Here is a 60,948-nt window from a genome sequence, read left to right as displayed (position 1 = left end):
TTGTATCCTACTTGGACATGCACCAATCTCTTGGAAGACAAAGAAACAAAATACAGTTGCACGTTCAAGTGCAGAGGCAGAATATCATTCAATGGCCACTACATGTTATGAGGTAACTTGGTTGCAAAATATATTGAAGGATTTCAATGTGTGTACTCAACCAGTTAAGCTAGTTTGTGACAACCAAGCTACTACATATATACACTACAAAAAAATTGATTTTTTGCGACAATTTTTTTGCGACGGTTTTAAAAATCGCCGCAAAACATGGTATTTTGTGATGGTTTCAAAATCACGCGGAAAATATGATTTTTGCAGCGTTTTTTTTAAAATTTTGTGGCGGTTTCATAAAACCGTCGCAAAATTTAGTAAAACATTTAATTTTGCGACGGTTTCCAAAAAATCGTCATTAAATTTAAAAAATAATTAAATAATTAAAAAACTAAATTCAATTTCACAGCGATATTTGAGAAACCATTGCTAAATTCAAAAAATTAAATAATTTAAAATTAAAAATAAAATAATATTTGCGACAGTTTTTAAAAACCGCTGCAAAATTTATTAAAAAATTAAATTTTACAATGATTTTTAAAAAATTAAATAATTCAAAATTAAAATTAAATTAACATTTGCGACGATTTTTAAAAACCGTCGCAAAATTCATTACAAAATTAAATTTTGCTTAAGAAAATAATTAATAATTAAATTAATAAAAATAAATATAAAATCCTAAAAATAAATTTAAAATTGCATTTAAATTAATAACAAAATTCTTTAAAAAATTAATTTAAAAAAATAAAAATAAATTTAACAAAATTTTAATATATAAATTTTAATAATTTTTAAAAAATATAAAATCTTCTTTTTTATTTTTAATCAATTAATTTATTTAATTTAACTCAATTAATTTATTTTTAATTTATTCTATTATTCTTTTAAAAAATAATCAATTAATAAATATTTTTAATATATATTAAAAAATATAAAATATAATTCTAAAAATTAATTGTTATATTAGTATATAATATATATATATGTATATATATTAAGGGGTGCTTCGTAGATCAGCTGGTTTGAGTGCGCGTGCGCACTTGAGGTCTTGGGTTTGAAACTTGGGAAGGGGAAGCACTGAGATTTAATTTCCAGCATCGCCACGTGGCGAGCAAGGGCTGGGCAGGCCGGGCTGGCCTGCTCGAGCAATTAAAAATTTAATTTTTTTATTAATTTTTGTGACGATTTTAAAACTGCCGCTAAAATTAAATTTTTTTTTTTTTAAATTTTTTGTGGTAGTTTCAAAACTGCCGCTAAATATTATAGAAATCGCTGCTAAATCACTTATTTTGCGGCGGTTTTAAAAACTGTCGCAAAAAATATAATTAGCGGCGATTATTCCAGCGGTTGCTAAAAATCATCGCTAAATGCTCCGCGACGGCTGACTTGCTAGAAATCGTCGCTAAATTACTTAGCGGGCTAAATGCAAAAAAAATCGCCGCTAAATGTCAATTTTTTTGTAGTGATAGATTCGAACCCAATTTTTCATGTGCGCATGAAACATATAGAAATTGATTGTCATGTAGCATGTGAAAAGGTGCAAAAAAAGTAATTAAAACAACATACATTGGAACCAGTGAACGACTAGCAGACTTGTTCACTAAGCCATTGAGTTCAACACAATTTGATGCATTACTTAGCAAGTTGAATGTAATCAATAGAAATTCCAACTTGAAGGGAGTGTTAAAAAGGAAAGAATCCAACATGATCTTTGTACTGATTCTGTTAGCTATTAGTAGGCTATTTGTACATGGTAGGACTTAATTTTAGGCCATAAATAATGGATCTAATGTGTAAACATTTTGTATAAAGCATGTAACTTGATTCAGTGAAATGTAAGAAAATCAATTCTTCATATTCAATTTCTCTTTATCCTTTATCATTGTCCTGGGAATTTGAATATATAGAGACGTAGTCGTGGGCGAAGATGCAAACGATGGACTGCATTTACATTATGGGAATTGAAGTTCAAAATTTACAGTGCAGGTACGTGTAATGGATGTTTAGGTTAAAAGATCAATCACAGTGCTTCACAAGAAAATACATAAAAGAGGCATTACACAGAGAACTTTTGTTAGTTTCCATTCTACAAACCTCACAAGTATATATGCCAATTGCCATTCATCTTCACATTAGCTGCTGTGGGTGCTCTCCTCTGCTCTGCTTTGCTCCCTACCTTTTGCGCTTGGACTTGAGAGCGGTGACCGACTGGGAGTTGTTGTGCCAGTTTCGCTTCCTTTGGTTAATAAACCAGTTGTTGATTTGCTTCAGCTGCAGGCCTGTCTCTTCCACCAGCTTTGCCTTGTCATCTTCCTGCATTCATTAGCATTAGCATTAGCATCCATCCATCCATATCATGGCAGATCTCTATCTGCGGACTCACAAAACAAAATTAAATGAAAAAACTCACAGTTGGATAAGGCCACTTAGCATGCTGCTGCCACCAATTTTTGAGCACTGAAGTGGTGTCGCCCGGCAATTTCCCAGCTCTCCTTTTTCTTAGTATTTCCTCCCTCACATCTTCAATCCTTGACCTGAATCCCTGCAAACGGGAAAGCCAAGTTGGATTATATAGCTAGCCTAGCTAGGCACCCATCACCCTTGATTTCTCAATTTATAATAAAAGTAATTACCTGCTTGAGCTCAATCTTTAATTCTTGTCGAACTCTCTCCATTAAAGACCTCTCGGATTCTGTTGGAAGAAGCGGACCGAAGCCCATCATGTCATGGCCGCCGTCAAGACCTGTTTGATCTAGGGAGAAATCCATCTGCAGCTCATCCTCATCATCTGACATTGTAGCACCCGTTCCTTCACCCAGAGTAACTCCTGCAAAATATATACACATATGCATGTTACCGTCTAGTGAACCCACCAGTCTGATGGAAAGCCAGAAAAACAAATGCATGACCAGAACACAGTACTATCTGGCCAGTGTACGTACCTTTTCGAAATCATTACATGAAAATAATTCATATTCAATTAGCAAAGAAGTTCTAACTTCAAACATATATCTTCGAAACTATATTCATACCCAAGTACAAACTTTACAACTTTTCGAAGTTCTTATATTAAAAATTTTAACAGAGCAAGGACTAATAAAAAAAATATTACATTGTTTGCATTACACTGTTGTTTTCTTTAATGTAGTTTTTTTTTCTTCAACTTGTAACTTGATTCCAATTTGTTTGACTAATGAATCTGCATTAAGAATTTGAGAAGCATTCAATTGTAAACAAGTGCTAACAACCCTCACATTTTTGCATGGTAGTTTAGCGCTTGGGGCCTAGTGCGAGGCACAAGGCAAAACAAGAGCTTTAGGCACATTAGACATATTTATTCAAAACAACCATGCTACTTGTACTCCTTGGGTTACACACACACATCAAAATGACAGAAATACTTCTCTTCTCTCTGCAAATTTATTTCACCTCACCCATCAACGCCATGGCCACCTCTTCTCTCCTCTCTTCCCCCTTCCCATGGCCGCCTCTATCAACCGCCCGTTGCCGGCGCCATCTTGTCGCCGCCTTCGCCTCATCACCTTATCTCTCATGCACCGACTGCCGCTAAGGATGTTGTCGCAATCGACGAGGCAAAGGCGGTGATAGGATGGCAGCGACGGGTAGTTGATAGAGGCAGCCATGGGAAGGGAAGAGAGAGGAGAGGGGAGACGGCCATGGCATCGTTGGGTGAGGGGAGAGAGAGGAAGAACAAGGGGATTTTGCAATTTTGTAAATTGCGCGAGGGTATTTTTGTCATTTGAGCTGTTTTTTTTGTTGCCTACAGTATAGCCTAAGGAGTACAAGTAGCATTTTTCTTATTCAAAATGCTTATAAAATACCTAAAAGGAGGTAGATGTAAATTCAAAAAATCATAAATGACAACTAACCACCCTAAAACAACAACTAATATTATTACAAAAAAAAATAATAATTAGTTTCTTTTGCAAAAGAGATTAGAGAAAAGAAAAATTTATAGCAAACACACAAAAAAAAAAACAATTACAGTTTTGCAATTAAAAGAAAGAAAAAAAATTACAATAGAACACATAATTAACATAAAAAGTTAAAAAACCAATTAGTTTCTTTTAAATTGCAAAAGAAATTAGATGAGAGGAAAAAAAAATAGTAGATCACCGAATGAAAACATTTGTTTCTTAGCAATTGTTTATTCTAAATTGCAACAAAATTAGAAAAAAGAAAAAAAAAATAGAGTTACACACAGAAACAAAACAGTTACAAGATAAAATTAATTTCTTCTAAGTTGTAAAAGGAATTAGAAGAAAGAAACAAAAATGAAATAGAACACATATATAAGTAGTTCTCTAGTGAGAAAACATCACTATCAAATGATCCCCGGGAATGAGAGATCAGGCAAACCTCCAATTTATTTTGTTAGATTTGCCTCTCACTACTATACAAGAATATGCAATCAAATTAAGAAGAAATAAGATCTAAGATGATAAATGAACAAGAAAAGGATTTTATTACACTTATATATACAAGGAATGCACCTCGTGCGCCTAGGCAACCTCAAGCATGACACTGCACCTCAACGGTGATGAGGCGCATAGAGCCATGCCTCGCGCCTAGATGCGCCTTTGATAATTATGGCACCACCTGAGGCACCTTTTGGGTCATTTTTCTCCTTATCTTTAGGACTTTAATTAAAAATAATTCAGTAAGCCCGCTTGACATGCGATGACTCTTTGCCCATGCTTGTTGATTCCAAATCCTCCCAGGTCACAATGGTTTCTTGGGCGCTTTGTTGGTTAGAGGCCTTAGTTGTTCATGATTTCTGTTTGTTAGTTTGGCCTCTCAGCATATTTGGTCTGTGGAGGTCATTACTTGTACTTATTGTTCTTGTTTGACCATGACCGTAATGTACTTTCTAGCAGAAAAAAAAGATACATAAAATTAATAAGACACATTTATATGAAGCGTAGAGGGTTAGAGAACTATTAGATTTTAACATGGCATAGCACTTTCTTTCCTATGTCCTTGAGTAATTGATATCTTTAACTTTTATGCTTTATAAACTAGAATAGGGGCGATTTTTTCTAGTTTTTTTCTCATTTGGTTTTGGGTACTGCTCAGCTCCCCGATTCGGGGCTTTTGATAGTTGAAAGTTGATGAGGACAGCGATGGTGCATTTTCTTCGGTGAAGAGCCAATAAAGGTATTGATTTTGAGCTGGTCATTTGAGGCTCTAGTTGGCATCTTAATTTGTTTTTTTCTTCTTAATAAGTTCGTCATTAATAGATCCAAAATTATAGAGAATGGTCTTTGTTCTACCGTAGGCTTTGGATAAATTATAGAGCCTACAAATTAAAGAATTATGGCTAATATCTACATTACAATCCATATTTAATTGAAGTCTTGTGCTAGGCTACTCGATGGTTTATTCGGTTGTTTGGCTTTGCTGATTCTATTTTCTTTGTCTGTCTTAGCCTATCTTTGTTTTCTCTCTCTCTCTTTTGTAGGCTCTAGCTGTAATTTTTGTTCTAATACTTACCTATAGGCTTAAATCTTAAATAGCATTCCAAGCTTCTCTAGAGAATCAAAATGCAAACCCACGCATATAGTCCAATAAATGTATTCACAGTAATATTATTGCTACAATTTAAAGGAAAGGGTAGTTATGATCGGTTGTTGAGGTCTTTCTTTTCTTATTCAGAAGTCCAAACTCAAACCACTTATGGCAGACTTTGGATGAAGTAACCATCCAATCTAATTGTAACCATAATCAGACGAAAACTTTGTTACACATCTATCCAAGTCCTATAAAACATCAAGTTTTGTGAGTCCAATGTCTATCCCTAACCGCACACGCTTCCGAAAAATATTAGTTTGATTCAGGGTAGAAATTTAGGATATATCATGCAAGAATACTCTTTGAATGCTTTTTAAATATCTTTTTTTTTTTAATTAAGTTTCGTGGAGGGAGTGGGTAACTCTTCTAAATTTGTAAAGCATCCAGATCGAACACTTGACACTTCAAATAAAATAAGGAAAATGTGTTTTACATTAATTTTAGTTGGATATGAGATCAATGAATAAAAATAAAAATCTATAAAAGAATAAAAAAGTCTCATTCTTGCAGAAAAGAAATGTATGCTTGCTAGTTTGTAGAATACATTTCACATGAAACAAAACATTTGCTGACATTGCCAGGGAGTCCCAGAGATGAATGTGAAATCATTTTAATTCTAAGGTTAAACTGCAACTATTAGAGAAGTACACCACATGTTGACTCCATAATCCATATAAATACAAGTGAGGGAAAATCGTACTCATGTTGATCCAAACTGGAGAGATGAGCACATCACTACCTTATATGGACGCAGTTAAGTTGGGATTCTTAAATATGTACGGAGAAAAGATAGATCTGGGTAACCGGACAGAGTGTGACAACTCAAAACAATAGGTTATTATGTAATATTTTTAGATAAAGTGTTGCTATCTATTTTCTAGAAATGATGGGGTTTAGAGAGGAAATGGGATTTATATCTCTCATGTATGTGAAGACTTAAAATTTTCTAACCAGAAATATAGTTCAAAAATTACACAAAATTAATTTTGGAAACAGTGTCAAACACATATCTCATACTTTAGAATCATAGTTGCCCACATATCGCCGGTGCACAAGAGTGGTTTCTTCAGTAGAATACGAGCAAACTTAGAACTCCTACTGCATATGGATGTTTCAAGGGCAACCTCCTAATTTACAAGCAAACTCAAACTCCTACCTTATATGCATGATTTATGTTGCTTAATTCCTTGAGCATTTTTCCCTTTTATGTATATATATATATATATATATATATTGATGTATATGTATAGATGTTTACTATTACTAACAACAAATTGTATTAAATAAATCGTTCTAAAAATAGTAGTTAGCAAAATCCCTTACTAATTTCAACCTAGATGAAACAAGTAATGGCTCCTTACCTTGACAAGATTCATGCATGCATCAAACACAGCTATGAGTTTCTAATTGAAATTTTCATTGGAAACTGTAAAGTCCGTAATGCTTCAAAATGATATTATATTGGAAATATCTATTTCAGTATTACAGTTTAGAAACACTAAAATGACACTATACATATCTTTCTAAAAGAATATTTCTTCCGCTTGTATATATAGATCATTGTTATAATTGTAACCTGAAATTCAAATTTGACTGAAATTGGAACTCCTAATTTGATTGTGATTATGATTTCGAATTTGACTATGATTATGATGTTGTCAAATTCGATTTTATGTGAGATTTATCTCATTTGAAGGAATATTCTCATGAATCATCTTCTAATCAGGAATATTCTCATGAATCATCTTCTAATCAGGATATGGTTTCTTGTATACGTACATTTCAAGTCTATAAATAAGTGTTCAATGTTCTAGAATTAGTTACAACTATATCACTTTTGTATTACCAATTTTTGGTTAGTGATATTTTGTTCTTTTTATCCGTAATTTTTCCTAATTTGAGTTTTTTACGTAAAATTCTGTGTTCGTGTGTGATTGATTGGTTTGATTGTGGTTTGTATTCGATCCAATTTCATAACAATCATAACTGCCTGACATTTTCCAAACATAAATGGGTAATTAAGTTCATAAGAATTTCAATAGAAATATTCCAACTTAATAATAAAAATGGACTTGGGATGAAAGTCCAAGCATGATTAAGGATTTAAAGTATTTAATTGATCAAATTCTTTCTAAGCGATTAAATGGTAGGCATAGTAACCATCTCTAAAATCAATTACAAATTAAGAGTCAGTACTCATGTATGTACATGTATTTATGTATGTGTGTGCGTGTGGATATGATTCCTGTTTGGTAGGGGTAGGCAGAAGAACTCCATTCAGAATCATTGATGTAGGTACATTAATGAAAGGAAATATATAATAACACTTGACTTGAGGCAATGAACCCACCACTTCTAATTATAATAGCCATGTGACAGAAGATATCATACTTGTTAAATATCATATGATTAGTTAAATTTTGAGTCTCTAAAGCTTTCTTGCATGTTGTACAATTTGCAACACTCAAAAGCCATCAAATAAGGATCATGCACTTGCCCTTGCAAATTAACAAAAAAGCAATCAATCACAATATTACAAATGTTCTAGAAACCAAGATAATATTCCGATGTCAATAATATACCCCCATTGTTTCTTCAACAGTTGGCATTGTTCCTCACTCTTTTGTTCCCTTCATTAGTTAGTCATCAACCAACCAACCAACCCACCCACCCCCTCCCACCTTATAAACTAATTGTTTTCTTAAAGTAGGTGTCCCTCTTTACCCACCAATCGTACTGTCACAACGCAACCCTCCTGCAACCTCAATTCCCACAAAATTTTATATCAAATTTGAAGGAATACAAAATCACCACTGATAAATTGTAATGCTGATCATGCATTTTCGGGTACAAAAATTATAAATATATTTGTTTTTCTGTTACTTTGCCTGGTTCCCAGTGATTACCAAATGCATCAACACAGACACACCAAAGAATGAGAAAACAAGATATTTCCTTTGACGACCATATATCTAATCGCCCAACCAGAAATGAACTACATACATATAGAGAGAGAGAGAGAGGGAGGGAGAGGGAGAGGAGGGGTACCAGTGAGAGCTTGTAGGTTCTGCTCAATTTCACGGCAGGCCATGACAGCTTCAACAGCATGGACTCTGACATGCTGCTGGAGCTGCTCTTTGAAAGAGCACAAAACGAGCAAATACTGTGTCTGTGGAGAAAATATGTACGTAAAGAATACAAATAATTTGAGAAACAAACAAAGCAAGAAACAACAAATTAAATTAATTAGGTTTAGAGGCAAAATGGGTATTGGACAAAACAAATAAAGAAGCGGGTAAGGATACCAGGAAGTTGTCAAGCTCTTGCCTCTCGTGGGGTGAGAGAGGGTGTTGTTGGGAGGCGTAAGACCTGAGAAGGTTGTGGGACTGCGAGAGCTGAGCGTCGATGAGCGGCAGCTGATCGATCGGCGTAGCCACGCGGAGGCAGGCTACGTGGGCGGCAAGAAGCTGCTCATACAGAGGGTGGGTGGCGATTTCCGCCTTGATCAGCTGCTGCTGGTGCTGCTCGCCGGCCGAAACCGACATGGAAATATCTGCGGCTAAGCCAGCAATCCCAATCCCGCCGCCACCGGTACCCATCATGGCAAGCCCTTGTTGTTCTTGCATTTTTCAATAATCAAAGGGAATCAGTAAGGGTATGCAGCACAAGAGACCATGCAAGTAAACAAAAGGGCATGTATATATGTAGAAAAACAAAAGGACAAACGGAAGAGTAGAGGCTTCTGATGAGCTTTTTGAGGACCAAAGAGAGAGAGAGAGAAGAGAGGCTGTTTGTTTTATACTTGGGAAGTGATTAAACTCTGGCGAAGTCACTTTGGTATGCAGGTGTAGAGAGAGAGAGAGTACTAATGTTAGAGAGAGAATAAAAGAAAAAGGAAAAAGAAAAAGAGAAAGAGAAAGAGAAAGTGGGCAGTTTTCTTGGTATTGATGGAAGAGAGAGGAGGAAGCCCTCCCTATATTGGGATCTGAGACACAAAACTTTCTGCAACTCTTCCGTGAAGTTGCAGATTTTTGCATACACAGAGAAAAAGAAAGACGAATACAAGTGTGAAGGCAGGCAGGCAGGCAGACCTCGAACAGATATGATATGGCAGAGAGAAAGAGAGCAGAAATTCAAGTATTATTTAGAAGAGCAAGAGCTACTGTGTTGATTCTGAGTCCTTGAAGAAAGAGTTGGTAGAGAGAGAGAGAGAGAGCCCATGGAATGGAGAGAGAGAGGGAGGGGAGGGGGTCAGGTGAAGAAGAGATCACAGATAAAGCTGCGTCTGTCTATGGCCTGACAATTTTGCTTGCTTCCATTATATTTTTGGTGTTATTTTTATAAATATATATCTATTCAGGCTATCATTTTAATTTAATAATTTTTGATGGCTATGCTTAAACCTTTAACCTAACAGAAAGCAATTTTGTTTGTGGGTTGGGATTAGGTGGTACCAATCTTCGTCCTATCACTTTCTAATTACTTCACAACTAATTTTAATTAAATCACAACTTGTTTTGTCTAAAGTTTAAACACCCCAACGCCCCCCACCCCCACCCCCATTTGATTTAGGCACCCTCCACCTCCAGTACTGTTTTCATCAAGTGGAGCACCTCCTAATGAAACTCGACCTAATTTTTTCTTTTTTTTTTTCAATCACAACAATTAATAACCCCTAATCTAAACTCGAGGGTTTTCTTCAATATGTATCAAACATCACTGTTAAGTTTGTTGGAAGAAGGGAGGGGCGGATAGCTAGTGTGAAATACAAATTAAGAAATGAAGTACAATCAATCCCAGAGAGATTCGGGTAGAAAGTGTAAATTGGACAAAAAGAAGGGGGGCGGGGGGGGAAGTGTAATGTCCCCGAAATTGGGCGCCCAAAGCCAGAAGGCAAGCAGAAGTAGAAGCAGAAGCAGTTGGATTAATGTTATGTGGACTTAAAAAAGAAAGTAGGGCGAGGGGGAGGGTTGAGCTGTCACTGTTGGTGGCTACTTTTTGATTTGGCTGGCTGGCTGGCTGGTGATTGGTTAGTGCTTTTCTAAGTTTTATATTAACGACATCACCCACTCACTCACTCACCCCCGCAATACGGTGCATTATTATTCAATAAGGAAAAAAATAAATATCCGCATTTGATGAATGGAATGATATTGACCGCACGATGGATGATCCAACTAATGGAAACGGGAAGGTTGATCAAAGGACCGTGCTACCGTGTCCGCGCTTGCTTTTTACAATTCTTTTCTTTCTCATGCAAAATGTGCTCCTAAATATGCCTCTGCCTTGGGAATGTGCAGTGTTCGGATGCTCCAAAGTTTTCTTTTCTTTTCTTTTCTTTTTTTTTTCCTCTTTAAATTTTGGGTCTCAATTAGGAAGTTGGGATCAATTATTGAGTCCCTTTTTATAATTAGAATTAGAATTGAATCAAATTAATATATCAAATTATTTTTAAAAAACATTTGTGCAGTGTAGATAGAGAGGTTTAGCTTCCATTTGATGAGGTATGAACAAAAACCGAAAGAAAACATATATATATATATATCATTGCCAAAAGGCTAATTTCCACCCCCCCCCTCTCTCTATTTTACACTAATTTATAATTCAGTATCTATTTCTTTATATAGGTTAGTTGAATATTTAAAATTCTAAAATTATGATAACTCAATATCACTCATCAATAAACCTTAGTCACCTTGAGCTAAAGTAATAATTTTACTAAATTGCTCGATTTTTAAAAGTCTAAGTATTAAACTTGACCTAATCTTTTATTTTTAAAAAATATTGGATGATTTAGCACTAAATTTTTACTATGTTATTTAATTTCGCTTATTTTTCACAATTAAGTAACAAAAATATGCACAGTTTAAATTATAGAGATATAAAATTAAATTTAAATTTAGCATGTATAATTCTAGAGAAAATTTGTATGTTTTAAACGGGTTAATGGACCATTTTGAACTCGAATTAAATTTTTAGTTAGACCATGATATTAAACAAAATGTTACATTTAAGATACCAAGTTGGTGAGATGATAAGGGATACTAGACCTTGAGGATACCCTTTAAAACTCTTCCCTTCTAAGGAGGGTTTGGGTACTAAAAAATGCTACATTTAAGATATCAAGTTGGTGGAGGCAAAGTCTCCTAGCCTAATATAGTTTATATATATACAATAAAATATTCTTTTATTAGTAGGTAAAGATATTAATTTTCTTTCTTTATTTTATCTAGTTATTTATCTAAAAGTATCCATTTGACGAAATTAAGCATAGTATGAAGATATTGAAGATCCTAGTGAACTACAATTTATTTGTCAAAATTTGCAATATATATTGTGTTTTTCGTATTGCTATTTTGTACTAGCATTGTAATTTACTTGTATTTCAGTGTACAATTGAAATTAATGTTGTTTGAATTGTAATTGGGAATAGGTAAATTTAGTCTGGACTATATTTAAATTTGCAATTTGAACTACCAAAACGTGTCATTTTGGCCATCCTCTTTTGTGGGTTTTAGAAGGTGTTTGTGTTTCTTATTACATGTGATGAAGCTAGAAGAGGGTTTCAAAGGAAGAGAGCTGGAACAATGGTAGGTGGCAAAGGTCAAATAGAAGAAGAAGATAGGAAGAAAAGAGGAAAAGGAAAAGAAAAAAAGAAAAGAAATGAAGATGGTTTTGACACCACAACAACTAGTGAAACTTGTCGAATGACAATTATCAGCAAAACTTATCAATAACAGTAGGTGGCGAATGTCGAAAAGAAAAAGAGGAATATGAGAAAAGAAAGACAACTAGTCGATGGCAATGAGCAATGAAGGTCGAAGAGAAGAAAAGGATTTTGCCACTATTCTAGCTCATTCTATCAGTGCTAGGTTGGGAAGGTTAGAGAGAAGAAAATGATAAATAAGAGAAGATAAGATGAGGAAGAGGGTTTTAGCATGGCGACAGTACTAGAAGAAGTGGAAGATGGCCTATCAATAGTTGTAGGTGGCAAAGGTCGAAAAGAAGAACGTCGAAACCTATTAAAGGTGGCGGCCATCGAAGAGAAAAAGAAGCAGGCTTTGGTTGGTACAAACGAGAAAAATAAGAGAAAAAAAGTTTTGGTCAGAACACATAGCTATCTAGAGAAAGAAGAGAAAATGGCCAAAACGATACAAGTCCAAACGGTATCATTTTGACAATTTGTCCTACAAGTTTAAATGTAGTTCAGATTGATTTTAGTTATTCTAATTGTAATTTATAAATTAAAATATTTCAAATTTTGTTTTTTTTAATATATTATCTCATATTATTTTGTTATGAAAATGATGTGAAATTATTTAAAATACTTATCTAATAATCATTTCCTTACACCAAATACTCTAAACATACAAGAGTAGAAGAGATTACCTATCCATTGCCATCAACCCATCCTAGAGAGAGAGTGGAAACCGATTCTTCAACTTTGATTTATGTTATTGCGTTGGAAGGAAGGAAGGATGGATGGATGGATGCATGCATTTGGGAGAGGGGGGGTGGGAATGGGAGTGGGAGTGGGCGTGGCGTCGCCACAAGGGAAAGCCTAACTTCTACTTTCCCATCTAAATTTGTCCTCAGCTTCATTCCATTTTGCTTCAGTTTTTATTTTCCTTTTCCTTATATATATATATTATAAACTTCCTGAAAGGTTTAGTGTTCCATGAATAGAAAATATAAGTGCAGTAATATATATTCATTAAGATACAAATTAAGTATACTACTTCCAGAGCATCAGGATATAGGTATTAATTACAGGAGGAGACGTTTTCCATCAGATTAGGGTTGAATTGGAAATATTTAATTGTTGCGTTGGAGGCAAGAAAAGCATACAGTTTTTGCGTTGGTTTTGGTAGAGATGCTGTGCTGTTTGATAGCAACTCAAGGACAAGGCAAAGTCCAACTCAACTTTCTTGCCTTTTGAGTGTGCAGATAACATTTCTTTTTTGACTGCCCACTTATATTATATGTATATTACTTAGAATACAAGCTGCTGCTACTGCTACTATAATCCAAAATTTACATTAATTGAAATAAAAACGAGTTATGATTTGTCAACAAACGAGTAGTCGATCCCTTTTTTCATAAAGATTTTTAGTAACAAATCACGAGATTTAAGTGAAATTTAAATTCTTACATTGAGACAGACATCGTAGTTCCCTGGGTTACCAAATTAATACATAGTGATCAGTGTATTCAGACTGTAGCTATTATTAGCTACCTACAGACATTCAAGGACAAATTAAGAAGCAAACCAGCAGGGACCAACCCAGAAAAATAGAGGAAAGAAATGATTATGGGTAACAAAAGGAGAAGAACGCCTCAGGCGTTCTTTTTGAAATATTGTTTTGTTCTTCAACATCCTGATGAGCCTGAGGCACCCGCACCATCCTCTCATTTGATGAGCAATCTGCAAAATCAGTTCGCTTTGACCAATTAAGCAGCTAGACATGTGGTTAATTAGCTGCTTTATTTGCCAATCTGTGACGGTGGATTGGATTGTACCTACTATTATATTATGAGCTTTTAAAAGGCCCCCAATGCTTTTCCAGTTTGATCGAGGAGCTGTGCTCTTCAGGATTGGCAGACGCTGCTTTGCTGAATCTGGCTACGCTGATTCAGCATTAATCACCATTGATATCCAAGTCCAGGCATCATTAATGCTGTGAATGGGCGGGCCGAGATGGGTCAAATCAAACAGAATCCACGGATCCTCCCAGTCCCATACATATTGAAAGTTTCCGTTCCCCCTTCCCTAGGAGGACTTTACAAGTACTAATTTCTTGACTGGATCATCATTCTCCCCACATACATATACCGGATAGATCTATCTATCTATCTATATATATATATATATATCTGAGCACTGAGAATTAAGTGAAGCATCTAAAACGTGAGAGCTCTTAAGATAATTGCCTAATGGAGCAGGGTTCCCTTGTTTGTAATTGAGTATTTTCCATCCAATTTTTGCAAACCCAGCATATTATTATTATATGAGGGTAATTCCCAAAAACCCCAAACCTCTTCTGATCCCATCTTATTATTATTATTGCCTAGCAAGTTGTTGTTTTGGAAAGGAGGCAGGATGTCATGGTGTATGAAGAGAAGAGGGCTACAATTTGATCATTGTAACTCTTCTTGCAAAGGACAATATTGCCTTAACTTTCCACTCTTTAATTTTGGAATCATGCTTTTTCCTTTTGGATATCGCCTTTTCTTTTTCTTTATTAGTTACACTAGTGCTAGTCATCACATTTGTTATGAGATTATTGATCCACACTTACCAAGATAAATTTTTATACAAAATTCTATTATCTGTTTGCTAGTGACACAAAATGTGTCAAACCTTTTTATATTGCTTGACCAATCAATGTAAAAATAAAAAATAAAAACTATATGATGAGATTGTTGAGTGTATTTTATTTAAAATCTATATGATGAGGATAGATTTAGGGCTTGTAAAAGAAGACAAATAATTGTAGTGCACTAAAAGAGGAAGGGAGAGGCATATTATTGCCCCATTATTTTCATCTTTTTTACATAAATATTGAAAACCCTCTTTTAGAATATTAATAACTAGAAAAAGCAAGTGTTTTTCTATTTTTTTATCCTTTTATTACCTTCATTCAGAGTAATCTAGGTAAATCCCAAACTCCATGTGATTTGTTGTTTGCCATAGAAGTCTCTATAATTTCCTTTAATTATCAAGACACCCTTCTATTATATTAAAATCAAGTAGGTTAAAATTGACCAATCTTTTCTTAATTTTTCTATCTAATTAAAATATCAAAAACAAAAAAATAAAAAATTTAAAGAATAGAACTTCTATTTTGCTCTTTAACTAAAGTTGCCTCACACAATAGAACTGAGTTTGTGCAATGTTTCATCCTCTATAACATTCGATTGTGTAGGGTATTCATGTTTGGTCATCTTAAACAACTTTGATTCAACTTTGATTGATTAGTTTCTCTTTACTAAGAATAATATTGATTATGGTAGAAAAAACTTCTCTCAATTAGATTTTAATAGCAACACAAGGGTTCCTTCTTTGCATGCTCCAATGACATAAAATAAAATGTCTAATCTTTTTTATTGCTTAACAAATTACGATATTTTGAGATAAATTATAAAATAACTCGTCAAAAAATTATGATTATTAGGTTGAAGCTTTTTTTTACATTGGTTGGTTGACCAATAAAAAGAGGTTGACACACTAGTGACAAAGAGTAATCGTAATTTTATTGTATAAATTTATCTTGATAAATGTGAATCAATAACCTTATAACAAAATGGAAACACCCTTCTCCTCCCCCTTCCCATCTAATTCAATAGAGGGTTTATTCATGACAACCAAACCCTCTATCTATTATCCTTTTCTCTTCTTCTTCTTCAAGAGGTGGCCATGACCGATTGATTTTGAGAGATAACTTTTACTCTATATGGAAATTTCCTTTTTTCCTTCTTCTCCTTTGTCTTTTTTCTTTCTATCTCTATCTCTCACTTAGGTAGTGAAACCCCAACAATCATGGTGGTTCAATTTTTGAACCACAACGACTTTGCTAAAGTTCAATTGAACCCTAGAAATTAACAATACTAATGCTGGACAATGATCCTTTTATTTTTCTTTTGAATCAAAAGAAAAAAGAGAGAAAAATGAATGATAAAATGGTTATTATTTTGAAATATTAAGAAATGCCACTAACTATTTTTTTTTATAAAATATTAAAGATATTTTTGCAAATAAAGACAAACTTAAAAGGCATTTATTGTAATTTTCTCTAATTTTTCAAGTTACAAAACATAATAGGATACTTCATTTTATTAGAATGGTCCCTTCAGGGAGAGACAGAGAGATTCATTTCATGCTATCAATACAAAATCTTTATCTCCAAAAACAGCATTACAACAGCCACAGAGAGAGAGATTCAATTGCCTTCAAATAGGCCACCCCTCACTTCTTTCTGGGCCTTGCAGCCGCATAACTTTCCAACTTCTTCCTAGTTGCTTGGGCGTTGCATTATTAGTTGATAAATGGAATAGAAGTTTATGAAACAGTAAACAAAAATCGTCCCATATTATTACCAAAAAAAATGAAAAACAAATTTTCAAAGTCCTAATATACAATATGTTTTTCTATAAAACCAAAAAAGAAAAAAGAAACGGAAGCGACACCTGATGCTTCTCAAACGTCACTCATTGGCAACTATAGCATATTCTCGTCTCGTTTTACCCATTAGCATTGCCACATTAGCCAAAACTATTCTTCCGTTTCTGGCACCACCGCCCAAGTCGTCGTTCTACCTGATTTACAATCCTATCTAAGTCCGCTGCAATGTCATTCCATAGAACGCAATTCCACTGCCTGGATTGGAAATTTTTTTTTAAAAAAAAAAAAAAACAAGAAAAGAAACCATGTGAATTCCATATCCTAGCAATAGCATTGCATTTTTAGCAACATCTTATACTTTTTTATTTACAGCTGAAGAGCCCCAAACCCAACTACTGATACTAGATCACATGTATGGAGAAATAAGAGTCAAATACACGAAGCCAGGCCAACCATGACACAAGCCAAACCTTACACAGTACAAACTTCCACATACAAAACACGTTTACATCACGGTACACTTCTCTTTTGATGATTTTGCATCCTGCTTCGAAGATAGTGATGGCATCTTCCCATTGTTCCTTGGCACCTGCATGATTCTTTTCGTTTGTTATTAATTCATACAATAAATCCTTTACATGCCATGCTGCACAAAAGCCTTTCCAATTCACATTGGTTTAATGTGCATACTACTTGCACTCATCTTCGCACCAACAATCACAAGCCTCGACCCCGCTAGATGAGATCAGCCACATGAATTCTAAACCTCTGTCCATATCAATCTGAGATTGTGATAATTATATCCTAAGTCATATCTACGGGTTTCTCACTGTGTTATATTTAATCTTCTTCTCTTTTGTAAGTTTTCTCCATTTTCATCCACTCACCTAACAAATGTTTCTTTCTCCCCTATTAATTAAACTCGTATCTTATCTTCAATAGACACCACTTCGTCCTTAAAACACATATAGCATTTCATATTTTCTCTTATTGTATGGCCACGCATCCACCCTAACATTATCATCTTAACCATACCTCATATTTTATACATGTTGACGCTTAATTACCCAACAGTAAAAAGCCATACAACAAAGATTATCTTATAATTGTCTGTCTGATAAAACTTCCTTTTTAATTTTAATGGGATTTTACAATCACATAAAATGTTGGATACACTTCCAGTCTTACAATTACAAAATCTACACTTCTATGTTTTTTTTTTTTTTTTTCTTTACCGAATTTACATTCCAAATACTAAGTGTTTGACCTACATAATTTAAAACCTTTGCATCTTAATTGATTCCCAAGCTAAGAATACGCATCTACAAAATTAGTATCAATTACCTGAGGTCCTGTTACCAGCCTTGAACTGCTGGTGCTAACAGTTGGTTGCTGCACATTACGTTGTGGCTGCTGTTCAAACTCCTGTTGCTGAAGAGCTATTGCCAATTGCAGGTCAGAACTATCACAAAACAAAGAAAATGGAACACAATAATTAATCACAACTATGAGAGACCAACATGTTGAACAATTTAACAGTTTAAGAAATATACAAATAACTTGACCTGATAACAAGTTTAAGGGATGGATTATCCAACAAATAGTACTAGTATATTCAAGGACTAGGAGTTCAAAGTTCAGCTTGAAAGTTTAAAAGACCAAGGTTCAGTATCTTATTCAAATAATAAGCAAATAACTGCTTCCGAATTAGGATATCAAAAATTACATTTCTTTCATATAAGGCCTCCATAAATTGATCAAACCAAATAACATCCCCCAGGATATTCAGGCAGTGGAATAGACTAACAAAAAGACATCCCAAGTGCAAGAGACTCCCTGTTTTGCGACAGTCATGTGAGTGAGTGTCATTTTTTATATGCAGTTTTGTCCTTGTTTTACAAAAGGATTGTTCCACAACTCTAACCATGATCTTTTAGTCATAAAGAAGCAACTTCACCATTAACTACCAAGATTTTCCCTTAGTTCAATACACAAACAAACACAAAAGAAAAACAACAATAGAGAAATAAACCATTTTGCTCCATAACACCAACAGAATGGATGGATGCAACAACACAAACAAAAGGTATCATCCACCATCAATATGTCTGCTGCTACTACAGTTATATACAAACCACAAATCACGAAATCAATGCATAAGAAAGCACAAGCAATATGCAGTTACGATAATTACTTGAAACTTGAATTCACATTTGCTGAGTTGTCAATATTGGCAAGATAGTCCTGAAGCAAAGAACTTGAGTTAGCTCCACAAAAGTAATTACTGACTAATTCTTAAAAATTAGGAAGAAAGAAAAGCTACGCACAGCAGTACTGGCCATTGCATTTTGTTCATCCCATGTGTTGCTGGTTTGATTCTCTACCTTAAATTGCTTAAAGCTTCCAGTCATGAAAACGGTATTTCCATTGACCTGAAAAAGAATAGAGACCAAAATTGGCATCAAGCTGGCAGAATGATAAGTCTATAGCAACCATGTTATCATTTATCACAAGCCATCTGAACTGAAGTTGAACTTACATAGAATGGACAGTTTACAGGTACAAAACCAAATCATTATTATCACAAACATTTACAGAGCTAAATTGGTAATATTATTTTTTCCTTTGTGTGTGTGTGTGCACTGCCGCCCCCGGGGGGAAGACCATATCAGTCCGCCAGGAGATCCTGAGTATATTAGTCTGGGTTAGGCATCAACCTTTGAAAGTGATTGCCTAGGCTGTGACAGTATAGTATCAAAGCTCGCCAGCTGGTCTGACGGTGGTGGGAGCCATGCAGTGGGGACACTGCACATCCCGGGAAGGGGATGGAATGTGTGTTACTATAGCGTGCCGAATCCAACATCGGTCTGCTAGGGGGGAGATCCTAGGTATATTAGTCTAGACTAGGCATCAACCTTTGAAGGAGGTTGCCTAGGCTGTGACAGTATAGTATCAGAGCTGGCCAGCTGGTCTGGCAGTGGTGGGGGCCGTGTAGTAGGGACACTGCACATCCCAGGAAGGGGATGGAGCGTGTGTTACTATAGCATGCCGAATCCAACATCGGTCTGCTAGGGGGGAGATCCTAGGTATATTAGTCTGGACTAGGCATCAACCTTTAAAGGTGGTTGCCTAGGCTGTGACAGTATGATGTAAGGGTAAAGGAGGATGGGAGAAAAAAAATCCTAGTATTTTATTCCAATCTCATTTATGACAAATGATTTATCATATTTGATAATGTTCACCATACAAGCTCTATGGGCTCTTGCAAAAGACTCAAAAAAGAATCATACCTCGTTTAGCTTTTCCCACACCAAATCAGGTTGATTTATGTAACCCTGGTCTGTAGCCAAAATATACAATTCACCATCATACTGCAAAATAATTGAAAAAAAAAAAAAAAAGAGTGGCATGAGGGAATATCCCACAAATTGATATTAAGTGACACGAGAAGTGATATTTCATGTTTCTATATTTTTGTTCTCAAAAATTTCTAAAGAAAATGTCAGTGCATGTCTTTAGTTATAATTTTGAAGGTTTTTTCAAGAACACACAACATTATGACCAAACAGAGGGAACTCATCTAGTTCTCTTGGGATGGAAACAAAAAACATATTTCCAGGTCTGTTAAAAAAGGAGGGTAGATCAGGAAATATCATTCACAAGCAAACAACCCCTTAGCATTACCCCCAAGTTACAACAACAAGAAAAAACACATGCCAATGACTGACCTTAAACATGGTGTTGAAGTGATTATTACGGAAAAAGACACAAAGTTCACGCTCTTTTAGTCCATCTTGTAAGCAAAATAAGCTGCAAGAAAAACAAAAGTAATAACATGAAAAGATCTTTGAAACCTAGAAGACTAAAATACATATGCAAAGAAACACATGAGAAAGTATACAGTCAAAAATAATAAATAAATAAGTAAAAATAAAAGAGGAATACCCATATATTGTCAGCTGACTAGCATTGTTCTTCAAAAAACTCCTGATCAGTTCCCCTAAAGAGATTTGGGCATACAGTAAGTGAAGAATTCTTATAAATTCCAGATCCCAAAATAAAAATTAAGGAGCTAAAGAAAATAAGTATAATACATCTAGTCATTCAAGTCTGAATATTTAAGCCTGTTAGAAACCCATTTTGTTTTCAACATTCATGAACAGAATCGAAAAACTAGCAAAAGCTTCTGACACAGGGCTGCCGTTTCCAATTTTTTGGAAATGGGATGAAAAGTTCGGAAATTATTGAACACAAATAAAACTTGTATTCATTTCCAATCCATTCCACATTTCAAAGAAAGAAAATGGAACCCACGCACATGAAAGCAAACACCTCAAGCGCTCTCACTGGAAACGCTTCTCACACTCACCTGACATCATCATTGGAAAAGGGACAACACCATCCAACAGGCTCTCCCACACCAGTGACCCTTCTCGAACTGGCCAAACATCTCTTCTGTGTGTGTGTGTGTGTGTATAACAGTGAAAAAGAAGAAAGTTGATCTTTTTGAAATTTTTTCTCAATTTTTGTAGGTAAAAAGATATTAACAAAGTGTTAAATTAAATTCTATTATGTTTTTAGAAAAAAAATTAACCGCAGATTAGGAAATTAGACATCGTTTTCAGTTTTTATTTTCATGTTTTTGACAATTGACAGCAAAATCAAACAGGTTCAGTTTTCATTTTTTCTAATTGAAAATGAACACAACATAAAATTTTGAAAATCAAAACTGAAAGCGAACACAAAAAAACTCAGCATTTTCAAACATCCCCTTACCCTGTCTTGGAGAAACTTCATCCTTGGCATTTGCATCATAGGTATCTCCAGTACATCCATCCACTTTTCCAGCAAGAACCACCTCGCCCTCATACATCGGTTCTCGATCTTCATAAACTTTTACTCCTGATTCCAATATGCATTCTTCTCCTTCATAAATGGGTTCACTGCCATTGGCACTTGAAGTAAAAGCATCTGGAACATCAGGAATATCTGTATGTTGCTTTCTGCTGCTGTGTGAATCAGAATCAGCATGCAATGGAGATAAATTCGACAATTCCGCAGGGTCATAACTGCATTTATTATCTTCTAGGCCATGAATGTCAGATGTGGAAGTGGATTGCTTCTGAAATTCATTACCACTAGATTCATGCATATGGACAGAGGTAGAATCTAGCTTGGAACTATCAGAGGGTGCATTCTCATTTTGGACTGATACATCAACACTGCTTTCCTCATCTACACCTTTGGACTCAATGCATTTTCCAGTTTCTTCATAAGAACATTGATTGTTATGGTTTATTTGATCAGTTTTTGAAAAGACAGGTTCCATTGGGACCACTTCACGAATTATCACCTCATCCTCATTACTGGGATTGCTTCGGGCATCAGAATGGTGGGTTAAGGATGATTCCAGCAGATATGACTTCTGACTTTCACCATCACGACACCCTTCTAATGTTTCTACAAGGACTAGAGCTTCAGATTTCATAAGATGTGCACCTTCTTCTGAATTGGGATATGTATTTTTCCCAAGGGTTTCAGCTGCAGGTGGATCATTTTCTGAAGTAAGCAAATCAGCCTTTGACAGGTTCAAAACTCTCAACAGCTCTGCTTCTTCCTCCGCATCTCCTTTTCTTAGTTTATTGTCACCAGAAATAGCATTCAGAGAATCATCAAAAGATCTACGGCAAGGCGAAGGAACTCCAAGAGCAGCAGTTGTTGCTGCAGCAAAATCAATGGAATTGTCTTCAGAATTCTTTTGTTCATTCTCCATATTTCTTGTTTCAAGGGCAACAAGCTCCCCCATGAGAGTATTATAGGACTTCGATCCAATTGCATTCATGGTGTCATAATCCTGATATGCAACAATGGTGATCATCAAATTGAAGTTAGCATAACTTGTATAAACTTAAAGAGATTAAAAAAAATAAAATACAGCCTCAATGTCTCTAAAAAAGGGATTTCCCAGGGGTTGGGCAAGGGTTGTATTTTTACACAAACTTCACCTTGCTTTTTTGCAAAGAGGCTATTCCTATAACTCAAATCAGTGACCTTCCGGTCACAAAAGAGCAACCCTACCGTTGCTACCAAGGCTCGCTTAATCCAACAGCGGACATTCAGTCTTCAAGGAGTGAAACATGTCTAACAGCTTTCAAAGGCAAAAAAAAATAGATAGCATACAGTAACAGAGAATATAATAATGCAACTAAATAAGAAATAAATCCTTTTTTCCTCACCCTATTTCTATCAGGGAAAAAGAAAGAAGTGCTGATGCACTGAAGAGGCCAATCAAGCATCCAAACCAATAATAGGCCTCATGGCCCTCATCTTAACCAAATTGCATAAGTGTCCCACAACCACTTTGAGGGGCCAAGCGAAATGCAGAATCCAGAACACCTTTGCTAAATTAACTTCATTGACATTATCAAGTACAGGTATTATTTCTAAAAATCAAGTTCACCTAATTCTTATACCTACATATGCAACAGCTAGATTCAATACTTCTACATTGCTTCTGTTCTTCAAGGCTAAAATAGAGTTTATAAACAAAATAGAGCATGTTATGCCATAGGAGAAGTCTTACCTAACCATGTAGGAAACTCAACTATTTCCAAATCATTGTTGAATATCCAACAAGAGTCATTCTTCTCATATTTGCTTGTGAACCCTGTGTTGCATTAGCTATTATGACCTTTTTTTTTTTTTTTCAACTTTGTTGAAATATTTGCCTAAAGATTAGACACGGGAGAGCAATGACGATTAGAAGGTATTAGATTAAGTCTTCTAGAAGTCTGTTAGTTAGGGATATATTTGTAACTGCAGGCGGTTAAATAAAGTCCTTGTAAATCTCGCCCTCTATAGTCTATAAATATAAGGGTTCGGGAGTCTATCTCTCTTATTCTGTTTTGCGATCTATTTTGTGGAAAGAGAATGTACTGGGTATGTGAGTGAGAGTAAAGGGTATCACTTTGTAATCTCCGGGTAAGTATAGCTTGGTAATAGGGCTGGGAGAGAAATTAGTGCATGTAATCTTTGTTTCTAGTTTCAAGATAGTGAGAAGCAAAGTCATATCAGTCTGGATGTAGGTTCTCCTTCTAGGAGTTCCGAACCAGGATAAATCCTTTGTCTTGTGTGTGAGTGCTTTGATTATGTGTTAATTTCTTGTATTCTTTTTTATGTTCAAATGGTGAGTGAGAGATTGTATTTGTCTTGAGAGAGAATTGAGTGTGTGTTGGCGAGAAGTATTACAACAAACTTCCTTTGTTTTTTCTTTATAAATCATATAGGTAGCATGCATAATATTATATGATTACAAATTTAGGGTTTGACAATAACTTTTTAGTTATAAATAATTTGTAAATCAAGAGTTATACAAAATCATGAATATTTTGCAACAAAAGTCACCAGCAATAATTCAACAAGGTGGGATAGGGCCAATAGGCTACATTCTAGGTCTCCAACCATCTCATGGCTATATCCTCTATAAGACCATTATATCTTATGTCATAGCTAAGAGTTTTCCACCAAGTTTTTATTGGTCCTCTCCCTCTTTTGCTATAAATTTCCTCCATTGCACTCACTTCATAGGTGTTTCTATCATTCTTCTTCTTACATGTCTAAACCATTTTAATCATAATTCTCTCATTTTATATGCACCACTTTAATCTTCTTACATATGATCTGGTTTCTCCTTTGATCTTTTCATGTACGAATGCACATTCACCAAACCTTTCTTATCGTAGCTACACTCATATTCTGCAGATATTGGCACTTAAACAGTCCAACATTTTAATCCATAGAACAAAGATAATCTTATAGCGGGTCTAATATAACTTCCCTTTTACTGTTCAAGGAATTAAAATCATGACCAGTTTGCAGTTTAAAAAAATTTAAATTATGCTCTACTTGAATTCTTTCCCCTCAAGGATTGCTCTCAATAATACTTTAGTTACATGAGCTGCTCATGTTACATGCTCAAAAAGTTCTACACTAATCAGTTCTGGCATCCGTTTCATATTATTTTCATGTGTTAAACCTCAATAGCTAGTAGATAAAAATACAAGAAATGCTCCAAATTGTACAAACTAAAGAAGCATGAAGCTTGTAAGTCAAATGTGAAGTACAGGAAAGGCTGGTAGAGGATGGAGCTTGTAAATCAAGCCTTAATCCCACTTGGGGTTATCTCAACAGATTCTAGGTTGCTAATTATCTCTATTAGTCATATTTTCTATAAAGCTATTATAGAGCATATCACATCTAAGTGTTTCCCACCACGTCTTTCTTAGCCTTCCTATACCTCTTTGTTGATAGTTCCAACATTCCTCTCAGTCCTCTCACAACATCTATCAGTCTTCTTCTCATATAACCAAATCATCTTAATCAATGTTATTAAAGGCGCATCTAGGCACACCTTTGGCACCTGGAATGCTCCCAGGTGGGCGCATACCATCTAGGCGCACCTAGGCCCACCAGGCCCTCAAGCGCAGCCTTGGTCTTAGGCACGCCTGGTTTTTTTTAACTGTCACAAATTAGCAGGCATGAGAGATAAATGTGGTTCCTTGAAGATTGATTACCCATTAAAACAAATTTTTATGTGAAAGATTCTCTATAGTAGTGTATATCATACTAAGGAGTCAACAAAAGGGGCCGTGGATACTGCTGTACAAACATCATATACTAGATATCTCATGTGCAGGCAGGCTCTTTGAAGTAGTTCAATTCATTCTTGTACATCACACACATTGTCTGAGGTATTTCTATGAGTTCTTAAAATAGGTTCTTACGGGAACAAATATCATTAGCCAAGCATCAGCTGTGTATGTATTGAAAGATGATATATATATAATTATTGGCACATTCTGTACATGCTGTTTTTTTTTTTTTTTTTTTTTGTTTTTGTTTGGGGGTTCATGAGGTTCATTGGGGGGAAACAGTATTCTAAAACACACTAGGCGCTAGTCGGGCGCTGGACTGGGGCCTAGCGCCTAGGCAGGGTCTAGAAAAACTATGTTTTTTTAAGAACTGAGGTGGTCTCGGACAATGATCCCGCACTTCTAGTCCCATCCGACATCATTAATTTATATATATACACCTGAAATTGAATAAGCCTGCAATAGATACCTATATATATATATATATATATAAAAACAGATCAGAGATCGGACTGGTTACAGGTGTGTATATATACATATACAATTTATAAATATATATACACGATTGATTGCAAAACATATATACCTGCAAACAGAATAGCAACAACGGGTTGGGTTCGGAGAAGAGAACGACGACAAGAACAATTCGGAGAAGAAAATGACAACGGGTTGCAGACTTACTTGCAGTGGTGGCGGGGGAAAGAGACGATGATTGTAGGTTGTAATGGCAGTGGCGAAGGGGGAAGAGTGAGGAGAATTAGGAATTTCTTTGAGGAAAAGGTTGAGATATCACGCAAAGTAAGGAAGGGAGAGGGGGGGGGGGGGGGGGGGGGATTTCTTTGGGGATCAATGTTGTTTTGTGCTTTGGCCAAAACGACATCCCAAAAAAATTAGGTGACCTAGGCAATTAGGTGCTGCCTGGGCCCAATTAATCGAGCCAGGTGCCTAGGATACCGACTTGCATGTATTCACGGCAGCAAGGGGCTACCTAACGCCTAGGCGGCCACCTAGGCCGCGTTTTAGAACACTTGGGGGAAATTAATTGATAACTATCATGTCCTTTTGCAAACCCTATGAAATACACCATATCCACCAATTATCAACTAAAAACTTTGAGATATAACTAAATTTTGTCTGTTCATCATGTAAATTGATTCAATCATATAAAAGGATCTCAATCAATTTCAAATATTGTTAAGGCTTTATTAAGTGTACCTGATGTGTAAACATTATTCACTATTTAATTGAATGTGGTGGAAGTGCTCAAATTTGATGCCCAGGAGGTTTAGATACGTCTTTTAGCTACCTGTACTAGGTTTTCTGTTATGTATAATGAACTAGTGTCACAGTTGTGCTGTGACGACTGTCGTCCTTCTTACTCGGTATGAATTAGAAGGGACTAGAAGGAAAGGGGAGAGAGAGAAGGAGAGCGAGAGAGAAAGAGAGAGAGATAGAATCTGAAATCGGTTAATTGATTGATACTTTTGCAACAGGCTAGCACAATTTATATAGGAATCCATAGGTGCTGCCACAGTAGACCTTCTCTCCTCTAACAGATTCTTTTGTCCTATTCTAGCCCACCAAAACACCTGGCTTACCCTTTACACCTGGCATAACAGCCTAACAAACTACCAGCTGGAAATGATAAGACTATAGTTAATAGTGAAAAGAAAATAGCTAATCTCCACTTAATATCCGTAGCAAAATTTATCAAACTTCCGGCCTTCCTCTTGTTTCATGACAATACGCCTCCCTTCAACAATTTCTTGTACTCAAGAAATATTCAAGAGGCTAGCTGCCCTCAAAAACTTTTGTAGTAACTGAGGGAGGTATTCCCAAGTAGCCCCTTCCGCAAACTCTCCTTGCCACCTTACCAGCACTTGGATGAGAGGAGCTCCTTGGTGGTAGATCACTTTCCAGTATAGCCTCAGGTTCCTTTGTTCCTTCTTTCTCTTTTGGTACTAGTAGCTCAAGGTTAACCCTCTCCTTGCCGGTGATCCGTTTTAATAAGGACACATGAAAGACCAGATGAATACTGGATCCTTCCGGCAGCTGCAATTGGTAAGCTATTGTGCCAATTTTAGCTGTTATGGGGAACGGCCCGAAGTACTTAGGGCTGAGTTTAGAGACTGGCACTTGGGAGATGGACTTTAGGTGCGGATGCCTGAGTCTGAGATAGACACTTTCCCCAATCTTGAACTCACGATCACTTCTCCACCTATTGGCATATTGTTTCATTCGATTTTGGGCTGATGCCAGCTCTTGTTTGAGCTGCTGCAGCACCTCCCTTCGCTGTTGCAAGTACTCTTCCACAGCTGGAGCAGTGGTGTGCCCTCCAATAGCCAGTAGGGTCGGTGGACTATACCCGAACACTGCTTCAAATGGTGTTCTCCTTATAGAAGCATGGTGACTGGAATTATACCACCACTGTGCCAACGCCAGCCACCTATGCCAACTCTTAGACTGTAACAAACACACGCATCGAAGATATGTTTCTAGGCTTTGATTGACCCTTTTTGTTTGCCCATCGGACTGAGGATGATAGGCGGTTGAAAGGTTGAGTTCTATGCCCATGTTCTTCATCAGCTCCCTCCAAAAATGGCTTGTAAACACCTTGTCTCGGTCAAATATAATGGATTTAGGAACCCCATGCATAGCTACCACTCTATCCATGAATGCCCTGACTACCTCTTGGGTGGTGTAGGGGTGAGCCAGCCCCATAAAATGTGCATACTTAGTAAGCCGGTCCACCACCACCATTATACAATCCTTTCCCTCTGATTTTTCGGCAAACCCTCAATGAAGCCATGGACACACTAGTCCACGACTGTTCTGGTATTGGCAAGGGTTGCAGCAGCCCTGGATATGCTACGTTTTCCTATTTGCACCTCTTACATGTATCACAGCCCATCACGAAATCCTTGACTGCCCTTCGAAGTTGCGGCCAATGAAACAACTGCCTCACCCTTAGATAAGTGTTTTGGATACCCGAGTGCCCTCCTAGGGGGGAGTCATGCAGAGTTTGTAGGATTTTTTTCTTGAGTTTCTCATTGTGGCCCACTACAATTCTTCCCTTATACCTCAGCAGCCCATCCACCATGGTGTAACCTTCTGCCTCCTCACTTCCCAGTGCTAATTTCTCTTGCAGGCTCTGGACGTGTTCATCTCCCTCATAGCTATCCACCACTTCCTTGCACCATTCAGGGATCACCACGGTTATGGAGGAGGCTGCCCTACCTTCCTCCTGACACCTTGACAAAGCATCAGCGGCCAAGTTTTCCTTGCCCTTCTTATATTGTATAGAATAATCTAGCCCCATTAACTTTGCCATTCCTTTCTTCTGCAATTGAGTGTGAAGCTTTTGTTGTAGCAAAAACCTCAAAGACTCGTGATCAGTTTTGATCACAAACCTCCCTACCTCTAAGTAGTGCCGCCACTTCTCAACAGCCATGAGGACAGCCAAAAACTCCTTCTCATATATACTCAAGCCTAAATGTCTTGGACTGAGGGCTTGGCTTAAGAAAGCCAATGGCTTGCCATCCTGCATCAAAACAGCCCCAATCCCAACTCCACATGCATCCGTCTCTAGCACAAAAGGCTTGCTGAAATCCGGCAGATCCAATATGGGGACCTTGCTCATTGCCACTTTCAATTTCTCAAAAGCATCTTCTGCTTCCTACCCCCACTGGAAGTTTCCTTTCTTTAACAAGTTGGTGAGGGGTTTGCTAATAACTCCATATCCCTTCACAAATCTTCAATAATACCCGGTGAGCCCTAGGAAGCCTCTAAGGGCCCTTATGGTAGTGGATCTCGACCAGTTGAGCATAGCCTCCACCTTCCTTGGGTCGGTGCTGACCCCCTTGCCTGAGATTAGGTGCCCCAAGTACTCCACTTGGTTCTGACCAAATGCACACTTGGACTTTTTGATGAATAGCTGGTTGTTTCTAAGAACCTCGAAAGTGGTTCTTAGGTGGCTAAGATGTTGGTCCAAAGTTGGGCTATAGACAAGAATGTCATAAAAAAATACAAGTATGAATTTCCTTAGATAGGGTTCAAAGACTTGGTTCATTAAAGATTGAAAGGTGGCTAGGGCATTGGTGAGCCCAAAAGGCATCACCAAGAACTCAAGATGGCCATGGTGAGTTCGGAAGGCAGTCTTGTGGACATCCTCGGGCCTCATCCTGATTTGGTGGTAGCCCGAGCGCAAGTCTAGTTTGGAAAAGAATTTGGCCAGGTGAAGCTCATCCATTAGGTCTTCAATAAGGGATATGGAAAACTTATCTTTGATGATTAGAGAGTTAAGTTGGCGATAATCTACACAAAAACGCCAAGAACCATCTTTTTTCTTAACTAACAGAACTGGGGAGGCAAAGGGACTCTGGCTCGATCAAATGAAAGTTTGGCTCATCATTTCCTTCACCATTCTCTCAATTTCGGTCTTCTGGATAGGGGTGTAGCGGTAGGATCTGATATTAATAGGCTCAATATTCGGTTCTAGGTTAGTTCTCCCTTGATGATGCCTGACAATGAGCTGTAGCTCCCCCAGTTCCTCTCCTTCAGGACTCCCTTCCACTTCCACAATGGAAAATAGCTGTGTGAGTTGACTCCACTTACCCTTGAGGACCCTATGCAGCCTCCTCCCTGTAATCATCTTGCAGGTAGCAGTCTCTCTCCCACCGGCAAGTGTCATTCTTCTTCTTTCCTTTTCAAAGGTCACCTCCATACGGTTGAAATCAAAGCATATGGGACTAACTCCCTTCATCCAGTCCACCCCCAAAACGACACCACACCCTCCCAACTGCAGCAGCCTGAGGTCTGCCTCGAACTTCTCCGCCTGCATTTCCCATATGAATCCTAGGCAGGCCGTGTTACTCACTACTTAGTTTCCATTAGCCACCGTGACACGCAAGGGCATTGTATTAGTGAGCTGACACTTTAGTTTCTTGGCAATGCCATCGTCAAGGAAGTTGTGTGTGCTTCCGCTATCAATTAAGATTGACAGCCTGCCCCCCTTCACCTTGCCTTCAACTTTAATTATCTTGTTATTGGTGATGCCCTTGAGTGCATGGAGGGATATCTCTCCATTATCCTCTACTCCTTCATTGATTCCTTCCACCTCCACTCCTTCTTCTTCTTCCCCTTGGCCTTCCACCTCCACTCCTGGTTGCCTAATAGGATCATTGGGTCTCCGACCAAAGTTGGAACCACCAATATTCCTTCCCCCGATGTTACCTCTCACTAGCTCCTTGTTGACCACCTTACTTTCCTCCTTGCTGCCAATTTCCCATGTGTACCGCTCTTTGTTGCTGTACCTTCTGCTTTTTTAACGCTGCCTCAACTACCATCTCTTGTAACTTGGCACTCTCAATTGCTTGCTCCAATGTCCGTGGCTTGATCATCTTTACCATAGGCCTCAATTCCTCGCTCAGGCCACTGAGGAAACTAGAGACAAAATATGCCTCTGTTAGATGAGGATCATGACTACTCATCAAAGACCTCAGCTCTTCAAATCTCCTTAAGTATGATCCTACATCACCTGCCTGCTTTAGCTTATTGAACTTCTCAATGATATCCGACATGCTCCTTTCTCCAAACCTCTCACATAGCACGTCAGTGAACGCTCTCCAAGTATAGTTCCCCCTTACTCGCTTCCACCCTTGAAACCATGCGTCCACCCCATCATCGAAGTAGGCAGTAGCCAAGGCTACTCTTCTTTCAATTGGCACATTGTACCACTCGAACAATCGCTCGCATTTTCTAATCCACCATCTGGGATTAGTTCCTTCGAACACGGGTATTTCCATCCGAGGCATGGGGAACCCCTGTTGTGGTGGAATTGCCCGATCCTCACGACCCCCTCCTATCAACGTCTCGGTGTCTTCTCCCTGTTCGACCACAATTTCATGGGCTCTATTTTCTTGGTTCACCCGTTCATCTCGTAAAATGGGATCATCCCTATCTCTATGAGGAAAGTTGGGAGACAACCTTACCTGATTCTGCTGGGTGAACATCAACATAAATTGTTGAAGTTGATTGCTCATCTCTTCCCTCATCTGGTTGAGGTCGTCTCTCATTCGATTGAGTCCTCCTTCCATCTTGCGATCAGCTGTCATAATTGCCTCGTGGTTTTTCTAGTTGCTAACTTCTAGTCAATCCACCTGATCCTGGAATTCTCCCACCGCCGAACTGAGCTGCTGGAGCTAAGACTCCATGTTCTTCATGCACGTCCCTTCGGCCATCTGTTACGCCTCACACACTCTTTGCCAGCATCAGAGCTCTGATACCAATTGTCATAATTGTGCTGTGACGACTATCGTCCTTCTTACTCGGTATGAATTAGAAGGGACTAGAAGGAAAGGGGAGAGAGAGAGATAGAATCTGAAATCGATTAATTGATTGATACTTTTGCAGCAGGTTGGCACAATTTATATGGATTCTGCACAATTTATATAGGAATCCATAGGTGCTGCCACAACAGACCTTCTCTCCTCTAACAGATTCTTTTGTCCCATTCTAGCCCACCATAACACCTAGCTTACCCTTTACACCTGGCATAACAGCCTAACAAACTACCAACTGGAAATGATAAGACTATAGTTAACAGTGAAAAGAAAATAGCTAATCTCTACTTAATATCCGCAACAAAATTTATCAGACTTCCGGCCTTCCTCTTGTTTCATCATGACAATTAGTTATTAGCTAAATGAGTTAGGACCTATTTTATACCTTATTCTTCAACTATGACATATATATATATATATATTATTTTAGTCAGTGTGCGCCTAGTATCCACTAGGCACATGCCTCGCCTTACACCTGAGGCTCCAACACCATTTGCGCCTTAGTGCACCTTGGGCCTTTAACAACACTGATCTTAATCATGACTCACATATATTGTTTAAAATAGAAGTTGCTTCAACCTTATAACATATGACCACATTTTTAGTCTCATTTGCTGTATGGCCTCACATCTACTATAATACCGTTATCTTTGTCACATATGTTTTAGGATCTATGGTTCCATATGTGGAACCATAGATCCTAAAACATAATTAAGACTGCAAATTTAGAGACACGCCTAGATATTCTCAGTTTTCTAATGATATTCAGTTTGCATTGCAGCTCCATCATTTCTAGTTTCACAGTTCCCTCTTGTTTGTAATAAAAATAATGGCACTTCACACAATTGATGCACACACCCATGAATACACCATGAGAAGATAAAATTTTGACATTGGATATAACCATGGACAGCAAACTGGCCAAATATCCATGTCTCACTGCAATACACTGCAATAGAAAAAAGTTTTCTTTTCTACCATAACAAACAAAGATCATGTAGAACATAGATTGCTTTCAATAAAGAGACGTGAGGCCTGAAAAGAACATACCTGGGGATCAACTATCCAACCATGATATAGAGGAATGTCCAGAAGATCAAATATTGCACACTCAGGAGTAAACTCAAAATCATCAAATCTGCAAAAATTGCATTGGGGTAACATTACCACAAGTGCACAATGCTACTCACACCTCTTAAGAGTACTGCCAAACATCCAAGTGAATGATAATAAACGACCTCTGTAGATAAGAGTGTTAGAAACTTTACCTCCTAAATTTTGTATTTACATCAATTCCAGTTGCAAGTCGGGGAAGCAAATCAATTGCATCGGCGATGTTCTGCTGTTGATTTTCAACATACCCTGCATCTTTGTTCTGTACCCAATTAAGAAAATGTCAAATTTAGTTCCAAAAAACTAAGGAAAAGATTGTCCTGTGGGGTTCTTATTGGACATGAGAGAACAGCCAAGACTTCATAGTAAGCCTGTAGTCGATTGTAGCATTTTCTTTTCAGTACTCTATTCTAATAATCAAACAGTGCTTACTAAACAAACAGATGAATTACATTGACATTACTGTTTGAATCAATTAACCGCTCCGCTACAAGTGAGAGCAATTTCTCCTGCGAGACTTCTGGAATGTCTGGACCTAAATTCAAGTTGTTCTTTAACAAAAGCACATTACCTATCAAAAAAGCATATATTAATAACCAAAGCATACTGTAACCCTAGTTTTGAAACAAAATTGGAAAAAAGAAAAACAAAAGAGAAAAAACCTCAACCATAAAAAATCAACTCTTAAGAGATAACTCATGGAAATGGGCATCCATTCTCATATTGAGGTTTGAATCAAAGAAATCATTATAAGAAAGATATTTCAGCAGTAAAGCATAACTCTTAATTCCTATTTCCCAACAAATCACAAACAATTAAGAAATCAGAGCATAGCTCTAAATATAATTCCAGATACACAGTCGCTAGCAGGGCTTAACTAATAAAGATTACAATCAAAGAAACTGGCAGATAGTCACGCATAATCCATTTTGAGGGGCATGCATACCCTTGCATATTCAGATTTGAATCGGGAAAGCAAGATAACTGAGATACCTAAACCCTTTCCAAGCCACAACAAAACTCTTGTAGCTCTTACTTTAGAATATAAGAACACTTGAGACCAAGAAGCCCCAATTTTCACATAATTCACAATTGGCAGCACGATCCTTGGCAAAATTGAATTCGAATCGCACAAAAATCAAATATAAACTTCCTAATGATCATTTCTCGAATAGAAGAAGCCAAAAAAGAAAGAAAACCCTAGGATTAGGAAAGAAACAGAAAGGGAATTACAGATAGCGAGGAGAGGGCAGGGTCCATTGTCGTTCTGAAGGATGATGGGAGTGGAGCGGCCCAAGAACTGTATCAGCTTCGTCTTGTAGATCATTTCCTTCGCTGGCTCATCCCTTCGCTCTTCGGAGGAAGCCATATCTCGACCTTGTTCTTCAACCAACTCGGATATAGCCGACGAAGGAAGATATATATATATATATTTCTGTAGATGATGCGACGAGAGAGATACAAAGAGGGAAAGAGAGAGGACGCAAACACCATACACGGATGAGAGGCGTTGTTGTGAGTATGAGAGAGAAAAGGAAGGAAGGAAGGAAGGAAAGATAGGAAAGAAAGATGGGGGAGAACGAGATTTATATTTATATTTAAATTTAAATTTATATTTATATTTATATTTATATTTAATATAAATAAATTAAATTAATGAATAATACTCACGCCAGTCCAGGCCGTGGGAGAGACGGATTACATTTACATATATACAATACGCCTTGCCTTCAATGCAATTATCTAATACCAGAAATTCAATTTTGATATTTTCCCTTGTTTGTATTACATTTTTATAATAACTTCATGGTTATAAGGCTGTTGTATGCACTTCTTTTAAATAAATATATATAACCAAAATTACACTTATAAAAAAATATTATTGCTTAGAAAAATAACTAAGTGAAAAGCTTATAGATTTTTATTCCCAAAAATATTTAGTTTTGATAAGTTTGATTTTGAGTATTTTTTCTTGATGGAAGTAAATGGACAATTCAGAACCTAATGACTTATAAATACATAAAAAATTTATAAATATTTAGTTTTAATAGTTTACATCATTTTTCTTCAACTCAAAATTTAAAAGTTTCACTATAAAATAATAACAACCTTATATTTTGTCTAAAAGTTAAAATTTCAATACAATTTTTATTTTTTGTTTAGGAACGAAAATCTCAATATAGTCCCTATTTAACAATATCACTTTGTATTAAATCAAATCTCTCACAAATTATGTGAGATTTCCTCACACACAAGTTAAATACAACCATAATGCATAACTTATAACCCTTTAAAGATCAAAGATGAAAATTGAAAGAACAAATGTACAACTCAAGTGAATGTTTGAATCCCTAAAACACATTTTCTTTGAATGTTCATTAAACTCACTTTTGTAGTAAGTGATAAGTTTAATGAACGTCCAATATCTCATTTTATACTTCATCAAATGTCTCCTTGTTGTAAAAGCCTTTAACATATAGGAGATTTCAAATTTAAATTCAGCTATTATCATTGTCAACCTAAGAAAAAAAAGGGGGTGGGGGAGGGAGGTTGCACTGCAAAGCATTAATACTCAAATCAACACGATTGGTATGGTTAAGAAATGAATTTTTAAACATTGACTTTTAATAATAAAAAAGTCAAAATCTCAAAGACCTTGTATATTATTAAAAGCTTAATTGCTAGTCAATGGCACTGACAAGATTTTGTTACAATGAAGAATGGTGATCGACAATACATCAATGATGTTTACTATGTGCTAGGCATAGGGCAGTGGCTTAAAAAAAGGCTCTGACATCTAGATGAGATACTCAACTCTCTGCATGCGTGACAAAAAAAATGTCTTAGTAGACTTTGTGAAAATGACCAAGACTTAGATGTTTTCACTCCAATCTCAGTGCGTACTAATCAAAATGCTTCAAGATTATAGTTGAAGATGAATCTACACTCTTTAACATTTGAGGATGAATGCTTGAACTATGAAACGTTAAGATTTTTGAAAGAGAAAAATATTGCCCTAGAAAGGTGTGTGAAGTATTTATCATGGAAAAATTATGTTGAGTTGGCTTAAGTGTGTCACCACACACTCAAATAGGGGTTGAAATGGGTGTTTTAAAAATTGAGATGATATACAAATTTTTGCTTCAAATGAGATTTTAGTGCAATAGAACAGTAAATATAAAATGATGTTTATAAATATTTAAAAAATTTAAAGTAAAAGTAAAATCAACATAAGAGATTTATAGTGGTTTGATTCAACCAATTTACTTTATTACTTTATCTCCTCACTAAGAATTTTTAAATTCACTAAAACCTCATATCAAAACCCGATAAGCCCTCTAGCACACAGGATAAAAATTACAATGATAAATACAAACGAAAAAATTTGAGAGTTAATACTCTCAGTTACAATATCTCTCAAATATATAAATGAAGGATAAGAACAATATAATAATACAAATGATATCTATTAGTTTTCTGAAAGAAAAATGAAAGCACAAGCACTAATGAGAAGATGAATAATTCTTATAAGTTCAAATCAATTTATTTCTATCCATTTGTCTTCTCTAGTGAATCCTTAAACTGGTATTTATAGACTTCCACGAGCATTAAAGAAAACAAGTCGTTAATAACTGTTGAAACTTGCAAAAACTAGCTGTTAAAACAAATCAGTGAATGATCGACAATTTTATTAAATCAATCGACAATTATTAAAACAAACCTGCAATAACTGTTGAAACATGCAATGAATTTGGGCAAATGATCGACTCTTTTATAAAAGAGGTCAACTTTTTTGACAAATAGTTGACAATTTGAAATAACAAGTTGATAGTTTTGAGAGAAAGTCGATACTATACTGCCAATATTGACATTTTTTAAACTTACATAAAAAGAACAAAGAGTGCAAAATTGTCTCGTAGACAATTTATAAGAATGATCGACAGTTTTTACATATCCAGGCTAAAATGGTTGACTCTTTTTTGATATAGTTGACTTTTTTCTAAAACAATCGACTTTTTTTAGCTTTTCATATATCTAAGGCTTAAAACAATTGATTTTTTCTTAAAAATGGTCGATTTTTTTTTTAAACTGTTAATACTTTTTAAAAAATTCTTGACTCTTTTAAATAGCTCAAACAATTAAGATATAAAATGATCGATAGATGAACTTGAAAATGTCAGAAAGTTTAGCCTTGATTTTTAAAAAGAGGTAAGACAAATGTTAATACAATTTTTTAACAAATGTCATATATTCATTTATTTGATTAACATATATTGAATGGAAAAAATATATTTTCCTAGAGATTGCCACTAAAGAGTTTATGTGATTTGACAAAATGATTGAAACAACATTTTAGGCAATAAATAATTTTTTTATTTTTTATTTTCAAGAATATATACTTTATTTTTACTTTAAAAATGAAGATGATTTGAAATTATTTTTCATCATAAAAATGAAGATTCATTACCAAAATATTTTTCTTCATATTCAACATGATGATTTTCATCAATAAGAAAACATGAAGTTTTTTTTTATCATCAAAATAATATCGAAAGTAATATAATTTTGACATATTTTATACAACAATTCATTTGATCTCAAAATAACTTTTCTTTGATACCGTAATATTGTCTTTCAAGTTAAAATATTTCTCACAAAGAATTTTATATTGAAAGGATATTTAGGATTTTTATGCTAAAGATATTTAGGATTTTTATCCTTTGGCATCATTAGAATATACAAAGGTTTTGAACAACAATATCATCTAAACCATTTTAGATATTTTACAAATTAATCTCACTAATCATTTTGAAATTTTGAAAAAAAAAATTATCATCAAAATATATTAGCAAAAGCAAAATAATAAACCACAATGAAAGTCCTTCACAAACAAAGGTTTACATCCTAACCTTTACTAGTAATTTCAGTGGTAAAACTTGGGTTTATTTGTTAAATGAGAAAAGAGAAGCTTTTGCCAAATTTAAAAAGTTTGAGAACTTGACAAATACTTGATGATTGATAATTGAGAGGAATACACCTCACACAAGTTTGAGACATTTTGCGAAGAGAAAGAGAATGACATAATCCATCAATTCGTTATGTCCTATATTTTTCAAGAAAATGAAGTCTCAAAAAGAAAAAGCAAAACTATCCTCAACATGGTGTGTTACGTGCCAAAAGAAAGTAATATGCCAAAGGAATTTTGGGGTAATGTAGTAACTCCTATGACATACCTGCTAAACAGATTTCTCACAAAAAAAATTGTTATACTTAAGGAAGCATGGCGACCAAGAGTTAATCATCTTAGGGTCTTTGGTAACATTGCCTATGCCAAATTATCCAAAGAAAAAATGACAAAGAGAGAAAAAGAAAAAGAAAAAGAAAGGTCTTCGTCCCAAGTTCAAGTCCATTATGAAGTTGGTGAATTAAGAAGCCGAACCACAAGAAGAATGAGGTGCATCTAAGATATCTATAATAACATTCAAAGAATTAAGTTTGATGATGAGCTTGGATGTTTAGCCTATTCAAATGTTATAATCGGTTGACTTTTAAAGAAACTTCTAGAGAAATGAAATGAAGGAAAGCCATGGAAGAAGAGATACATGCAATCAACAAAAATAATATTTAGGAGCTTATTACCCACCCTAATGGTCATAAGACCATTGATGTAAAGTAGGTGTTTAAAACTAAGAGAAGTGTGAAATCAAAGTGGAGAAACACAATGCGAGATTGGTAATGAAAGGTTACGAGCAAAAATATGGAGTTGACTATGAAAAAGGTTACGAACATAGTTAAATTGATGATTTTAGTAGCAACCCCAAAAAAGTGAATTTTTTTTTTCAGAGTTTGTTGGATACAGTAACAACGATTAGGCTAGAAGCCATGATCAAAAGAGTACTGCAGGTTAAGAGTTCTACTATGGTGGAATGACTTTCACAGGTTAAAAGTAGTCAATTGTTTCTTTATCAACCTATGAAGTTGAGTATATTGCAACAGTGTCGTGTGCATGTCATGTAATTTGGCTATGTAAACTACTAAATGAGTAAAGTTGGAGTAAGAAAGTCCAACCAAGATTTATGTTGATAACAAATCAACATTGCTTTAACAAAGAATTTAGTTCATCGTAAAATGTTCGAACACATTGATACTTGATTTCATTTTATCTGAGAACACATCAAAGATAAGGAAATTGAGTTGCTACATATGAAAGAAACTAAGCAAGCTGTGGATATATTTACCAAACCATTGAAAATTGAAATATTTTGACATTTATGAGAGTTAAAGAAATATTGGATATTAAATTTGTACTTAAGATATGAAAGAATTTAGAATGAGCAAGAAGATATAAAAACATTGAAGAAAGGAATCAACTCATTGGAAGACAATATCAAGAAAGCCCTTGGAGTCTCAACGTGACATTTACAATTTTTACATAGATTTTTGTAATCTTGAAGTTAAAGATCATATCAATTTAATGATATTGTATTTACTTTCCAATAATATCTTTACCTATAAAAGCCTTTGTATTTAGTCTATGTTTTAGACCATCATCAAGAAGAAGGAATAAAAGGTAAAGTTCTTTTTATCCATTCGCTCCTACACCACCATCACACACAAGTGATTGAGAATGGGATTGAGTGAAAGAGTCGATACGATGCTCCAACATTACAAATATATCACTATTATATTACGCGTACCAATTCTTAATATAAATATGACATTTCTTGAATGAGTTTTATATGATGTAGTCTTATATGACAGTGGAGTTTGCTCATACTATAACCCTACATTTTTTTAGCATGTTATCAACCTTAGGAATTTGAGATTTTTTAAAATTACACTTATATAAACATTTTTAAGAATTGCCATTTTAGTCCCTTAACAATAATTAAAGTAACTAATCAAATTTCTACACAAAATGTAGTCTATATCAAATAGGGTAAATTACACCAAATGTCACTAAACTTTTGACATTTTTCTAAATTGGTCACTAAACTTCAAATGATAGAGACCTCATCGGAGTTGATGATGTGGTGTTGAGGTGGCAATCAATAATCCTAATCACAAGTCTAGAAGTGACCTATATGTTGATCATGCAATGAAAATGAATAAAAGTTCACCATGTGACAGTACGAACCACTTTTTCAACATCACCCATCTCTCTCTCTCTTCTCATTTTCCCTTCTGCCATCGGTTTCCTTTCTTCTCATTCTATTTTATCCTTCTCTTCATCCAAGATTACCGCTGCCATTACTGTTGCCACCACTGCCATCAACACCTCTACCTTTTTTGCTCATTCGTCATTCCAACTGTTTGCCTCTAGTCACCGCCCCTATTTCTTCGACCGTTCGTTTTTGGTCATCACTACTTCGTCTGCCACCTCTAGCTATCGTTGTTTCGCTTATCATCCCCAACTACCTTTTACTTTGCCCATTGCCTCTTGCAAATAAATATAACCCTTGTTCTTTTCCTCCAAATGTAGCCAGATGAAGCGCGCGAAATAGCGGTAGCTAGGGGTGTCGGGTGAAGCAGTGGTGACTGAAGACAAACGACTGAATAAACAAGAGTGGTGGCTAGAGGTGAACAGGCGAAGAAAATGGGCGGTGACAGGAGGTGAACGGTTGGAACGACAAATGAACAGAAAAAATGAAGGTGTTGATGGCGACGACAAGAGTAGTGGCAACTGGGATTTTGGTGGAAAAGAGGGAAAGAAAAGAATGAGGTAAGAGAAAGTCGATGGTAGAAGGGAAAAAGATGATATATATATATATAACAAGGGAAAAGAGAGAGACATGTGACGTGAAAAAAGTAGTCTACTGCCATGTGGCGATGTTTTATTCATTTTTATTGCATGATCAGTATGTGGGCTACTTCTAGGGTTGTGATTAGGATTATTGATTGCCACCTTAGTGCCACGTCATCAACTTTAGCGAGGTCTTTGTCGAAAAATTTTAAATGTAATCATATTACAAAGAAAATTAAACATTAGTAACTACATTGCAAAGAATTGAAATTTAATGACCAATTTAATTAGAAAAAGGTCAAAAGTTTAATGATCTTTAGCGTGATTTACCCATACAAACATAATCAAGATGTAATTACAAAAAATAAAGCATCCAACCAAGAAATAGACTCGAATTTGTTATATGCCATCTATTATAGTTGAAACAATATAAGGAAACTAAACAAACAGAATAAAAAATAATTCTAAATATGAATCACAATTGAAATTGATCTTCTATTCGATCATATTCTCCTTTCCCTTCAAGGTGCTTGGATCACCTAATATGTTTCAATATACTAAATGTAAGTGATCAACCACCTAATGACACTCTAAAAATGGTTTTCATGCATAGCATGGTCAAGCATATTAATATGATAAATTACTTACACCTTTAGGACAAAATAAGGTAATACTCATTGTTATTGTTTATCAATTGAACTCACACCATTTATGTGTATAATAACCAATAATGGAATAAAAATAAAGAGGAAAAAGGAAAATAAACAAAAGAATTGAAAACAAAGCCAAGAAAACTTGGTAGAGTCTCCTGGAGCCCTTCTGCATCGGTCTTCCAAGAAAGCTCCCCAGTAAGTCTCTTGGAAAAGTTCCAAACATCTCCCTCAATTGAGTTTCTCAGGTGACTAGTTGCAAAGACATTCCACGAAGAAATGTGTAAACTACCTCCAAAATCCACTTTGAGAATCTCTCAACGCGTAAGGCTTATTTGTTAGCAATATTTATCCAACAACAATAAGAAAATTCTACATCTTTCAAGAAATTATTTCCATAAATAAAGAAAGACCCATACCCCATAGTAAGTCATTTTCATTGATATTAAGTGTTCTGTGACTTCTTTAGCAATTGGTGATCTACTAACTTAAGTATTAAAGTGTGTGCACAATGATTACCTTCCATCTTTTCTGACGATGTTCTTTTTTATAGGATTTTATAAAGTCAAAAATGAATTTTTCAAAATTCAAAATATTATTGTTGTATTGAAGAAATAATAGGTTCTAGGTGAAACACTAATTACCTATTAATAACATAGCCTTTCATTTTAGCCGTTAAGTCATAAAGGTAATGATTTGATCATAAATGCATGAATGCCATTAAAATAGAGTTTTAATGTAATAATACTAAACTTTTACATCATTCTTCAAAATGCAAAAATTTCAAGGATCTAAGTACAATTTATGCAAATCTAATAGTTGTGTGCATAATAACATGTAAATCACATGGCACATGTGCAATTTGAATGAATTTGGAGTGCATATTCATAATAAATGCAACATGCAAGGGTCAAAGTTCAATAACCCAATTTTTAGGGGTAGAAATGTCACCAATTACAAGGCACATGTAATTTGCTTTATGACTTAATGGAAATCTGCTTTTACCATTTTCAACCATAATGTTAGGGCATGACTTACAAATTCATCTTTGCCTAAGATCTTACATGTGCCTTGTAAATCCACGCCTTGTTGAATCTGTTAGTTTAATAACAAAACAAACACTGTACAGTATTGAAAGAAACAAGAAATCAAAAATAGAATAGTAAACGCCAACTCCCGTACACAAAAAGAGCCAACAACACATACGTGTTCAAACCTGTAAATAAGTTCTACTCACGATAGAAGTACTCAACCCCTAGTCAATCCACTAAATCAAATAACACGAGACTTATAGAAACCAATTACAAAGAATATATCAAAAGAAAAATCACAAACTTACAGTATCGATTCTGATGATTTAAACCAGAGTATATGCTTAATAGATCGAGCAATCCCACTCATAACAACCATCAGGAACTCTCCACACAACCTAGAATGGAACCAAAAAGAACGATACAAGTATAGGGTTTCTCAACTTCTCTAAGGTTTATGTTCTCAAAAAAAGATTGAATGCACCTTGCCCTTTTACCTTTGCTTTATATATTGGAAGATTACACGGCAAACAGATCGAAGGCCAAAATTAAAAAAAAAAAAAATAGCCCAATCTGATCCTACACGTGTCAATTATCAAGGCAGTGATTGTAACAAAAGAATAAAACATAACATATATACAAAATGTAATATTAAATCAACTAATTGAATCAAAATGTAAAAAATTTCCACCTTGAATCAAGTTGGTTGATTTTTTTTTCTTTTCGAATTTGACCAGAGACTCATGTGAACTCTCCCAACTACATTGGGAGCACATTAAGCAAGGATAAAACTTGCTCAAACTTAGACACTAGAATAGGTTTTGTCAACATATCAGCTAAGTTGATTTCTGTTTTAATTTTTTCAACCTTAACCTTACCTTTTGCTATTATATCCCTTACAAATTGCATTTGCACATCTATGTGCTTGGTTCTCTTATGGAAAGCACTATTCTTAGTTAAGTGTATTGCACTTTGTGAGTCACAATAAACTTAAGTTATAGGCTTAACAATTCCTAACTCTTGGGAAATTCTTTGAAGTCATATTGCTTCTTTAATGGCTTCAGTCAATGCCACATACTCTATTTCTGTAGAGGAGAGTGCTATAATGTGTTGGAGATTTGATTTCCAGCTCACTAAATTCCCTCGCTCTCTAAATTCCCTCTAGAGTGAATGCATAACCTATTAAGATCTCATTTTGTCAAGGTCAACAGCATAATCACTATTACAGTATCTTAGTATGCTATTTCCACCTCCTTTGGATAACCTATACACTAATCTAATATTTACCGAGTCTTTCAAGTACCTTAGCAGCCACTTAGCTACATTTCAATGTTCTTTGGAAGGCTTACTCATAAATCTACTAACTTGATTGCATTTTATATTAATTTTTCCATACAATTAAAAGATTGAGTCAGTTTAATATTTGAAATTTTAAAAAATGAGTTAATTTCATAAACACCGTGAATCACTCGTTGATTTAACTAACAACTATTAATGGTGGATTGGTAACTGTTATTAACTTATAATAATTTTGAAAGTTAAGTACTTAACTAACCCAGAAATAATCTAAATACTAAATTAGATATTGACATATAATACATAAAGCGAATTGACCTACAGCCTAAAGATATTTTGAAAGAAAAAACAAACTATTAAATCCTAATTGTCTTTAATTACCTTTTCAAAATAATGAGAATCAACATGAGAAAATGAGTTCTAAATTTTTTGTTATTTGCGTGAATTTACAGAGGCAAGAGATAACAGTGTGTAATGGTTGATTTGATAATTTAAAAAGTATGTTTCAAACTAAACCTCAATGGTGGTTTGGTTATCTTTTATATCATAATCAATATATTATACATTTGAAACCATCCAAATTATACTTTAGTAATTTATGTGTCCAGCTCTTCCCTCGCTTCCACCCGTTTCTAACGAGACAACCATCATGCCAATTCCTGAAAGGGTGCTCAATTGTCGTGTTATCACAAAAGGGAAGTACTGACCCCGAACCGAAATCTTGGTTAAGTGGGCAGGGGCTCCTACGGAAGATGCCACATGGGAGAACTTGTGGCGATTCTCGCGGACCTACCTTGACTTCATTGTTGAGGACAGGGGAGGAATGATAAAGGTAATTTGTGTGGTTGGGTTGTTGCATGGTTTGCGTGTATATAGGAGTGTTGCAGGTGAACGTGCACATAACTAAAGTATGAGTCTTTTGTTTCTGTTGTTTCTGTTACAGGAGAATAAGCGTAGCCTATAATGTAGGATTGGCTAGTTATAGGCTGCATAGAAATAGCTTGCATTTCCCATTTTCCCAATTATTTGCTGTTAGTTGATGTCGTGGGTGTTATCCCTTTTTAATTCCTGTAATTTGGTGGCTGATAAATAGCCATGACAATTTGAGAAGAAAGCAGGTTGAATTCTGCTAAACTACTATATCCCGTCTTCTTCTATTCTCCTTTCCACCTTCCCTTAATTCTGAAAATTCACCTATAAGTGGTATCAGAGCCGGCCCCATAGTTCCCAGTACAAACAAACGGCAACGGAGGTGACATTGGCATTGCAGTGTTTGCCCGAGACTAATAGTGGCTAGTGCACAACCTGTCATCGTGGGCGCCAGGCTGCAGAACGTGGTGGTATGTTATGATCCATTATAAGGTATGAGACTTGTCTTATATTGGAAGTTCAGGCTTCTGGTGTGGGTTTATAACCTCTTGGGCACGATCCCCTTAACAGCTAGCTTTTGAGGATGAGTTATACCCGAGGGTTGTAACAGTGGTATCAAAGCCAGCCCCATAGCTCCCAGTGCAAACGAGCAGCGACGGAGGTGACGTCGGCATTGTAGTGTTTGCCTGTGACTAGTAGAGGCTAGTGCATAGCCTGTCGTTGTGGGCGCCGGGTTGTGGAGCGTGGTGGTATGTTATGGTCTATTGCAAGGTATGAGACTTGTCCCACATTGAAAGTTCAGGCTTCTGGTGTGGGGTTTATAATATCTTGGGCACCCTTCCCTTAATAGCTAACTTTTGAGGGTGAGTTCTACTCGAGGGTTGTAAGGCATCAGCCCCTTTGTTATCTTGACCACGCCTATACTCAATTTTGTAGTCGTATCCGAGTAACTTGGGGAGCCAACGTGCCTGAGCTGGGGTGGTAATGCACTGTTCTAGGAGAAACTTCAAACTTTTTTGATCAGTTTTCACAGTGAAAGGCCTTCCCAGCAAATATAGTCGCCATTTACGAATTGCCTTCACTATTGCGAGCATTTCTTTTTCATATGTTGATAAAGCCAAAGCTGTCCCTTTCAATGCCTCGCTAAAGAACGAAATGGGCTGCCCCCGTTGTGACAAAATGGCTCCGATCCCCAACCCACATGCGTCGCATTCTACCACGAATTACTGGGAGAAATCAGGTAGTTTTAAAACTGGTGGGGAGAATAAAGCCTCCTTCAACTTGTTGAAAGCTTTTTCGGCCTCAGTCGTCCATGTGAACCCTTCCTTGGTCAAAAGGCGGTTTAGGGGTGTTGCGATACTTCCGAACCCACTAATGAACTTACGGTAGTAGCCTGCCAATCCCAGAAATCCACGGACCCCTTCAACTATAGTTGGCACGAGCCATTCCATGACAACCTGAATTTTGGTTGGATCCACTGCTACACCTTTTTCTGAAATAATGTGACCCAAGTAGTCTACTTGTACTACTCCAAACTGACAGTTGGATTCCTTGGCGAACAACTCTTGGTCTCTTAAAATTTCCAATACCGTTTGTAAATGAAGTAGGTGGTCCTGTTAAGATTGACTATTGTAAGCACCCCTGCCCGGATATCCCAACTACTTGGACTACCTGAACGGGAGCGTATATGGAAAGAGAAAGAATGAAACACAAGATAAAAACTACCCTGGCACGCATACACAAGAATTAAAAATAACGGAAGCTAAGCTATACACATGCATGCACTATAGGTATTCCACTAGCACAGCGATCACATGATAAGCAAATACGTACAGACACCTATGCCGACATACATGAGACACGAGGAATGACCAGGCACAACAAAAAATAATAGAGAAAATCCCTTTCAAACATTAGAGTTGACGGGGACTGACGAAACTGCCTATACACCATATTGACTCTACCACTAGATGCTATCTCCCTTGCCCTTGTAAGATATGATAACAGAAAATGAGAGAAAAGAATGACAAGAATGCCTCAATCTTATATTGACTTCATTACAATATGAACCAGCTGATATATATATACTCAGCTGACAGAGAAGGCACTGAGCCTTAACAGCTAAATAAACTAACAAAAAGTTAACTAACTACAACTGAAACAATAGCTAAACAGAAACAGAAATGTAAAACATTATCTGTTATCACTTTCTTTAACATTGACCCACGCTGCCACTACCTGGAATGATGGAAAGTAAGGTGAGTTAAGAAACTCAGCAAGCATAAAGAAAGAAAGGTAGTAGGGTGAACATATTTAGTAAACTCTCCCCAGAACACTAACTCCCAAGCACACATAAGCCATGAGACGCCCAACACAGTATAAAAGCATAAATAAAAGCACGTGTAAGTCCTTGGGGCCCACACAAGACACACGGCACCCAAGTTCAATACCAACCTGTCGCTGCCCTAAAAGGCAACAATGTCTCCAACAAACCTGGGCATGATGTCCCGGGTCGGTGCTCTCGTCACTTGAATGCTCGCATCGGTCCTCCTAACACCCGAGTTGTAGAATAGCCGAGCCATAGGCTCCCTTGGAACGGTCCTCTTGTCCAAGACCTGTGAACTGCTTGTAACCATGCAATGCACATAAAAATGCAATGGCGTAGTGAGTATCAACGTGATACACTGGCGCCCATACATCCAGGCATCAGGCCATGCTCCACCCACATAGTAAACCACACGCGATGCATATGTTCGTGCTGGATGCAATCTAACCATGCTAGAATGTCCGTGTCCAAGCATACTCAATAAATGAATACCCCAATATGCATCTCGTACCCATGTGCATATCAAATCATGAACGATAATACAACATAACGAGTCATGCAGTAAATCACACAATAGTAGGGCTAATCAGCAGTGTCTGGCACAGGTCAACGGTCAGTGACTAGGAGTGTCCACCTGACGGTCCATTTCAGGGCTGTACAATAGTCTACTCCAACATCACCAAACAGCCGACCCTTGCCCTACTGCTCGATAGCCCTTACCTACTCATACCCAAAAAATCCATAATCAAACCAGCACATCTAGAAACCTAGTCCCCAAATTGGGTTCAACATCATTCCGAAAGGATTGGGGGCGGTACAAACCCCCGTAGGCTTTCAACCACTAAAATTCTAAAAGTCCCAAATTTAATTTAAAACATACCAAATGAATAACAACTCAATAAGTAATGACAGATGCCGAATTAGCATAAGGAATGAGATAAAATACGAGAAACCATGGAGACTCTCATGGGAATTGAAGAACATGAGGAGAGAGTTAGAAACTTGCCTTTTAATAGCAGATTTTCAACTCCCTACTCTGCCGCTGCACAAATTAGCAATTTTTACTAATTACACTAAGCTCTGATACAAGGCCTATACGCTAATCTCCAATAATCTGATTAAATCGATATAAAATTGAGGCTATTACTGGTATAAGAGGTCACTAAAAATTACAAAGTAAAGAGGGCTTGCCTTATTTCGTAGATTTTGGCCCTAAATGCCTACGCACTGTAAAATAATAATAGCACTAAAATAAGTCAAAATACAGCCTAAAAATAAGATTTAATCCGTAAAAAATGTTTAATATTAGCTAATTAACCTACCTCTGTAATACCCTTAGTTATCGTGAATTATAAATCGAAATTCTGTGTTTTTAAGACCCTAAAGAAATTATAGAATTTTAAGATAAATATAAATTATTCTAGTTAGTGGTTAAATAGGATTTTTGTGTGTGTTTAGTATGTATATATGTATATAGCTTGCTGTATATATAATTTAGTATGTATGTATGTACGTATATAGCTATGTAAATTAGTATGTATGTATGTAAATAATTTAGTATGTATATATGATATATATATATCTGTAAAATAAAAAAAAAAAAGAAGAAGAAAATCGTCGAAAATCTGGAGCAAGCGCACGGCCAAGCATGGTCACGCCTGCAATCGGCCGAAAAGGAGGTAAAAGGAGCTTTAAATGCTCCCACAGTCGTCAATATGGCTTCTAGGGCACGTGGGTGTCTTGATGGGACGTCCCGTGGTGAAGTTTTGGCTATAAATAGCCAAGGTCGAATGAAACTTCTCATCCGAAAATTTCGAGGCTTAGATCGGTCGATTGGGAGAGTGTTTGAGAGATTTGAGAGCGGGGTCTTGGTCTTTGAGTCGTGGACAACATTTCTGGTAACTTTGGTGGCCAACGGAGCTGTGAAGAAGGAGGAATCGAGCACGCCGGAGTTTTGAAGCTTCGCCGGAGCTGAGGGGTATTTCGACCGATTCAAGGTAAGTTTGACCTCTTTTTTTGTGGATTTTTGCACCATTGTGTTCGTAATATCAAGATATAGAGGATAGGAGGAGAAAAATCGAATTTTGAGGTCGGATCGCCGGCCAGAGGCGAGGATGCTCGCCGGAGAAGAAGCCCCCAGTCAGGCGCGTGTAGCCACGCGCCCGCGAGTAAGAAGAAGGCGTGTGGCCTTCACGCGCCCGACAGAAAATAAAATAAGAAAAGAAAAGAAAAGAAATAAAAAAAATAAAAAATAAATAAAAGAAATAAAATTTTTCAGTCTGGAATATTGTTTATGTCTTATTTTGTGAAAAAATTTCTGGAAAATGCTAATTTTATTGATTATTTAAGTGATTTTTCTATTATGGAAATAAAGAAAAAATAGGATTTTTAATTTGGAAAATTCCAAGAAAATTTCAGAATGTTAGAAGTATTATTTAAGAAATATTAGTGAAGGGAAATTGAATAATATGAAATTTTAGATAATTATTATGTAATAGTTATTTATTTAGGGAATTTGGTTATTATGGAAATAAGGGAAAAATAGGAATTTAAGTTGAAAAATTTCAAGAAAATTCCAGAATTTTAGAAATATTATTTAAGGAATTATAGTAGAGAGAAATTGGACTTTATGAAAGTTTAGATAATTTTTATGCAATTTTTGGACAAATAAGGCTTAGAAATAAAGAAAATTTTTAGAAATTATGAAAAAATAGTGAAATAATATTCTAAAAATAAATTAATGTTTTAGGAACCTTGAGGGCAAGAAGATTGAGAAATAGCTGCTCGGCACGATTTTCGAGGCCGACACGTCTTTCGAGACAACTTAGCTATAAGTGTACTGTTTCGAACTTAGTATGGTTATAAATGTTTACCTTCGAGAATGCTTACATCATATTGACATGCTATGATATGTACCCAACACGTAGACTGCATCTATGACATGATTATGAAATGCATAAAAATACGTCGATGTCATTGATTACCCGCATATGAGGCCGTAGGGAGTACGAACTGGCATTGCTGCCTTACCAAGGGTGCACCCATACACCCCGGCTTCAATAGAGGTGGCCGCTAAAATGGTAGGTAGCCTGAAGGTACAGTTAACACCTACGAGGTAAGACATTGCATACACACATGACATAGCATTATGTACCCTTACGTAGATGGTTTATCATCTAACTTGGGTTCGCCCCTGAAACATTCAACGTTCTGGTCGGGACTTGCAGTGATGATACCGAGGTTGGAGATGTGTAGGGATGCGAGATGAGGAAATGAGCCATGTTGTGATGTAATATGAATGAGTTTAAGAATTATGTACAATTGTTTTATTTTCAGAAGCTCATGTAATGACTTTGTAATAAATATTATGTCCAGATATTCATGTATGTATTACCATGAGCAGGTTCGATTCAGCTTCCGCTTTGTATTTATCTTCTAGTGTAAACATCTCGTCTAACACTAGATAAGGTCTTAGGAAAAAAAAAAAAAAAAAAGAGACCAAATTTCCTAAGGCATAACACGCCCTGAAGAGGTGGGCTGTTACAACCTCGCCCTTCAGATCTTCAATTACACGGAATAATATCAATTTTATGCATTTTTTCCTCCAATTTCTCCTTTGTTGCATGCTGTTTCTTCTCCCATTTTTTCCTTTGTTTATGCTGGCTCAGATATGCCCGAATTAGGCTTAAAATTATGCAAAAATGAGTGGCTGGGGAGGGGCCACGTGGTGGCTGCTGGGGGAGGCCACCGCCTAATTGAAACGATGCCGTTTCGACATCCATAGGCTAGAAAAATTCCAGCAAAACCTCCACTGCACGCGCGCACGGCCGTGGGTCGATCCCCCGACCTCACCCAACATATGCGCACGCATGACTAGCTGGGCTGACAGCCTCCTTACCTTATATACGCGCGTGACTATATTTAAGGGAAGCCTCACGTCTCTTTCAAAATTTGCACCAGCGCTCCAACACTTCTAAAAACCTCATTTGCACCCTACATTTAATTACGCAAACAGCCCGAAACTTCTGGGAAGCTCACCTACACCCAAATTTTTAGAAACTCACCCAAATCACTTTGTTTTAATTCTTTCATATTTTCATAAATATTCCCAAATAGAATAATTAATTACCTAAATTTTCTATTTTCCTCAAAACAACATATACTATTATTTTTCCTTAAACTCACAAATAATCGATAGTCACCATAAATACAATAATTATTAATTACCAACCACTCTCAATTTAAATTAATAATTACTAATTATTCCTAAATTACCGGGATATTACAATTATACACCAATATATCATAAAAAAAAACTAGAATGAACTTACGAAGGAAAGGCCTGAAGATGTCATTTATGAGGCTTTGGAAGGTGGCAAGTGTATTGGTGAGTCCGAATGGCATAACCACAAATTCGTAGTGTCCCTTACGTGTACGGAATGCGGTCTTTGGAATGTCACTTTCCTACACTCGAATTTGGTGATATCCAGATTGCAAATCCAACTTCGAATAATATCTGGACCCATGAAGTTCATCAAGTAGTTCATCAATCACAGGAAATGGATACTTATCTTTTACCGTAATTTCATTCAAGGCTCTGTAGTCCACACAAAAATGCCAACTTCCATATGATTTCTTTACCAATAGAACTGGGATGAAAAAGAGCTACGGCTTGGACAGATTAGCCCTGAACACAGAAGCTCTTGAACCATTCTCTCAATCTCTGATTTTTGGTAGTAGAGGTATCGGGTAGAACTCACCCTCAAAAGCTAACTGTTAAGGGGAGGGTGCCTAAGAGTTTATAAACCCCACTCCAGAAGCCTGAACTTCTAATGTGAGACAAGTCCCATACCTTACAGTGGGCCATAACATACTATCACGCTCGACAGCTCAGCGCCCAAGACGGCAAGCTGTGCACTAGTCTCTGCTAGTCTTGGGCAAACATTACAATGTCGACATCACCTCTGTCGCCACTCGCTTGCACTGGGAGCCATGAACCTGGCTCTGATACCACTGTTACAACTCTCGGGTAGAACTCACCCTCAAAAGCTAGCTGTTAAGGATAGAATGTCCAAGAGTTTATAAACCTCACTCCAGAAGGCTGAACTTATAATGTGGGACAAGTCTCATACCTTGCAATGAACTATAAAATTATGATTTAATAAAAAATGTATAATTATAATAATAATTAATATATTTATATATCATAGACATAAAGATTCATCACAATTAATTATCAATATACATTAAAGAAAGAACACTTTACATACTTCAAAAAATTAAATTTTATCAATAATACTTAGTATTATTAGTAAACTATCATCTACATTAATAATTCTATATTGTGAATTAATTAGTTACTTCACTTCATATAACTGCATTAGGGGTTAAAATTATAAGTCATGCCATTGATGGAGTGCCTTTTTTTTTTTTCTCTAAACTACGTGGGTCATTGTCAAATAGTTGATAAAGATTCTTCTTTTAATGTGAAAATGTGATCTATTATAAAATAAAAAACAATGCATAGGAGTTGAATGTGAGAAAGAGAAACCATTCCTTATTTAGACAAAGTAAAAAGCAGAAAACTTTAATCTTCTCCATGGTCTCAAGATCCATATAGTTTCAAGATTTAGTTAGTATTTATAAAATTTTATCTATTTGTCGTTTGTTATTTTTGACACTATTCATTTCATATACACTAAAAATTAGACACATGGTTATGTATATACAACTCATATATTAATATATATCTAAAATTCTTGGTGTCAAGATATAATAGATTTATAACTACAAGAAAGTGGTTTTCAAGTCTTCAGGAGATTGAAAGAAAGAAAATAGTCAGGGGGCGCAAAGTGTCTCTCGCGTAAATTCTTTAATATTTAAGTCAGTTTCAATCAAAAAATAAAAAAAAAAATATTTAAATAATTCGTGTAAGAATTCGTGTGTACTTGAAGAATGGGGTCACCCCTTATTTATAGATACTAAAATTGATAGAAGAAAAAGTATTTATATCTTTTGAGATTATTTGTTTTGTCTTTGAAGACATTTGTTTTGGAGGTTATTTAGCATGATTCAATCAAGACCGCATCTAGAAAGTGACCAATGATATCTGTAGGAGATCTGAACGAGAGAATTTCTAGGAGATCCTAACCCTTTGTGATTTTCTCTTTTTTCTTCTTTGAATTTATTTATTCATGAACCTAATCTTGTTAGAAGTGAACCATGAGAGCCAAGACACATAAAAAAATAATATCCATTTGGCATTTGTCAATTCGGTTGCCAAATGGTGTTTGGCTTACCGTTTTGACTGTGTTTTAAGTTGTTGGTATAGCTTATAAGCTATGTAACTTTTTTATTTAAGCATTTGGCAAACTCTAATAACTTAAAAGTTACTTAACTTAAAAACTAATATATTAGCGTTTGGAAAAAGCTCCCCTCCCCCAGCTTTTCCAAAAACACTGGTAGGAGTTTTTTTCATTGATTGATCAAATCACTTATTTACCCTCGTACATTCCACATATTTACAAGTCTTATCTCCTATTATAACGTTACTCTTCTCTTATCTTTTTTTTCCACCGTTGCTCTCCTCTTCTCCCATCTTCTTCTCTGCCATTATTGACGTTACAGTAGATCGGCTGTCACCTCCAATAGATTGTGGTCGTCTTCGTCAAATCTCCAATTGTCTTGTCAATCATCGCCTCCTGCTAGCAAATTGTCCGCCGCAAGCTACCCAATGTCATCGTCGTCGAGTAGGTCTCCTCATCGGTCACGTCTCTTGTCGCCTCTTGCTCCAGACCAGTCATCGTTGTCGCGTGGATCTCCTCTTCGATCACTTCTCCTATCACCTCCTGCTCCAGATCGACCATCATCATCGCATGGGTCTTCTCCTCGGTCTTGTCTCCTACCGCCTCCTATTCCAAATCGGTCGTCGTCGTCACGTGGGTCTTCTCCACAGTCGCATCTTTTGTCATCTCTTGGTCCAAATCGATCATCGTCGTTGCGTGGGTCTTCTCCTTGGTAGTGTCTCCAGCCACTTCTTGTTCCAGATTGACTATCGTCATCGAGTGGGTCTTCCCCACGGTTGCGCATGCTGCTTCCTGCTCTAGATCGGCTGTCGTCCTCGCGTGGGTTTTCTCATTGGTTGCGCCTCTTGCTCCAGATCGACCATCGCTGTTGCGTGGGTCTTCTTCTTGGTCGCGTCTCCTGTCGCCTTCTGCTCCAGATCGACCTTCATCGTCGTGTGGGTCTTCTTCTTGGTTGCGTCTCCTATTGCCTTCTGCTCCAAATCGATCATCGTCGTCGCGTGGCTCTCTTCCTTAGTCCTGTCTCCTGCCGCCTCTTGCTTCAGATCAACTATCGTTGTCGCGTGGATCTCCTTCTTGGTCTCATCTTCTACTACCTCCTGTTCCAGATCGACCGTCATCGTCGCATGGGTCTCCTCCTCGGTCTCCTCTCCTACTGCCTTTTTCTCTAGATCGGTCGATGCCGTCGCGTGGGTTTTATCCTCAGTCGCGTCTTCTGCCGCCTCCTGCTCCAGATCGATCGTCACCGTCACGTGGGTCTTCTTCTAAGCCTCGTCTCCTACCACCTCGTACTCCAGATCGATCGTCGTCGTCACGTGGGTCTTCTCCTTGGTCTTGTCTCCTATCGCTTCCTGCTCCAAATCAGTTGTTGCGTGGGTCTCCTCCTCAATCTCATCTCTTGTCGCCTCCTACTCCAGATCGATCGTCGTCATCGCGTGGGTCTTCTTCTCGGTTGCATCTTTTGCCGCCTATTGCTCCAGATAGGTAATCGTCATCTCATAGGTCTTCTCCTTGGTCATGTTTCCAGCTGCCTCTTGTTTTAGATCGATCGTCGTTATCGCGTGGGTCTTTTCCTTGGTCACGTCTCCTGCTACCTTCTGCTCTAGATCTATCATCGTCATTGCGTGGGTCTTCTCCTCAGTCGCATTTTTTGCTGCCTCCTGCTCCAGATCGACCGTCACCGTCGTGTGGGTCTCCTCCTCGGTCTTATCTCTGCCGCTTCTTACTCCAGATCGTCTGTCGCCATCGTGTCGGTCTCTTCCTCGGTTTTGTCTCCTGCCACCTCCTACTCCAGATCGGTCGTCACTTGGGTCTCTTCCTTAGTCTCATCTCCTACCGCCTCCTACTCCAGATCAATAGTCGTCATCACGTAGGTCTTCTCCTCGGTCGTGTCTCCAGCTGCCTCATGTTTCAGATCGACCGTCATCGTGTGGGTCTTCTCCTCGGTCACGTCTCCTGCCGCCTCCTGCTCTAGATAGGATGTCACCATAGCGTGGGTCTTCTCCTCAGTTGCGTCTCTTGCTGTCTGTTGCTCCAGATCAACCTTCGTCGTTGTGTGGGTCTTCTTCTCGGTCGCGTCTCCATTAGCCTTTTACTTTAGATCGGTCGTAGTTGTAGCGTGGGTCTTCTCTTTAATCGCGTCTCCTATAGCCTCATGCTCCAGATCGTCCATTACCGTCACATGGGTCTTCTACTCGATCGCGTCTCCTGCCGCCTCCTACTTCAGATCGACCGTTGCCATTACGTGGGTCTTCTCCTCGGTCTCGTCTCCTATCGCCTTCTGCTCCAGATCGACCATCGTCATCGCGTGGATCTTCTCCTCGGTCGCATCTTCTGCCTTCTTTTGCTCCAAATCGGTCGTCGCCGTCGCGTGGGTCTTCTCCTCGGTTGCGTCTTTAGCCGCCTCCTATTCCAGATCGATTATCGTCGTTGCATGGGTCTTCTCCTAGGTGGCATCTCCTACTGCCTCTTGTTCCAAATTGGTCGTCGTAGTCACCTGGGTCTTCTTCTCGATCGCGTCTCCTATTCCAAATCAGTCATCGTCGTCGCGTGGGTCTTCTTCTTGGTCGCTTCTCCTACCGCCTCCTGCTTTAGATCTATCGTCGTCATCGCATGGGTCTTTTCCTCGGTCGGGTCTTCTGTCGCCTCTTGTTCCAGATCGATTGTCATTATCGCGTTGGTCTTCTCCTTGGTCGCTTTTCCTGCTACTTGTTATTTCAGATCGACCATCGTCGTCGCGTGGGTCTTCTCATTGGTTGTGTTTCCTGCCGTCCCCTGCTCCAGATCGACCGTCGCCATCGCGTGGGTCTCCTCATTGGTAGTGTTTCACTACAAGAAAAATCGATTTTAGTGATGGAAAAATCCGTCACTAAAAATAAAAAATCCGTCACTAAATTTTTAGTGACGGAGTCAAAATCAAAATCCGTCACAAAAAATGGCGTCACTGAATTTTAGTGACGGGTTTGGACAATCCCGTCGCAGATCTGTGGCGGGCAAACTTTCCCGTAACAGATTTGTGACGGGTGATCCGTCACAGATTTGCGACGGGGTACACTACCCGTCACAGATCTGTGACGGGACATTTTTCCCGTCATAGATCTGTGACGGAGTTCTGTACCCCATCACAGATCTGCGATGGGAATACCTGTCATGGATCGTTTTAAATAATAAAAAAAATAATTTTAAAATTAATTTTAAAATAAAATAAAATAAATATTTATCTAATTTATAATATTAATTCTAAATATTTGAATTGAAATTTTATTTCTTTGTTTTATTTTAGATAAAAATGTTAAAATCTATTAATGTGCTCTACATATTTTATAAAAACAAAATAATATTTTTTCTTAAATACTATTTTAATTTTTAGTATTTAATTACCTACATATTTGAATTAAAATAATTATCTAATTTATTTCATGTTAGTTTTAAATATTTGAATTGAAATTTTATTTATTATTTTTAATGTTTTATGTCACATAGAAATTTTTGTATTTTTTAATGTGTATATTTTATTTATAACAATAAAAGTAAATTGTATTACATTTAAAAGTAAACTATTAAAAATTACAGTATTACATCAACATTTCCTATGTATTTTATTTAAAATTATAGTACTATGTTTTAATTAAAAGCAAATTATTTTCAATTAAAAATAAAAAAACACAAATAACCATTAAACTAAACTAATACAAAATAACTATAACTAAACTAACACAAAATAACCATTAAACTAAACTAACAAAAAATAACTAAAACTAAACAATACAAAATAATTACCTCAGTGACTGAAATAATGGTGGCAATGGCACCGGAGCAATAACAATACCGATGAGAAATAGGAGCTGCAGAAAAATCAAGAGAACTAAGGGGGGAATAGAGAAATGGTGTGAGAACAAAGGGAGAGGGGCGAGAATGCGTGAGAACCAGAAAGGGGAAGGGGGAGAATGGCTGTTCAAGAGGGGGTTTTAAACTTAAATCAGTGACGGACGTGCCATGCCCGTCGCTGATCAGTGACGGTCATGGCAGTCCCGTCACTAATCAGTGACGGGTATGGCACGCTCTTCACTAATTAGTGACGGGCATGGCAGTCCCGTCGCTGATTAGTGACGGGACTGCCATGCCCGTCACTGATCAGCGACGGGCATGGCGGTCGCGTCACTGATCAGCGACCGGCGCACATGCCCATCACCGATCAATGACGGGCTTGGCAGTCCCGTCATTGATCTGTGACGGGACTGGGTGACCCGTCACTAATTAGTGACAGATATGGCAGTCTCGTCACTGATCTGTGATGAGACTGGGTGACCCGTCACTAATTAGTTACGGATATAGCAGTCTCGTCATCGATCTGTGACGAGACTGGGTGACCCGTCACTAATTAGTGACGGAAATTCCGTTACTGAGATTCTGTGACGGGCTGTTCTGTCATTGATTCCGTCACTGAATTTTGTGACAGGTAAGCCGCCACTAAAATATTTTTGTGACGGATTTTCGTCACTAAACCTGTCACAAATTAGTGACGGGTGGGTCCCCGTTACAAATCCCGTCACTAAATTGTGATTTTCTTGTAGTGTTTCCTGTAGCTTCCTGCTCTAGATTTGTCATCTCCATCGTGTGGGTCTTCTCCTTGGGCGTGTCTCTTGTTGTCTGCTGCTCCAAATCGGCCGATGCCATCATGTGGGTCTTCTCCTCAATCGCACCTCCTGCAGCCTCTTGCTTCAGATCAATCATCGCTGTCGAGTGGGTCTTCTCCTCAATCGCGTCTCCTACAGCCTCTTTCTCCAGATCGACCCTTGTCGTTTTATGGGTCTTCTCCTCGATCGCGTCTCATGCCGCCTCCTACTCTAGATCGACCGTCACTGTAGCGTGGGTCTTCTTCTCGGTCGCGTCTCCTGCTGCTTGCTATTCCAAATCGATCGTTGTCGTCAGGTGGATCTTCTACTTGGTTGCGTCTCCTGCCGCCTCCGGCTCTGGATCGGTCGTTGCCGTTGCATGGGTCTTCTCCTCGATTGCGTCTCCTATCACCTCCTGCTTCAGATCTATCGTTGTCGTCGCTGTCTCGTGGGTCTCCTCATTGGTTGCGTCTTTTGTCGCCTCATTCTCTAGATAGACCATTGCAGTCGTGTGGGTCTCCTCCTCGGTCATGTCTCCTGCCATCTCCTGCTTTAGATCGACCATTACGGTCTCCCGTCGCCTTCTATTTCCAACCATTGCCGTCGCCTTCATTGTTGATCAAGTATCTCTCTATAATGCTATTGGATTTTTTTGGGTTCCTTTCTATGTAGAGAAGCCCAAAATTTATTTGGCCCATGAGCAAGAAGCCCAAGGCCCTTAGGAGTTTCTAAAGTCTCAGTATTAAAGAAGAAGGATGTGTGCATGCAACAGTCTTTAACAAAGAGATGAGAGTTGGAGAAGAGGTTTGTAAAGTGTATAGGTTTGGTCAATGATTGATTAAGGCATCATCTGTGGTTTGATGTTTCTATTTTTTGGTTAATTTGTAGAAGACATCTGGCTTTTCATTCTGAATGGTCGAATTAACGTTTTGAGGTTTGCAGCTCCAGTTATTGGTCTCTAAACAAAGGATTTGTTGTTTGAAATTTTTTGGGTTGATGAGTAGCGGACAATTTTTTATCATCTATAGATTAGAGGGTCATCTGTGATCAGATTGGGCTGATTTTTGGTCAGCAAACAAAGGACATCTAAAACTTTAACCTGAATCGTTGGATCATTTATTTGAGCTCTACAACCATAGTTCTATACTCTGTAACAACAACCTAATTTCGATTATATCTCTCTAGTATCTCTTTGGTGTTATGTTTTGAAGTTATTCATGATAGTTAGCTAATTTGAGGTTGTGTACTTGTTGTTGCAGAACTATCACTTGCAGTTGCTTATTATTCATAGTAGAGTTTTTTGGGGTGGACCATTGGGTCTTGTGGTTTTTTCCTTTCACATTGAAAGGGGTTTTCCACGTTAAAAATTGTTTATCTCGCTCATTGATTGTTTTGTTTTTTCTTAACTTATTTGTGAGCTCTATATATTGTGGTGTTTGTTGTGCCATTGTGTTCACTCCTCATAGGTTCAATTAAACAGGGAGAGCTAGTGAATCTTTAGTTACTCTCTTTCTCATGTCAAATGCTGATTGCCTTCATTTTAGTTGCATATTTACGTAGCTTACCTGTAATTTTTTGTATGTATACCTGTTATATGTATTTCTCGCATCACCCCGCATGGGCCAGACTCGGTCCGATAGACCAGCCCAATCACCCAAGGCCAAGAAGGCCCAGACGACCTCGTCAAGGAAAGTCCAGCCTCCACCAAAGATCCGAAACTCGTAAAGCGAGCATATGGCGAGCTCCCGGTAATCTCCCAATGAGCTCCAAGCAATCGACTAACGAGCTCTTGAAATATCCTCCAGATCGCTGGCCCATCCAGGTCGCTGGCCTAAAACCTCCAGCTCGCATGAGTGGTAAAGCTGCTGAGAAGTCAGAGGTAGGGTCCGATCACTTTATCTGTAACAGCCCATGCCCCTCGTAATGAGAATCCCACTGAAGGCGATAAGAACTGTTTGTCCCCCATTACACAATTACTGTATTTTTATATATTATCTAAATTGTAAAAGCCCCTCAATATAAATGGGAATCAAAGAGACCATGAGGGGCAAGGACGAAAAAGAATAATCAGATACCGCCGTTCTGAGAGAATAATCAGACGGCGGCCGTGGACTAGGCATCGTTCTGGCTGAACCACGTAAAAGATTCTGGTGTACATGCTTGGAATTTTGGGAGGGGGGGAGAGAGGTTTTCCTTCCTTCTCGGTATTTTTGGATTGACTCACCGCGGCCCAAAACGAATCACGGTCGGTCGAAATCGAACGTCGACATTTTGGCGCTAGAGGAAGGGGCTGCTCTGATCAATAGTCATGGCTAGAGGAAGGAATACTAGAAGTTCCGAGGCGGCGGTCGATCCACCTGAAAATCACCACGACCGACCACGAGACTTACCACCAAATGGAGGACCCGTTGCCCCGACAGCCGATACTCCTTTGCCGCCGCCCGCCGGAGACGCTCCCCGCATACCACCACGGGTCCCTGTCTAGCCTACTGTCCAAATCACTGGGACAGGGACGATCCGGGACTGGCAGCAGCGCCAGGAAGCATTGGAGAATACGGTAATGCAACTCGCTGACGCGGTCAGAATTCTGGCCCAAGCTCAAGCACGGGCTGTCCACGACCCACCGGCGTCGTCTCACAGGGTCCGCCAACCGCGGGAGGAGAGACACCCACCTGCGGAAGAGGATATCGGGGATAACTATCCGTCCCCAATTCACCGCTCCCCAGTTCGAGAAAGAAGCAGGCGATCGCAAGCCCAGCAATCAGTAGGACCGGACTCAACTGTGGAAGAGCTGTATCAAAGGGTGCGACAGCTGGAAGAACGACAAGGAGTTCGCAGCCAGAATAATGGCCGTGGGGATAGGACGCCGTTCACCAGAGAGATTGAGCTCGAACCCCTGCCCCGGAGGTTTAAGGTCCCGAGCATGCCACAATATAATGGGGACATCGACCCCTATGATTACCTGGATGCGTACAACGTGCAAATGGATCTACAGACAACCAGCTCGCTGGCTAAATGTCGCGCCTTCCCAGCAATCTTAGGAGACATCCCCCGAGCTTGGTTCAGGAGCCTTCCGCCTCGTAGCATCAACGGCTGGGAAGAGTGCCAACAGAGATTCCTTAACCAATACAGGGCTCTAAGGAGGCAGCTCGCGCCACCTTGCCACCTCGCCACCGTATTCCAGAAAGCAAACGAGCCACTAAGGGATTACATCGCCAGGTTCAGGCGCGAGGTGAGCAACGT

General features: G+C 37.4%; 2 protein-coding genes across 4 annotated transcripts; both read right to left on the bottom strand.

Annotated features, from left to right (window-relative positions):
* Nucleotides 1–1,975: 1,975 nt before the first annotated feature.
* LOC127813209 (homeobox protein HD1) lies at nucleotides 1,976–9,953 on the bottom strand. The gene is made up of 5 exons (XM_052354054.1): nucleotides 8,949–9,953; nucleotides 8,692–8,812; nucleotides 2,685–2,878; nucleotides 2,462–2,593; nucleotides 1,976–2,364 (listed from the first exon to the last, which is right to left on the bottom strand). The coding sequence occupies exons 1-5, from the start codon at nucleotides 9,267–9,269 to the stop codon at nucleotides 2,224–2,226; spliced, it is 909 nt and encodes a 302-aa protein (XP_052210014.1). The 5' UTR covers nucleotides 9,270–9,953; the 3' UTR covers nucleotides 1,976–2,223.
* Nucleotides 9,954–16,713: 6,760 nt separating this feature from the next.
* Nucleotides 16,714–34,430, bottom strand: LOC127813172 (uncharacterized). 3 transcript variants are annotated; one of them, XM_052353980.1, is made up of 13 exons: nucleotides 34,104–34,430; nucleotides 33,323–33,441; nucleotides 33,026–33,132; nucleotides 32,808–32,895; nucleotides 21,542–22,619; nucleotides 20,711–20,765; nucleotides 20,494–20,575; nucleotides 20,056–20,136; nucleotides 19,093–19,197; nucleotides 18,960–19,009; nucleotides 18,110–18,227; nucleotides 17,236–17,354; nucleotides 16,714–17,020 (listed from the first exon to the last, which is right to left on the bottom strand). In XM_052353980.1, the coding sequence occupies exons 1-12, from the start codon at nucleotides 34,237–34,239 to the stop codon at nucleotides 17,271–17,273; spliced, it is 2,103 nt and encodes a 700-aa protein (XP_052209940.1). In that variant the 5' UTR covers nucleotides 34,240–34,430; the 3' UTR covers nucleotides 16,714–17,020; nucleotides 17,236–17,270. The 3 variants fall into 3 exon arrangements, with proteins under 3 accessions (XP_052209940.1, XP_052209941.1, XP_052209939.1); XM_052353981.1 differs by having other exon boundaries at nucleotides 17,241–17,354; XM_052353979.1 differs by lacking the exon at nucleotides 16,714–17,020 and having other exon boundaries at nucleotides 17,074–17,354; nucleotides 34,104–34,429.
* Between the last annotated feature and the right edge of the window lie 26,518 nt (nucleotides 34,431–60,948).

This window comes from Diospyros lotus, chromosome 11, assembly GCF_014633365.1.
Source record: "Diospyros lotus cultivar Yz01 chromosome 11, ASM1463336v1, whole genome shotgun sequence".
NCBI lineage: Eukaryota > Viridiplantae > Streptophyta > Magnoliopsida > Ericales > Ebenaceae > Diospyros > Diospyros lotus.
This window is presented reverse-complemented; position numbering and strand designations above follow the sequence as displayed.

Bases quoted from the DNA above. Each gene is read 5' to 3' on its own strand.
- LOC127813209 (XM_052354054.1), bottom strand. From the start codon at position 9,269: ATGCAAGAACAACAAGGGCTTGCCATGATGGGTACCGGTGGCGGCGGG. The intron at 2,594-2,684 runs GTAATTACTTTT...TCCCGTTTGCAG, and splicing joins TAAAGATTGAGCTCAAGCAG to GGATTCAGGTCAAGGATTGA. The intron at 2,365-2,461 runs GTGAGTTTTTTC...TAATGAATGCAG, and splicing joins CTAAGTGGCCTTATCCAACT to GAAGATGACAAGGCAAAGCT.
- LOC127813172 (XM_052353980.1), bottom strand. From the start codon at position 34,239: ATGGCTTCCTCCGAAGAGCGAAGGGATGAGCCAGCGAAGGAAATGATC. The intron at 20,137-20,493 runs GTCAGTCATTGG...ATTATTTTGCAG, and splicing joins ACTTCAACACCATGTTTAAG to TATGATGGTGAATTGTATAT. The intron at 18,228-18,959 runs GTAATTATCGTA...GTTTTGTGATAG, and splicing joins AATGTGAATTCAAGTTTCAA to TTCTGACCTGCAATTGGCAA.